The sequence below is a fragment of the Plectropomus leopardus genome, chromosome 7 (assembly GCF_026936395.1).
Source record: "Plectropomus leopardus strain MGB_pleo_1.0 chromosome 7, ASM2693639v1, whole genome shotgun sequence".
Classification (NCBI taxonomy): Eukaryota; Metazoa; Chordata; class Actinopteri; order Perciformes; family Serranidae; genus Plectropomus; species Plectropomus leopardus.
Window position 1 is genome coordinate 21,270,180 of NC_142182.1, and position 72,089 is coordinate 21,342,268.

Sequence of the window (72,089 nt, forward strand, 5' to 3'; positions counted from 1 at the left end):
TAAGAAATGCTCTAATCTCTCCTATGTAAAAAGTTAGTGTCAGTGTCCTTCAAGCTTATACGGGGGAGCAACAGTCCAAGCTGAAGGATCAGCTCAGATCAGGTCTCTGTCTTTATCTATCTGTCTAAGTTACCTGTTGGAGGTTCACGTAGCCACACGCAGAGAAGGATAAAGTGAGTGTGAGGATGAGAGGAACACATTGTTAGGTGTTTTGAGTAAAATCTCTATATGATAAAATAATGGAATATGTGTAACAACCACTTACAGCTTTCAGCTGCATCTGAGGGTCTTTATCTGTGAGGTACAGTGTCCTTTTATCTTATTGGGTGGATTTTTGTTTAGGTGGGTTTCCATTACAGATTTGGATAAAACTTAAGCAGTATTTTCAAAATTTCGATAAAACACAATTGCAAGATGACTGTGTTTCAATTTAGTGATGTTATGTGACTTCTCTCACAATGTTACGCGATTTTCCTCTCATGATAACATTCCGTGAAGCATGGCCATGGATGTTTAAAACATTGGCAGTTTTTTTTCTATTGGAGCTACTCAATAAAGCCAGTCTAACATTGCTGTAATTTCTTTGTCTCATATAAGAGTTAAGAAGATCTTTCTCTTCCCCACGTACACACATACCACACCATGTTTTGTAAAATGTCATGTGACTTTGCTGTACTTCTTCTTTTTCTTCTTCTTCTTCTTATTTGGGTTTAATGGCGGTTGGCATCCATCAAGTCGTATTACTGCCACCCAGTGTTGCTCAACATATGATTTCCATTGCAGCATTATGAAATATGGCTTTTTCGAATTTGCTTGAATTACCACCTCATGTGAGCATAAAAAGCTTTTTTGCGATAAATTGACGATGGGGCATATTTTTAATTCCCAATTTCAATACTGTGAGATTGCATTTACATTTGGATAAGATCTGATCATAATATGATCCAGACATCCACCCCAAGTGCTGGAACTAATTAAATATCAACCTATATGTTAGACACCCACTGCGATACTTGGGGGTAGGCTTACAAGTTCTGGATTTAACAAACTAGTCTCAGCAAGGGACAAAAGACCCCAGGAAATTAAAGGTTAAAGAGTTAATTTTATACTATAAATGTGTTAAAATCAAAGGAGGAAAACATCTGTGCTCAAAGCCCCTCTGAGGCAAACTGTGTTTTGTGATAATGGGCTGTATAAATAAAAGTGACTTGATTTGACTCATAAAATACTCTAATCTCTCCTATGTAAAAAGTTAGTGTCTGTGTCCAAGGCCAAGCAGCTCCACAGGTCTCTTTCTCCATCGGACCATTAATAGTTTTCACTGTCCTCTGTGGCACCATGAAGAAAATGACTCCTATACAGTGGAGAAGTAATGAGTCCTAAAATGCGGAAGTCTGTTAGCCTTTTAGCATGTCCGGTTCCCTCGTCTTAAAGTATATGGGTTTTGGTCTGAATGGGTTTTCGATAAAATGCCTTAAATAAAGTCTGTGGTTAACACAGGCTAAAGATATTTAGATCTTTTGTTCTGCAACATAAAATACATCCACTTAAACCCAATTTTTGAACTTTTAAGGTTTTACTCGTCTTAAAAAAGGCGGTTGCCAACAAGTAGCTAAATGGGAGGACAGTGTTTGTCGGGGATGCTAGACATCATCACACCGGACACAGGAACATATTAAACCTACTTGTGCGTCTTTACAACATTATAGAGTCGCACTCGAACTTGTAGATTTATCTGTTTAAATAGTTTTCAATTGTGTTTTAACATGTTTTTACAGTGTTTGTAGTTGTGACGTTTAAGTCGTAGTGACCGCGATGTAGTTCATGTAGCTACAACCTAACAATAGCTTTTTGCTTCTGGCGATTTCATTTACGCTTCAAAACAAGCAAAAGTGGTGTTAACAAAACGTGTAAGTCTCATAAACTCCTGTTCGTCAAAAAGCTTATTTTTGGCAATAATCAAAACAGTTTACATAGTTCTGTGTACATTTACAGCTAGTATTCAATGAGTATTGTGCAGGACTTAGGGGCATCCAAGAATGAGTTTGCAGAGCTGAAAACTTCACCTGCGTGCAAAGCCTGTAGCTGAAATATGGTGGCTGATTTGAGAACGTGAATGGTCTTATCTAGAGCCACTATTTGTTTTTTTGACAAGGCGACTCCGTGGAAGCACACCCACACCATATAAACATCTCAGTGTAAAGTAACAAAAACACAGTCATTTTTATATTTGGTTTATTATAAACATATGAAAATATAGTCATAATTGTTTTTCATTTCTGACAATATATCTTCTTAAATCCCACATACTTGACCTTTAACATGCATTTTTCCTCATCCCAAGACAGGTCACACAGGAGCCACCTGACAGAACAGTATCGACTGGGAAAAGGTTGTCCCCACATCAGGGCCTTTAACATCTGACACCAAACCAAACCACCTGTGAGTAGTTAATGACCATGAAATTATATTTTATTTAAAAAGTTAATATATTAATTGATTCAGTTAGTTGTTAAGTCATTTTACAACGTCTACCACTCATAATTGAAAGCTCCTACATATCCCAAACCTCCTCAATATAAGTTATGATGGGGTCCTACCCAAAATGTTTGAATGATGCTGGTTATTTTACATGAGAGATTTCGGTTCTCCTATTTTTGAACTCTATATTATAGAAAAATGCAAACAAGTATGAAGACATTTTTTTGATTGGAAGGCAAAATGAAGTAAACAGCTATGAATACTGTACAACACGCAGGGCATGTCCAACATAGCATGACAAGAGGAAAAATGTGTCACGTAAGAGAAACCAGGGCTGCGTTCAGCCCTGACAAAACTTGGCAACAGCTTTATTTAAACAAAAAAGGTAAACAGCTGAACAGGCCGTTGTGTTGCGCAAGCACACTGCATTTCAAAATAAGATAAGATAAGACCTTATTAATCCCACACTGGGTAAATTCACACGTTACAGAAGCTCAAGAGTTTAAAAAATAGTTTTAATGATGTATCTTGTACTCATACAGTTATACCGTATAAATATACAGCAAATGGATGAAGATATATATACAGTGTTAAAGCATTAATTGTGATACAGTTAAAGCTTTTACATAATGTTTTTTTGTTTGTTTGTTTGTTTGTTTTTAATTACAGCTGATCCACAGGGGATGAGTTTTAAAGCTAAAGTGCAATCATATGAAAGAACACCTAAAAGACCGAAGGAATGCAGTCACACCAACCATGTCATGTTAGCTTGTCAGGAAAGGGGATAAATATTCCTTCCAAAGTTTGGCTAAATTTTGGCAGTGGGAAACAGCATGAGTATTTCACAGGGGACCCTCGACCTCTCACCTCAAAATGCAAAATAATATAAATATAAAACTGCAATAAAAAAATCAATTAATTGCAATAATCTATTGAAATTCAATGATTAACCCCAATTTAAAAAAACTGATCATCTGACAGTCCTATATAAATATGCATAATTATGAATAAATAGATTACATATATAACCTGTGATAAAAACAAATGTGCAAATTAGCTGTACTTGTAGGTTGTGGGTGATGGAAAGAACACTATCATTGTGTTCATATGTGTTAATATGACGGGATTCATTTTAATGCAGTTCAGTTCATAGGGACTTTACTGGTGTGGGAAACTATGTTTACATTTTCAAGGCAAGAATTGGATGTCCAGCACAAGATCGACTGGAAGTATTCCTTGCTGATTGAATAACCCCTCTCAAACCATTACAAAGACACATGTCATTCAATCAGAAAAACATATCAAAACGGTGTAGATAATTTTCAAATTTCCCCAGGTAACAGAAACCAGGCAGAAATGGCTGTAAAACTACAAGTGACTTGTCATCTTTGGCATCTCTATTGTTAAAATGTGTCTTGTAGGGAGCTGCTAAAGGAATTGGAGACAGCTGAACAGGCAAGTATCACAAGACAAGTATCACAGAAAACTGTGGTAATTAAACTTTTTTATTTATCACAAAACACCATATAGCCAACCCCACTGATCATCCCTCTAGAACAGCTTGGGATTTTTACTTTAACATATTCCACATATTCCATTATTTTATCATATAGCGATTTTACTCAAAACACTTAACAATGTGTTCCTCTCATCCTCACACTCACTTTATCCTTCTCTCTGCGTGTGGCTACGTGAACCTCCAACAGGTTCTTTAGTCGGGTTTCGTCTTGTTTAAGATATGCTAAATACACTGAAGCACAGCAGCTGTAGCAACAAATGCTACATTCCAGTCAAAGATCCCATATAACCAACCTGTCTGTCGTAAAAAGTGCCTCTCTATCCTCCCTCAAGGTAGGGTGGGTAAATGGATTGGAGTTGCAGCCCTAATTGCACTATATAACCATTGTGCCTTCTCAATGATTAGATAATTGCCATCCAATCTTTGGAATATTCATGCCTATTTTAGTTAAAGGTGCTGTAAATCAAGCTAATCCAATTGCAGTGTAATGTATTGATTGTGATTCTTCACAGTATCACCAAAACTGGTTCATTTGGCCTCTTACAGCAATAATCTTTTGTTACTCGGGGAGCGGGTTAGGCACGTAAATGCAAACCCCTGGGGGCCAAATATAGGCATGCACACTGATGCTGAGTTGGAATTTCAGGACCTGCTCCTGCCCTGCCCTGAAGGCAGCGTGGTTTATTTTAGTGCAGTTAATCCTGCCACTAGTCAAGTATTGGCCCCTGTGGCAGTTACACTTCCTGTTGACAAGAGAAAGTAGGTTATAATCTGGAATAATTATAGACAGTTAATTTTACCTCTTTAAAACATCTTTCTGTTTTTAACTTCATTTTCCCATGTTAGAATGTAAGTAATGCATACAATTCACAATCAAATGTCTTACTTGAAGAAAATTGAATTAATTGCAGCTTTCTGAGAGGCACCAGCCCTGCAAGACTTGAACCAGCGCCGGTGGCTGTGTCTTGAGTAACAGCCTTAATTAACTTAAGCAAACAATTTGTCACAATGCTCCACAGTATGTACTGAGTCTTTGTGTAACTATTTCAGACATTCAGTGGACAGGAACCATATGCAAACCAGACACACAGTAAATGTCTACAAAATTGAACTTGTTAAACATGTAGGCATATTTCCACATCGACCACGTGCCCCACATTGAACCCACGCATCAAATCCAGCCATTGTTTGGTCCCCTTATCCCTAATATTAAGGGCACTGCTGAGAAGCTTTGACAGCAACCTGAGCAGGCTGTCCCCATACACTGTTTTTACATTTTCCAACAAAAAGTAATACACTAAACTTTGTACATATCCTACATAATGATGAGCCAGTAACTCATGCTTAACCCACCTATTTTGTAAGGCCACAATAAAGTGACCAATGTGCTGAGTAAGAAAGGAAGGGGTACTGAGCGGTCTAGTTAGGAGGCAAGGTTGCGGTTGGATGGATTACAAAACACAGGTTTTTTTTTCTGCCAAGACTTTTCCCGGGAGACCAGTTTTCAGAACCTTGTGAAACTTAAGTAAGTTTAAGTTAGAATCCATTTTAAGATTTTTATAATTACTTGCAAAGCTTTACATGGTCAGATGTCTTACTGTCCAGTAAGGCCTCTCAGATCTGCCTGGTTAAGCCTGCTGGCTGTTACAGAGTCCAAGTCGAGGTCGAAGGGTGATCAAGCATTTGCTGTACAGGTGGCTCAGCTTCAGAACAGTCCTCAAGTTAGAGATCGATCGGTGGATATTGTTACTACATTTAAATCTGGCAGTTTGTTCTTCCTTTCTGGTAATTTATTTGGGAATTTCTTTTATACGGTCGTTTGACTGCGTGCTGGTATTTAGCTGCTCTTGAGGTTTTCTTTTTATATTTGTTATTGCAGTAATACTTTATAATAAATGTCAATGATAACTAAATTGATAGTTAACCCTTTGACACCTGGAGTGACATTACTTGCCTTGTGCTGATTTCAGATGCCTCTCACAGGTATTTTAACTTTTTAAAGCCTGTAAAAATTGATGCCATTTCTTTTTTTAAAAAAAACATGGGAAACGCTATGAGCATTCACAAATTGCAAGAAATTAGTAGATTTTGAAAATTATTTTGAAATAATATCTTGGTAACAAAAAGAAAAAATGCTAGGGAAAAACTTCATTTATAAATTACAATTACTTTTTTTAAATTATGTTGATGTTATTATTATTACAATATTCTTGAGCACCTTTTCTAAGTAATTTCAGTGGTTTCTTTCTCTTTTTTTCTTTTCTTTTTTTCAGGTAATATTTTGTACTTTTTTTACTAGTTTTCTTCTGATGCTCATTGCCATCCTCCCATGTTTTTTGAAAAAAATTAAGCCAATTTTGCTCAGGTTTCAAAGGGTTAATAAAAAGTTAGTTAATAGGTATTCTACTGTTAACAAATAATGCAATTACAAGAACTGTTTACTAAATATTATTAATGCTATAATTAAAGGTATTTTCAGTATTTTAAATACTATATCAAATATTTGATAATGTTAAGTATATAAGGCTTTACAATCCAGTTGTTACATTAGTTTTCTTGTGGTACGTTCATATTCCTTTCACATGCATTTAAACCTTTGAAACCTAAGCAAATTGGTTTGATTTCTAATAAAAAAACACTTGGTAAGAGATGTCCCACAAATTGCTAAAAATTAGGAAAAGATGAAGGAAAATGTCCTGAAAATTTGTCTTAAAAAAGAAAAAGATAGGGGGTGAAAATATGTGAAGTTAATAATGAATTAAGAAATAGGGGAAAAACGCCCACTAAACTACATTCAGAATTATTACCATGAAAACTATTATTAAAACTGTTTTATTTATATATCTATATTTTTGTGCTTTATTTTGTTCCATTTTTTCTTTATTATTTTACTTTTTTTATTTTCTCTCTTTGTGCTAAATTTAATTTTCTTGTCACTCATAACTTGTAACCTCTTCCTTTGTTTTTTTAAGAAATCAAAGAAATTTGCTCAGGTTCCAAAGGGTTAACCATGACCAAGTACTTAATGCACTATATATAATGATATAATAAGTCCAAAAATAAACTGTATGAATGCCATAAATTACAGCAACATTTGTAATTAGTTAACATCATAAATTTTCATTTCACTCTTTGTTAGCACTAAAATAACTTGACTTTAAGTTTAATTAACTATAAATTCATGATTTATTAATTATAGTATGGTGCCATAGTTGTTCCTTATGTGGTCTACGTAGAGCACTTTTTTTTTTTGCTTCTTAGCTTGAAATATGCTATACAAACAAAATTGTTATAGCTATCACCGTAAATCAGGATTAAAGATCACAAAGCTAACTGGATCAGTTTGCAGTCTAATCCCTGTTTGGCCTATCCCTCCTCCTGGGTCTGCAGCCCTGTCTGGCCTGTGCATCTCCTCTTGGCATTCATCCTGACTGACTAAAAATAAAAACAACAAACAAATTAACCTTAAATAAGAACCCACAAGGCCACTGCGAATATTGGCGGTTCTGGTGTCTCAGTAAATGAGGTGTAATGACATACCTGCTTATTAGAAATGAAGAGCTGTTTGGCTTGTAAAACATAGGAAAACTGTAGTCTATTAGCTTTACACACAAACTCCAAAACCTTGTCAGTCATAAAAGGTTTAAGACTGTGTTTGCCTGAAGCAACATACAGCGTGCATGTGTGTATCATATCACCAACTGCTGGCTGATTACTCAAATTTTAATTTGCCAGATTCTGTTATGTGGGTCTGCATTTACACTATCAGCTTGTAATAGTCTCCATGTAATACAGCTATAGGGCTGTTTTATTTTATTTGGTCAATATTTCCAGGAAATTACAACATGTAGCATACTTTTTACGATGAAAGATTAGTAAAAACACATATGAAACTCCTTATGAGATTAGTTAACTTCACTGTGGGATTAAATGCTGCGTGGGATAAATGTTATATAGGAGCATTTATATTTTCCATGCTGACATACTGGCAGGCTGGATACTCAGGAGTGCACTGACCCCCCCTAATGAACAAGGATGCTCACTTTGCATCCAAAGAATCTTGCTTAATCCTGTGGTTGTGTGTTATCAGGGACTGTCTGAGATCTTATGTGTGATATTATGTGTCTGTCTGGAGCTCTTGTTGTCGGAGAAAGACGCCACAACAGAGACAGACTCAGACCTAATGCCCTACAAAACATGGGATAAAGATCTATTTAAAACGACACCACTCAGGGTGTAATAGAGACGAGCTGGCAGCGATTACAGTTTCTTATCTGTGTTACAACTCAATAAATGTGGTTTAAAATGTAAAAACTTCAGACTGTCTTCGAACAGCGATGAGAAAGTGCTAACATTGTCTCAACTTGTGGATCATCATCAAATGTGCTGAAAACCACATACACTACGTTGAAGGTCTTGTTTTCAAATGAAGTTGCACAATATTTTAGTGCATTTCAGCATATTTCAGAAAAAAATCCCCTTGCTGAAAAAAAGCTGTTACCCAAAAATCAACCAGAAACACCTTATATTATTTCCACATATTTTTGAAGATACAAAGAATCACTTGGCAGATATATAGTATACTGCACTGTAAGTATAGTCATTGTATGCACTGAAGCTTGCTATTAATGCTGACATTTTAAATGTTATGTTGTCAAGCATATAGTTTAAAGGAATGTGCACACCTTGAGTGCCCAAATATTACTAAAAACTGTAGACACTGCAACAATGGTGTATGTGATCACAGAGTGATGGAGGTAATGGTGATAAAAAGCAATGAAGCATGCAGGTGATAAAAGAACTTCAAAACTTCACCTGCAATATGAGTACTTGTATGGTAATGACTCTGCATGTTACCTTGAACTCATAAAGAAAACTTTGTTTGACTGTCATGTCTTCATGGTGAACAAAGAATCCAAAAAACAACATTATTCATGGAAGGAAGTAAACAGCATTTAAAAACATAACTATATGAAATCATCAATTTACATATTCTCACACAGCTTGTGTGAGTCTCATGTATCCAGTCATATCATCAGTATTTCCCAAGCGCATGCATTTTTGCTAAAACATTAAAAGTTTGAAAAAATCAGTGCAGTGTAATTCATGTAGATATGAAGGGCTCATTTTCAGTTAACGAAAACGATAGGAACTTGGTTACAAATATTATATATTGTTTCTACCAATATAACCCCCTAAGCCCTATACACTGAACCTTTAAGTCAAACACCTGCAACTTTGTCCTCCTTTGGCTCATTATTTTAGCTTTAATGGCACATTTACGGTATGCTTTACTCTTGGTGCTCTCATCATCCTAGTGTCCATCGGAGACGGACAGGCATCAGCAACAAAGAATTCTGATAAAGCCATGTTATGTTACATGCGCAGCACCCAAATGCAGTTTTGCAACCAGGTGGTAAACAAAGTGGGAGTTGGTGACATGCCAAAAACTGAGCTCAAAGAAACTTAAAGGGTACATTTGTATTTTTCAACCTGGCCCCTATTTTCCTATGTTTTTGTGGTCAAGTGACTGATAGGAATGACAGTTTTGAGTGAGTGAGAGGGCTGCAGCTGGCAGCAGCCAAACAGGCTGCAATGTAACTTTAAGGGTTAATAATACACCTTGAATTTAAGTTTTGGCGACTAAAAGGCTCAAATTATCATCCTAAGTGTCTGATAATTCACTGAAAGCATCCATATAGAGACAGACCTTTTGTAAATGAGTGACATTATTTTTGTCTAACCAGAAACAACCTCAAAATCACTAACACCAAACCTACCAGACTCCATTTAATACACAGGATATTTTATCATTGTAAAACACACTTCATTCAGAGTTGACAGAAACATATTAAAAGTCACAAAAACTGTCTTGGTTAATCTTTCTACAGCTCCAACATTCACCAGCTCTGGTTTGATTTAAATAAACCCTTAATTCCTTCAGCTACTGTTTCTTTAAATACAGTCTGGTGGGTTTGGTGATAGTGATCTTGGGGTTGTCTCTAGTAAAACATAAAGGATCTTAATTAAAAGGTCTATCTCTGTAGGGATCCTTTTCATAACAGTGTCAGAGACAAGAAAAAAAACACAACTGAATCGATGTTAATTGACAGTGTGCAAATAGTGCAACCTGTTTTGCAGCTGCAGCTCTCTCAACACTGGACCAATTTTTAAAAAATGTTGTTGCCATTAGTCTCTTAGACACACAAATCCAGAAGTTCCCCTTTATTTTTTATTATTGGGGATAAAGACACACAACTGCATGGTAATGTTGCTCTTTGTAAGTAAGTAGGCTACTGTTTGCTAACAAATTAGTGATATTAGCTTTACAAGATGGGAATATGGCAGGGCAGTGTGTTTAGCTGCTTGTTTTAGAGGGTTTTTTTCTCACCCTTACTGGCCAAAAATCAATTAATGCAGCTACAGTGGCCAGATTCTCCAGACATTGCACAGAGGACCCACACTCTAAGTACAGGAAATCCTGTTTCTTGCAAGTCTGGATTACATTTGTTGATAAATACCCATGGAGCCGTAGTATTTTACAGACAGACTTGCAAAATACGGACATTACGCAATTATGCTTCTCAGACAGCAGCCCTGTGTGAGAGTTAGGGCCTGTGTTTCCTTAATTTAGGCAGTGGTCATTCAGCAAACAACTATGCCTCTGATTGTTAATCCTATTACTTCTCTGTAATCAGTCCACGTTGTTGTGCAAATTCTGCACCTACACTACATCAAAGCTCCACATTCATTTAAAAAAAAATTACACATTTATAATTTGACCTTTGACCTCCATGCCAAAGAATAATGTGCCATTATTGCAGCCTTCCCAAGGTAACTTGTTAGGTATGACTCAATTCAAGTCTGTCAGTGATAAATAAGAAATTATTTCGACTCTCAGTTCTTCCACCTGCTGTCTTGATGTTTTACCCACTAGCTTCCTTAAAACGGTTCTGAGCAGCCTGGTAAAACAACTTAATCTCGTAGTTAATATGTCTCTCCAATCTGGCACTTTTCCAAACGCTTTGAAAGCTGCAGTCATCAAGCCTCTCCTAAAGAAGATCAGTCTGTATGCCACTGTACTGAGCAACTATCAGCCGATTTCAAACATGCCATTTTCAAGTAAAGTTCTTGAAAAAGTTGTCCACCAGCAACTTAGCAACGTTTTACCACTAAACAATTGTTTTGCTAACTTTCAATCAGGTTTTCGGTCCCATCACAGCACTGAGACTGCACTCATAAAGGTAATAAATGCCATCCACCTTAACACTGACTCCAGCAAAGTCTCTATTTTAGTACTGCTTGATCTACGTGCTGCTTTTGAGACAGTGGACCATACAATTTTGTTAGAAAGACTAGAAAACTGGGCCAGACTCTCTGGAATACTCCTTGAATGGTTAAAGTCATATCTTCATGACAGGAAATACTTTGTCTCCTTTGGAAAATGTAAGTCAGAGCAGATGACTGTGGCATGTGGGGTGCCACAGGGGTCCATTTTTGGACCCCTCTTGTTTAATCTCTGTATGCCTCCATTAGGCCAAATTATGCAAAATACCAAAGTGGCCACCACCAGTATGCAGATGACACACAAATATACATATCACATATCAGGTGATTATGGACCTGTAGAATGTATGCGTCACTGTTTTGAGCAAATCAGTCACTGGATGCATCAAAATTTTCTCCAACTCAACAGAGATAAGACCAACATCATTGTCTTTGGGCCACGGAAAGAAAGGCAGACTGTCAGCTCACACCTTGAATCCCGCTCTCTCATAACTCAGAGTCAAGCAAGAAACCCTGGGGTTTTCCTGCACTCTGATTTAAATTTCAGTCACATCAAATCACTAACTTCATCTGCCTACTGTCATCTAAAATCATTGCCAGAGTCAGAGCGAGACTTTGAGAGGCTCACCCACGCCTTTATTTCCAGTAGGTTAGATTACTGCAATGGTCTGTTTGTAGGCCTTTCAAAACAAGCTGTTTGGCTACTTCAGCTAATTCAGAATGCTGCTGTGAGAGTCCTGACAAAAACTAGAATATGACCACATTACTCCAGCTCTAAAATCCTTACACTGCTGCCCATCACTCGGAGAATTGATTTTAAAATCTCGCCGCTTGTCTACAAATCACGCAGTGGCTCAGCACCCAAATATAACTCTGACATGCTTGTTACATATGAACCTTCAAGGACCCTTCAAGCACAGACCTGAAATAACCTTCCAGGTGAGGTTAGACAAGCCCAGACTCTGACTACTTTAAAGTCAAAGCTAAAAACGTCCCTTTTTTGCCTTGCCTACTCCACTCAGTAATGACTGCAAACTTATTTTAAACTTGATTTTATGTCATTTTGAATAATCATAAAAATTATCATTGCAGCTATTGTCTGCACTTATTCATTTTTATTTTAGAATTTTTAAATAATTCAGTAATTTATTTTACCATTTTATATCTAATCTCTTTACTCTTTTAATGTAAATCTGTATAATGTATTATGGTTATATTTCATTGCTCTGTAAAGCACTTTGAATTGCCCTGTTGTATGAAATGTGCAATACAAATAAAGCTGCCAGTTGCCTTGCCTTGCCTACAAAAGCCTTTGGAAGCCAGTCAAGAAATATATGCAGATCATCAGCACTCAGTCACCCCACACACACCTCATTCCTCTCCAACGAGACCCTGAAATGCAGGTGGTGACAGAACTACGCCCAAAGGACCTACATGCTATAAAAACCAGTTTGCCATCCCCCTGAAGGCGCTGAGGGCTACTCTGCCAAATGCTTGTGTTTGAAAAACTGTCATTAGGAGTTTTTCCTCAGGCTTAGTAAATCTTTCTGTTTAAAGCTTGAAAAACAGAACAGAAAAAGGGGAAACCCAACTCATTAACAAACAACTAATCAAAACTTTGGCTTTTGGATTTTTTTTTATTGTTTATAAAACTGATCATATTGTATGTGACTGAAATTTCTCTGACATTTAGTCAATCAATTAAACCTAGGGGATTGTATGTGGAGAGAGTAGGAGGCAAAAGAAAAAGGCAAAAAGTTTAGGTAATCAAAACATCTGGTTAAGGTTTGAGAAACATTTCTACATAGCACATTCTTTTTTCTTAGTTTTATATTATTATTGTTTGTAAGCTATGCTGTTTATTTGTGTTTCTTTGTCAGCTTGTCATGTTCTTGTTTAATTAAAAGAATACATAAATTAATAATAATATATATTTTTTATGCAGCAGTGGAAGCTTGCTAGGTCCGGCGCTGGTGGCAGCAAGTGTATCTAAGTAAATTATACTTTCACATTTGTAATTGATTGTTGAAAAGTAGACTTGTATTTTTACTATTTGTTTTTTATTTAGCAGTGACATAATAATGCTATATTCTTAGAAATAAATGTGCTAACTAGAGCCATATAGGGTTCTTTGACTGTCCACATAGAACCCTGTTTCTTACACTTGAGATTGTGAGAGACAACAGTCACAAGAAGTTGTATGTAAACAGGCAACGAACAACCAATATTTTTGTTTATCTGGCTAGGAAGGTCTCAGAAAGACTGGTGTATTAAGTGTTTGACTTGGACAACTAATAGATGACAAAGCTAGTGCTTAGGCAATCCAAACATTTGGTTAGGGTTTGAGGAAGAATAGGAACAACAAGGTAAGCATAGGTGAGCATATTCTCCTTATTCTCCTCTCCCTCTTTCCTCCCTGTAAACTGGAACAGAAATTTTCAAACGAATATCAATTCTTTCTGCAGGCTAGTTGCATAAAGTTTGACTAATTGTAGGAGATAGATACAACAATAAGGTGTTTGATAAGGAGGAATTTTAGAAAAAGGGGGAAGACTGAGGTAATTAAATGTTATCATGCAACCTTTGACACCTGACAAATTCATTTAAGACTTCCTATACTGCATTACTGTGTCTTCACCTGTCTCCAAACCTTTTAAAACAGTCTGATGGCAGAATAATCCATTAGCACATAATGTCTACCTTGCAATTTGCACTAAAACTGCTTCCAACTTTTCTTTGAAAGAATGTAATGCCCTCTTCTCTGTCAACATATGTTAGCTGGCATCATGCATTAACTACACCATTTGGAGCTTATTATGTGCTTAACACTTAAAAGTTTTGAAATAAATTTGGCTTCTTTGCTTTTGGCAGGTCTCCAGCTTCCTCCCACAGTCCAAAGACATGCAGCTCAGGTTGATTGGTGACTCTAAATTGTCCTTAGGTGTGACTATGAGCGTGAAAGGTTGTCTGTCTATATGTGTCAGCCCTGCGATGGTCTGGCGACCTGTCCAGGGTGTACCCCGCCTTCCGCCCGATGACAGCTGGGATTGGCTCCAGCCCCCCCGTGACCCTTACGAGGACAAGCGGTTATGGAAAATGAATGAATGCTTTTAGCAGACACTGAGCAAACTTTCATGTTCCCTCCAGCCCCTACAGTCAGCGCTTGACCTCTCAGCAAGAAATGTGTTGCTTCACTTTTTTTTTGTGTCAGAGGACCCCAGATGTGATTTATTTAGGTCTCAAAGAACTGAAAGTTGCTTTTATCCTTTTAGTTGTCCCAAGCCACAAAAGACAAAGAAAAACAGAAGATACTTGTTGTATGAATGTGGAAAAATGCTGAAATAAAAATGAATTCCTCAAAGGTCTGGTTTCAAAAGAGACCATTGTCACATGCAACGCTACAATGTTGCTAGGGGTTAAAATTATCAAGCAAATAACCACTCATGACATCAACAGGAAATGCTGTTAAATACAATTTGGTCACAGTAAAATCAGCATTAAGCAATCAAAGCAAATAACAGAGAAGCCCATTAAATCAATATAGTGAACATCACAGACACAGTGGTTTCTTTCACAAAATGTGAAATGTAACAAGAATACCTAGTGATGGAACACCAGTTATAATAATTAATAAGCACCCAACAAACAACAATACATGGAGACAAGGAAATGTAAAATGTTTCAAAGTTTACATGGTTCCAAACACCAGTACTCTGGGGAAACTCTTTTTTTCCACATCCACCACCAACCTACCTCCTTAAGGGACCCCTTCCTTCTTTACTCCTGTCAATGCATTTGCCTTGTGATTTCAGCCTTACCAAATACGTGGGTCATATGTGAATAAATTACTATTATGCATTCACACCAAAAGTTTTGCACAGCTCAGTTTCAAATATCAATGCGAAGATGCATATAGACGCAGAGATGCAGGTGATGCAAATCATGCAAAACTAGTTACATGAACATGCAAAATTTGCTCTATAAGTGCAAGTTGAAATTGTTCAACTTGCATGAGATATTCACGTGACACTATGATGCTAAAGCCATCAGCGCTGAGATCTGGTTGAGATTCTCTGGATGTTATGCATGTAGCCTCCATGTTCACATCACACAATTTGAACATGATGACTTGAAGAAAAAAGCTTTCATACCTTTTTAAAATGTATCTTCTAAATCTACAAATTTCTTGAAATTTGTGTAATATTTAGCACCAAGTTTTTCATTGCTCGTTTCACCATGTTTTTAAAACAAATTGCACCAGTTTGCCATTGGTTCAAAGACTGAAATACTTGTGAGAGGTTTTTTAAAGCCGCAAAAGAAAGTTGATGTTGCCCCAGGTTTAAAAGGATTAAAATAATAAAATGATAAATAAAATGATATGTTGTACAGACCATATGACACAAGTGATGTGATAAAACTAATCAAACCTTTCAGCGTTTTAATTCCTCACTGCTGTTGGCTTTTGGTGGCAATGTGCTTAATTTTGGCAGTTTATTGGCTTCCTCCATGCTGTGACTCACACATTGACTCATTCAGTTACTGAGTCACTCATTCACTAAGCTGCACACACAAAAGGGGAGTGCACATTTTACAGTTCAAAGGTTTTTTTCATGTCAAATCATTTTATGAATTGCTTTATTGTATCTTTGCAAGTGCAACCTCATAAAACACGGTGTTTCAGTTTTATTTGAAAATGCATGCAAGAATATATAATACAACTCATATGCAGAAAGTCCTGCAAAAAATTTTGTTTCTTTTTCTTTTCCTTTTTTTTGCTGGATGATTTTAAGTTATTGAAGCAAAGATGAGCCAATGCCTGGTTGCATTTGTATTGTGTCAGGTTTGTGCCTGAGAGACAGAGAGAACAAGACATCCTATTAAAACATAAAGGAACTAAATTTTTTTCGCAATTTTAATAACTTTATAGGAAATTACAAGTTAAATGTCTCAAAAACTACCACTTAGCAGGCAAATAAAGTCACTATGGATCAAGCTGCACATCAGTTTCATGCGTGATCTGGATCTGTTTATACTGGCACCGGCAGTTTTGGAGTGAACCTCTTAACACTGCGGCTCGTCAGAGGGCGGCTCTTTGGCTGCTCTTTTAAAAGCTTAACTCCCTCCCTCTACGCGCTGTCCCGCTCCGCCGCCGCGAGCCCTCAGCGTCTGGATCTATGTTGTAGGTAGTTGGGCTAGATGCCACACACCATTAGCCGGCAGGTTTCAAAGATTGAACGTTTGATTTCACATCTTTTGCCGTTGTTATTTTTCTTCTTCCCGGGGCTTCTTTTTTTCTCTGCTGCTTGGATACCGCTGACTTAGGCATTGGACATGTGCACACAGGATGATGACAACCCCTTTCCTCCCCGTAGAAGTAAAATAAAATAGGCTTTCGCACACACTGGATTTACTCCTGTCGTTCCATATGAAGAAGCCAAAAGTAAGTGGTTGTTTCTGTTTGTTTTTTGACTTGATTAAATGTGCTGCGGCGGTGTAGCGCAGTGTAGTCAAACTTAACCAGTCAAACGAGTAGTCAACCTTTAGATTTTATTCTCACCAGGCTCTGGATGTACTTAAATTGAAAGACACAAACTGGTGCGTAATGGGCTAATTAACTGAATAAAAGTGCCAGCTTGATCAAAGCTGTTCGGCAGCGCTTCGCTGTGATGTGGCTTAATTGTGCCTGTGGTGGCAAGGTATTTGACCTGCTCTGCTCCTTAACGAAGCGTTTTCCAAAATGCTCCACCTATTCAGAGTTTACAGCGTGTTTGTGTCTTCTTTATGGTGGAAGAGCCGCGCTGCCCGATCAATAAGTTTATATCAACGGCGCCAGTCAGGCACTTAAGTAGAGACAGTTACGCAAGGTGCAAATTTTTCCAAGAAGTGGATCCTCCTGAGTAGCCTATTTAATATTACAATGATTGCAACTATATTCGTGGATGTAGCAGAGGGAGACGGAATCACTTTATACATTTTTACATCCGAGACAGACATCCGTCAACGTAGACATTATTTATCCACGTTTTCATGTTGACACAAATCATTAGTGCGTAAATTAAGATGTTGTTAATCGGGACTAAAGTGAGGTCAGGATATCAGTTGATGTTTCTTCTGAATGCATTTCTGTTTACATTGGTAAAATTGAAAGATAGTCGTCTAGAGAACTGAACCACGTTTCATCCACCGCATGTCCGCAGGTTGAGACAGTCTACTTGTCTGTCAGTTTTAATAGCTCTGCAAGGCAGCTTAGACTCTGTGACTGCAAGCCCTGACACTATAATCTGTGACCTCTGACACGGCTGACCCTAAAATGTGCAAATTGACGACGGACGGCTTCTTTCAGTGCCATTCTTGTTGTGATGGCGAACATTTCTGCATTCTGACAGCAGCTGTCATTTTTTATTTCATCATCACTGCGCTGTTTTAATGAAAGATTTGATCCACAGTTCACCTCATGGCATTAGTTTATTTAATGTATTTTAAGTAAAAACCTTTTTTCTTCTTTAAAAATCCACTCACATGTCTGAAATGCGAAAATTGGCTTATTTAATGTGTGTCCGTTACATTAGAAGGTGTGTAAACTAAATTTAGACAGGTTTAACCTGCATTACATCCCTAGGCTGTTCGACTGAACCCTGCCTATATCAGGTTTTTGACTAATCTGTGCCTCATTCAACTTAAGCTTCTTTTAATGACTAAAAATGACAAAAAAGGAAAGAACATGAAATAAATCAATGCTGATATAACAGGGTTTGTGTGTGTATCCTGGAATAACAGTCTTTGAAGTTTCCTGGTGGGCGGCTGGGCATTTCTGCACCTCTGCTGCTGTTAATCATATGAATCTCAGTTTCCTTTATGCTTTTTTAATAAGGTTATACATTAAGTTGTGCCTGGCTGCATCAGCCGGTACCTTTCATCTTTTATTTACCACCCTTGCAACAGCTCCTGGTGCTTTCCACCATCACGTAACCGCGTGTATACAATATGAAGGCTATATGTCAGGAGTGTGATCTGTTAAGTTTTCTTGTAAATCCAAACAGATTTATGGGGTAAAATATTGCATTTATTGTGTACTGATGACTGTACTATTGGGTGTTTATAGTAAGTCACAACCAGGAATGATGATTGAATGATTCTTTGCCACACTCTCGGATAACTACAGGAGATGAGAGAAAGTGGGCAAGCAGGTCTAGGCCTTCACATCTCCACAGAACATTTGACACCAGTAGGGAGCGCTATAGTTTTCTGACGCCTCTCTACAGTGTTGGAGAGAGGAGTTGCTCAGATCTTCGGGCTGTGCGAGGTTCAGAAAGATGTCACAACTCTGTGAGCCCCAAAGTCCTTTATTGTTATATATCCCTGCAGTGATATACAGCACTCTTATTGTTGACCGGCTGAACTGCTCTCTTGAGTAACATATCCACCTAGGAGAAGTGACAGCTAGGTGAACAGCAGCTGGAGTGCTTAGGATGATTTACACATGTCCAGGCAGAGGAGACGTCATCCAACAAGGGCTGTAAAAACACAGGCCAACTGCTCACATGAATGATACAGGTTTGGACCAGAAGGCAAAGCATGGACATAAATGACATTTTACATCGTTAGATTGATTTTATCACATACAGGAGGTAGGCGTTATGGCGAGGAGGGTGTTAATGCATCACAATTACTCTCCAGTAATCACAGCTGAACGCACTGGCTATTTGATTATGAAAAGCATATAACATAGACTATGTATTTATAGAAATCTGATAATCAAGTCTCAGGTTAATGATTTGTTTTAATAGTTTATAATGACATGAGTTCAGTAAAGAGAAAACACAGTAACTGCACAGAGGATCAAATAATGACTTCCTCTAAAGTGGATTTTCTAATTTAAAAGCCACATTAAATCACTGTTTGCTGCTCCTTACACTCTGTTGTGAACAACTTTTGTCTCATCTGTAAGTCATTGCCCAGAGCCGATTCAAGACACCTTTTGGAGGCAGGTGTGGCGCCGGTAAATTTCACTTAGATGTCTACACTTACTAACGCTCGCAATCAATCAATATTATTTGTCACATGTAATCATAGAAGGTACGATTCAGGTGAAATGTAACCCCACCAGTTGCATGAATTTGTGTATTAGAAAAAAGGAATTTAAATAAGAATAGTAATAAATGTGTATATGTTTGGGGGGCAGTCTGAGGCAGTGACCCCGTTCAGGATCCCAGCAGCTAGAGGGTAGAAGCGCTTCCTGTGCCTCTCTGGTTGGCCTAATGTATCCGGTGTGTTCTTCCAGACCTCAACAGGAACAAAGGGGCATTTTCCAAGTTCATTTCTCTTTAATGATTCCCCGAGACTTCATCTTTCTCATGGTTATCAGATAAATCAGCAGCCTGCATCAGTTTATTATGATAAATGTTCATACCTCAATGCTGCGTATGAAATGACTCATGTTTTAATCACAGCTTGGGCCTGGCTGCACATTTTTATGGGTATCAATCACTGCCACATTATTGTGTGTCATCTTAATTAATGTTCCCTTAATGTTCCAAGTACTCCACTTCAATTTGTTTTCACATTCTTCTCTAGTTTTTTTTTTTTTTTATGGCTGCCCTTCTAACAGTGAAACAACATTTAGATATCTTTGATGCCATTTTGCCCCTGCCTGGATTTTAACCTTAGAACCTGCCCACTCCAGGGAGTAGGGGGATTTGTCTGGCATCGTGATTTGAACCAACCATTTCTTAGTTAACGTGAAAAACAGTCCAATTGGGGCCACTGTCGAGCAGTGGCAAGTTCTGCACCGAACTCATGAGGAGCTATACTAACAATAGTAAGCGCTATAGACAAGATCGACCCTACTATCAAGGCTGTTCTGAATGGTCATGTCTTGTCAATACCACAAAACATCCTCACTTTGCTCTGCTCTGTTCTTAAAACTCAGTAAAACCCACTATGTTGGAATGACTATGCATCCGGGTGGACTTAAGATGACGTTAGATTCAGGCGGATGTGTTAATCTTTAATGATTGTTTGGGGAAAATCAAATCCCCCTCCCCCACGGAAATCCGTTACAGTGGACGCAGTGTCAGATTGAAGCCTGAAATGTAACGTATGAGTTGAGAATTCTGACTTACATCAGACAATTTTTATTTGTAATTCAGCTCAACATAAGAAACCTTTTAACAAGTTCCTTTCATTTCAACCTCCAGGAAAAGTTGTGTAGGTTTGATAACACTCTGATTAGTGGGCTCAGTCCGCTACATTGTTCTTTGCCAAACATGTGGGCTTGAAGCAGTTTGATGAACATTGATCTCCAGGGTCCCATGTTATTGCTAAAACTGCTTTCAGTTGACTTGGTTATGTGCTTCGTTTTTGTGCAATCTGGAAAATCTGTGTACTTTGAGCACACATGAGCAATTTCCTAATAATATGTAGTATCCTGGAATTTTGTAGAATTCAGAATCCAGCCCAGTTGCCAGAAGTAAATGCTGGCATTGTACATTTCTGCAAATAAGATAATATACTGTGAACATATACAAAACTCTAAGTTGAAATATTTTTCTTATTTTGCACAATTAATGAATTTTACATATGCTTAAAAGCATTGTATTTTATGTGTCCATCTGCTGGTGGGCCATCATGATGCATGATATGATGTTAATTACACAACAGGAGAGACTTGATGATGAAAAGTGGATATATCAATATTGGTCATCGTCATATTGGAATTGGTCATCAATAATATCAGTTTTTATATATTTTGGCATATTGGATATCGGCAAAAAACCCAATATTGCACATCCATGTCAAACCACTGCTTGGAATCAAGAAACAATGAAACAGTTTTTAATAGTCACTGCTGTGTCACCACGGAGAGCTGTTGATTTTATCCAAGACAGTGCAGCTTTTCCAGCTTGAAACGTGCCCCTTACACTGGGTATTTTAAGCCAAAACATGATCTTTTCCTAACCATAATCAATTTTTGTGCCGAACCCTAACTGCACATTAATCTTAGCACTTCTGAAACAAATCAAAATCCTCAAATCAAAATTCTCAAAACAAATCCTTGGTTTGCAGAAACATACAACGCTAACATTTTTTGTGGTGATTGCACTGCAGAATCCCATACATTTTTGATCTAGACTAAATACTAAAATCTATCACTGTACATCAGTTACGAAAAAAATGTCCATCCTTTACACACAGAGCTCATGTTTGATGTCAGATGAAGGACTCTTTATAGGGCTTTATTTGCACCATCGACTTCCCAACAGGAGAAACTCAATACATGGAAGAACAACACTGGATGTGCTTTACATCTAAATACAAGTGAACTGAAAAACATTGAAAGCTTTGTGGTGCAGCTGCGTGTAACACATCTTGCACATTACTGCAGTTTGTTCACTTTCACATAATAATAAACCGGCTCATACACGTCTGCTCCCCCTGCTCGTGCTCGTTGTCGAAGTTTCAAAACAACCAGAGAGTCAGTGTGCTGTGGCTGTCTGTTTTTCCAACACGTGCTGAAGCTTCTGTTTGGACATTGTTAGACTCATCATGCTGCACATTATCGTTTAAGTTAATAAGTCGATTATCTTGTTTTGAAAATCGAGGGAAGCCAAAATCGTAATCAATATTAAAATCCAATTAATCGCCCAGCCCGAAGTTGCGATATAATATACTTTTCAAAACCAATTTTTACACCGCAACTGAGATACTGAAGAAAGAGCAGGGTGCTCATAGCGGTTGCAGTGCGGGTGAGCAGATGCAAAAACCACTTTGGTAGGTGTTCTCTGGTGATGGAACATTATTTCTTAACACTGTGTCTGAGCTACATTTCAAACTCAGTGTAACAAACCCATGTGTTTTGTGGAAAATGTCAAATTAGCTCTAAATCTTCATGCAGTCACACTCTTCACGAACCCAAACCGAAACACATGCAGAATCAATAAAAGCAACAAAGCAAGGATGATTTGAGTTACAGGAATCTCTTCCATCACGGAGCCCAGGCCTCATGCCTGAGCATTTGATGTCTTGTTTCTGCAGCAGCAGGAAGAGGTTCGGTGTGGTGTCACAGATCCAGACAGAGGCATGTCAGCAGTCACTGCCCAGTCTAACCTTAACTATCCTTACAGAAGGCGTGTCTTCAGGCAGTGAAAGCATTTCGTAGGAAATCTGCCGATACACCTCCTGGGAACTTTATCTGTGGTAGATTTCTGATGTTTGGAAGATAACATTCCTAAGAAGTCATTTTGTCTTCCTCCGGACTGTGACAGATGAGGCGAAGTGTGTGTTTGTCTATGTACAAGTGAGTGGCTGACGTTTCAGAATATCCCCATGAAGCCCTGACAGAAAACAAACTGAGCATGTAAAAACAATGTTTATAGTTCTTTGAACCATAAACCCCTCCATATAAGATGTGTCTGTTAGGAAATCCGACAGGCCTCTTCAACCTGACGTGCCTGCTTAAAGATGACCGGTTGTGTCAGTTCAAAGATTTACTACACTTAGGTTCGGGCTTGTCTTTGCACAAAAGGCGCAGTGAGTGGCGGTCATGTGAATGCAAACATTAGTGGGGGAAATGACTGTCACATGGCTGCGGTACACGACCGGAGCCAGGCTGATGGGTCTGTGCTGTGGTTTGGCAGGAAGTGTGATCCAGAAGCCACAGTGATACATTTATCAAAGGCAATTACCAGCGCTTCACTTGGCAGCCGCTCATTTTCTCTCCTCTAAACTCCAAGTGCCTGACTGGCTTAAGATGAGAATTTATGGGGCTCTGCGTGATTCACGAGAGTCTTAAATGTATTTCCGAATTAATTTCTAACCTTAGAGTTCCGTTTAAACTGTTGATTGCTGCTGCTTGTAGTTAAACTTTTATACAAAAAATTTGGGACATTGTATAAAAATTCCATCAATATATAATGCAATCATTTGCAAATCCTTTTAGAATTATTTTCAGCTGAATACAGTGCAAAGACAAGATATTAATGTTCAAACTCTAATTTTTGTAGATATACACTCATTCTGAATTTGATACCTGCAACATGTTCCAAAAATATTGGAACAGGGGCACAGAAAGACTGGGAAAGGTGGAGGATGCTCAAAAAACACCTGTTTGAAACATTTCACAGGTAAACAACTGAACTGGTCACAGGTGATAGTATCTAGATTGGGTTTATATATTTATAGGCATCAGTGCCTTCTCCGATTAACGTGCCCTAACATGCCATTTATTGCGTCAAAATAAGTGAAAACAGCTGTTGCGTGTGCCAGAATTTTTCTAAAATATTTTAGGTGTGGGCTTTTCTTTTGGGCATGCATCTCTATGCAAGGGCATGCATCTTGCCAGCATTTTGCAGCTTGCCAAATGGTGAGTCAATTTGTGCATGTTGCAGAACAGATTATAAACATGCGGTGAAAGTGTGCTGCAAACTGTGGTAAAACCCCAGTTAAGATGCATATTGGGAATGTGTTTGATAGAAAGGAAACATACAAAGAATGCTCCTGAAATCTTAATAATACCGGCACATCCCAGGCATCCTAATCAGAAAATACTGCATTTGGTAAAAGGCCTAGTTTGGAATATCCAAATGTAATATGCTAGATTCAAATGTTTGTCACACGAGCCGTATCAAATTCAAAATATTGTCTTAGTAATTGGAATATCAGTGGAAAATTAGTGTGCATGTAAATGTTGAACCTGAGCAAATTGGTCTGATTTTTATTAAAACATAGGGGCATATGGGCAACGAGGCAAGAAATTTCCAGATTGCTAGAAATTGGTAAAGGGTGACAAAAATGACTTGAACGTGAGTTTAGAAAATTAAAAAAAAAAAAAAAAAACTTGGGTAAAATGCAATTTCATTTTTGCTTGGGTTTCAAAGGGTTAAAGGTGCGACTAATATTAAACATTTTTAAAAAAGACGTCTACCATTTGTTGGCTTTCTCTGTTTTTTTGTCATTGTCATTTAGTCTTTGATATTAGCGTGCTGGTCCCTAATGAAATTGTAGTGGCCATTTTTCACTATTTTCTGACATGATTAAACTATAAATGGATTTGTTAAAAGCATAATAATAATGATTACTTTCCTGATTCAAGATATTGCACTTGCTTATTCTATAACTGTTAAATTTCTTTCCAGTTTCTTTTAATAAATGCATGCGCTTCTCTCAAAGGGAATATGATTGACTCACTAAGAGAGTAGAAACCTGGCAGCCGCTTCACTGGATGCATCAAGTGTTCATTTAAATATTCTCCTCTGCAGTATTCTCAAGTAGCACAAAACAGAGAATAAAAATATTGCTTTTTGTGGTTTCTGCTTTAGCCAAGACGAACATGATATGAACCAGCTTTACATCAGCAGTGCTTCTTTAAAAATAAACCACTTTACTTCTTTCACCTCTTAGAACGTTTTCAAAAATCAAATCACATTTTGGACAATTTTACACTTAGTTAAAGTGTTCATGCTCTGTTGTTGAGCGGGAAAATTCCTAGAAATTCCCTCGATAAACCTTTTACCGCAGCCAACAAAGTCAAACAAGTCTGTTTTTGTTGGTTCCTGAACACTGACAATTAGGGCTTTTAGAGATTTCGCAGAGTAACAGCATCTTTCAGGGTATTAAGAGAGAGTGGTTCACATAAACCCCCTTTTTTTTGAACTATTACCAAAAATACTGGAGGAGCGAAAATTTAAACTCTCCTACTGTGAGTCATTTTGGCAGTACAAGGGCACAGTAGGTAACATCTGGATGTAATGTTGCACTACAAGCCGAGACCTGACAAATCTGATTGTAATATTGCCCAAGAGGCTCGGATCCATTTACTTAAAATAGGATTTGCTGTGTTTATGTGGTGTTTTGAGGCAGTATAAGTTGTTTCGGTTTCCCTTGTGTGTGTAACCAGAGTAAGTGAGGACATATTGCCTGTGTCGAGGACATCTGAAGCAAATTCTCCCATGACTGGCAGATAACTATCCTTTCCTCTAAGAAGCATCAAATTTAGTTGGCACATTCATGGTGTTGTGGTTGTGTTACATGTGTGTTCTGGCTCTTTGAAACAACTCAGGTCGGTGTGACTGGCGTGTAGCCTTAAACTCACATAATTAACGGAAGGTCCCTTTTGCACGTGGGACCCCTCGATATTTATAAGAGCGTGAAGTCATATTGAGCAGTGAGCTATTTCAGTGTGCATCTGACTCAGAGCAGTCACAGCCGAAGGCCCTTAAGATGAGTTTGATTTTTCTACTGTTCATTTAAATCATCTGTTTGGTCAGAAATTGCAGTTTCCACATGATTACTTTTTCCTAGAGCTAGGAAGAGAGTCCAGGAATGGCAAGTGATACAGAAGTTAAAAACGGTGTTAGTCATCTCTGCTGTTGTTCACATGGATGCACGTGGCTTTTGTCATAACCACATTGCTCTGAGCTTGACATGTTGTGCAGTCAATGTAAAATGTTCCTTATTACATGCTATTTTTGATTATTTTAGCATGACTGGTTTTGTGGATGTTATTTTCTTAAAGGTAGCAATCGTATGCTTCTCTTTGATTTTGATTTTTTACAGTAAAAGACTATATTTTAATCTTTTAATCTGCTAACTATCACTGCAAACAGTTATCTAATGAGTTTTTCTCAATACGTGTAAAACCCCTTTTGATTAACAAAGTAAGTACCCTCTCCCAAATGCTAAATATCATCCAAGCAGTACCCTCCGGGGCAACAAAATAAAATGAAGCAAACATAAAAGTGCCAAAACTGCAGTTCCTCTAATGACCACTTGAGGCTGAGTCCAAATGTGAGTAGATCTCCATAGACTCCATGTTAAAATGCCCAACTTTACAGCAGAAAAAAACATGTTTACAGCCTGGTACAAAAACAGTTTTTTTCTCTCTTTCTAATTTACCCATTTTTGGATAACTGTACCTGAGATGTATTTTGATATAACTCGTTTAAATGTTTTTAAGACTTAAAGTTGCGCGTATTCTAGTGTATTTGAGGAAGAATTTAGTGACAGCTCTTGCTACTTAAATGTTTTCAGCCTATTACTTTGCTACAAACACTATTTTGTCTGTTCACAAAAGTAGCTTGCAACTGCATGTTACAGTTACGGCCCTCAAAATATGTTGGGGTTTTTTTTCTAAATTTTTTAAGTAGGTGGCACATTCCTTGTCCTCTTCCTTTACCCCTATCTCAATCAAGGTTACATTCATTACCAGTAAAACCTCTAAAATAGCACATAGCAGATAAAAATCAGCCATTACTGACTATAGTCATACTTATCTTGGGATTAATCACAAGATCAAAACTTCAGTGTTTTTACAGTTCAGTACCTGCTTTGCAATGGAATTATTCAGGAGTAAAACAAGGCACATAGAAGTATAGCTGAGCTGCGGGTAGGAAGTTGTGAAGGTAAAAAGTTGGCAGGACATCTGCAACGGAATCTGATTTTTAAAAAAAAGCAATTACACAACTCAACTTTCTTCCATGTTGTCCAAGCCAAATTCCCCTCTTGCAGTTAGTGCATGTTAACCAAATTTGTCTTCCCAGTCATTTGTTGACATAATAAGTGATGTGGCTATAAAGGGACTGTAAGGGGATCATAAAATATCACCTCTCCATTCCAAAGGAAACAACAGAGAGCATACAGTCATTAAATGCATTTTGTCTTCATCCTCCCACCTTTCAAATTTGCTCTCAGTGGTGAGATCTCATTTCCGGCTTGACACCAGACTAAAGCAATTAAAGCACCAACAGTTTAAGTCAACATGTCGTTGAAAGAGGCATCAATTTCTTTGGGTAAATTGTGCCTGGATTTACTTAAAGGTTTCAGACTACAGAGATACAGCAAACTTCACATTGGAAAACAAGTAAACTGACCTAACGATGGCTATTAAACTTCAATCTCGGGACAAGTCTCACAGACAGAAATCTAACTTAGCTACCGTGCCATCTTAAACAGCAAATACAAAATGAAAATTCTTGTCCAGAAATGTGGAATAACAAGACCTCACAAGATCAATGGACACACTTACTGGTTTCAAGTTTGAAATAGGAATCGCGTGTGTACTTGGCTACCTTTTAATTTGTGTGTGTCTAACCGGCTCAAGCTCACTGAAACTTTGATGTTTTTTTTGGTTAGGAATTTAGTAAACACAAATCTTTGAAACCCATTTTTTAACACAACGGGTGTTCTGTCTTCCACCAAAGACATGGTGACATCTGGTCCCATTAGACATTTGAGAAGCTTCACTTGTTTCCTGTTTTTCTGTGCAACATGTGCTGAACCATGAAAAAAAACAAATTAATTGTTTTATGATGTATTAAATCAGCCATTTCAAAACTGTTTGAAGCTCTTTGCTCACAACTAGCCATTGCTACATGTGACTTGCTCATTACCAGAAGCACCAGAGCCATTATTATGTGGCTTAATTGATCTCAGCCCAAATGGTCTCTACCTCGGACTGCATGTTCAGCTGTTGGGAGAAAAATTCTCCAGAACTGTGTAGCCTTACTTAGAGGTCAGAATAGAGTTGGTTGATGAAAATAGGATAATCAAGATAAAACAACTGTTGTAACACATTTTATTTCGCAATGATGCTCCCAGTTTGTCTTGTGTTATTAATCTAGTGCATCTCTTTCCTTTAGTGTGGTGTGCTTTTGCCTCTCCTCAAAAGCCCAAATTCACTCCTAATCAGGCTATGGCAGTTCAGTTCACCTCAAGCCAAGACAACACTGGAGGCCATTTTTTGGTGTCAGTGATTTTTTTTTTTTTCATAACTGTCCATGCTGTTCTTTTTCTCTGGCAGAAAAGTTTTGGAAGAGCATTGATGAGCGCTTCATCCCAGTACTGAGTGCTTTTTTAATGAAGCATTGCAAAAGGGTTTAATTTTCATGACAGCAATACAGTGTCTTCACATTAATGTTAGTAAAGTAACAAGCAATAATGTACCTTTGACAGAGAGGGCTGCTTACAGAGTTAACAACAAGCTATGGTGATAAAAGCACATCAGTTAGCAACAACATTCAGGGTCCTGCTGATCTGCCCCCACAAATGAGCTTTTTTGTCTTTTTTGTGATTGTTTCTGACTGTAAATATACAGTTTAGGATAGACAGTAAAGCAGTGATAGTGAGATCAGCAGCGCCTTTCTGAAAATTTCACAGTTTTTCATCCAGAAGTAGTTGGAGTGGCGGCACAAGAGATTAGGGATGCTCTAAAGGCAGAACCTAGGTGCAGAACTTTTTCTTTAAGCAGCTCCAGCTATTCCCATGCATTCATATTGATTTTCATTTGGAGCACTATTGGAATATATATATATATATATATATATATATATATATATATATATATATATATATATATATATATATATATATATTGTTTTTGGCACCACACGACAGAGCAGCAGAATGCCAGGTGCAGTAAAACTTTACCGTTGATCGTGCAAGGGCAAAAAGTTTTCATTCACTCTCCTTTTCAGCAACTTCTTCTCTCATCCATCAATCTGATTTGATCGTCTGATCAGTTATCCACATTGTGACCTTAACTAACACAAACTGCTGCAGAGGAAAAAGAGAATTCATGAAAAGTTCACTTGCACCACATTCACTTACTGACTAAAACCTCAGAATTAAGAGAGGGAAAACACACATGAAGAAAATTTTTCTAAGAATTTGGCCCTTTTGCAAATCACAATGCACCAATCTAATCTACTGGATCAGTTTCGGCCAAATACTGACTGTATTTAGTGGCTGACTAAAACCCAATCCACGTCAATTACAGGTTCGTCATTAAAATCATCAAACGATTCACTTTCACTTATGCTCTAATTTGGATTTATTCTGTCATGACAGGTCATTCACTCAAATTATAACACCTCAATGACAGTTCCATGTTGCAAAATATTATCCGATTAATCCCAATCAGTGAGGTAGCTGCTATACCTTATTAACTGGGTATGGTATTGGCTCGATTCAAATTATCAATGTCATTATGAAGTTCATTGTTTCTTTTATAAGTTACAGTCATTCATTTATTCAAGGCTAGCTGTTGACTCAGTACATAATAATTCCTCCCCATTAGTTCCATGCAGTGCAGAAGTTCTTATTCAGGTTTTTTTATTTGGGGAAAACGTGAGCAACGGTATGGGTTCAGTACTTAGAACCCAGAGTTCATTATTGTGAAATTGTTTATTGTATGCCTACTAGCTAGTGGCTGAGCTGTAGGAAATGTTCCCCAAACCCTTAAACCAGCCAAGTGGCTGTTTTCTCACGCCACGCATTGCTGCTAATGTTGACAGACACGTCCTTTCATCTGCATCAGAGGCTTTCACTGATCAGCTTGAAATCTTAGAAAAACAATAATCACCATGTTTATCAAGAGATATTACCATGGTACGCAGCAGTCTTTACTACTAAGAACCACCCCCGACAAATGCCTCTGAAGACTCTGCACAAGCATATTATATGTCTGGCTCCTCTCTATTACCTTGAAGTGCATTTGGTTAGTGCCAGAAGACAGCAGACTGAACATTGTCAGACTGTAATTTGATTTACACGTGAAGTAAGTGAGCTCTTGTCGCAATGAAAACTAGAGTATGTCCAGTTTTTGTGTCAGGGCTTTGTTATTTTAGCATCCTTTGTCTGAAAACACATTTGTCAAGTTTTAAATTTAAGGTAAGGTGATTACTGTAATTTGGTCCCACTAAGACTTTTTTGTAGAGCTTGCAGTGAGTCATTTGCAAGAGCAAGATTGCAAGTGTTGTGTCGAGGCTTTCCTATTTTAGTCTTTTTTTTTGTACCATTTGATGGTCTCAAAATAAATGCAACAAGCCATTTTAATATGCAATCAAGGTAATGGATCTGATGATGACTTCGGTCATGCTCTTGGTAATGTCTGAGTCCTTGCCAGTTCTACAAGTCCGAAATGACATTTGGATAAGAAATACTTCTGAAGCTGTCTGTATAGTCTTATCTTTATGGATTTTATGAGGCAAAAACTGCTTTCTGAATATTGGGCTTTTTTTCCTGTGTAGCTTTACCCATCAAGATGTTAAATATTGACACGTGAATGTGACAGTTCTTTACAGTGTGTTGTAGAAGAGAAACATGATTTTTTTCTTCCAGATTTTCTTTATTTGTCATCTTTATTATGCACTTCCACACATAAAAACAAATTAGGTTTCCTCCAAAAAACAAAAACAGTGCAAGTCAGTAACACGTAGCAGAATTAAAATAACCATGCTGGTTGAAAATTTTAAACAGCACGAAGCAAAAATAAATGTTGCCACTGTGTCCAAAGTCCCAAAGGATATAAACACTGTCATGAACATAGATTGTTTAATACTTCAGTTTTATCTCCCAATATTCAATGTAAAGTCATGTTTTGATCATTTTGTTTCGGACAACCCAAAAAAAAAAAAAACACATTAAAGGGGCTTAAACAAACCCTAGAATGAAGCATTACATTAAAACCCTTGTTAACCTTAGCAGAGATCAGCTCTAGAACATCTGGACAAAAACAGCGGCTTGATATTATCTTTACACAGCCTTTGTCATCTGCCCTGCTGTAATCCTCGTTATGAAACATTGTAATATTGCACTGCAAAATTCAAAGCAGTGATCTAAGCATAAGATTAGGATAAGATATCCATCTCTCCGGCAAAACAGGCTGCATGTTGTTATGGTCGACTTATGTCATGCAAGGCCCTGTGTTCGGCTTTTATGAGATTATGTGGTTAAGAGGGGCACAAGGCTGGCAGTCTGGAAAGGTTCAAAGCGGTGGTGGAAAATGAGAGAGGGGTAATCATCCTCTGCGCCAATATGATGAGGGTGAGTTAGCCTCAAGAGCTGTAATGCACCTCACAATGATGGACAAGAGGGCTTCAGTTTGGAAGGTTGTACCTCCCTTTCCAACTCTTTAGGTTTGATACCAGCTGGGCCTGCTGCTGTACAAATAAAAGTGATTTTTCCCCATTGTTCCAGATAGAAATGGGGACCATTTCAGCTTGGAAAATATTTGCATTGCCTATCAGTGCAGCTGTGACTTCAGCCTCTTAAGGTCACTCAGAAAGTGTCAGTGAAACATTTAAATGAGTGAGTTGAAGTCATGTTGCTTTTCTCACTGAAGCCTTGTTGTTTATTGATGTGTTTGGCCCAAGCTTTGTGTTTGGAGTCCATGAGCATTTTTTGAAACTTGTAGAAGCAAGATGTGTTTGTTTTTACAAGGGTATCATTTCACTGACATGTTTTCTGTCTGTTTCCTTGTTGAAACAAGATTGCTTATGATAAGATAGGAATTGTTGCATTTTGAATCTTGGTTTTGCATGACAGAATGTTACAATAATGTTGTAAGCATGGTGTGGACATGGTTTCACCATAAGAAATGCATTTATTACAGCAATAAAAGTCTTAACTTTACAAGCTACATTTTATGTGTGAGAAAATCAGCACTGATATTTTAATACACTGCAAGAACTAAGGAAGATACAATACATGAAAGTAAATTACCTACCAACCCAAACCACCCTGGTTACTCTTGCTAGTAATCTAGTTAGCAAGTCCACTATTCCAACAATCAGTAACTCCAGTTTGGTCGAAATAAGTCCTTAATTTATCAAGTTAGATTTAAAGTCACATGCCATTATTCCACATGGTCTCTCTCTGCTGCTGGCTGTTTACAGTCCTGTAACTTCTCCCTCCATCACTAGCTGTCGCAGTGTCTTTTAGCTCAGCTGCCTGTTCCACTAGTGGAGACCAGAGTCTGAGCTCTGGTGGTGCGTGCTGTGTACTAAATACAATGAGTTTAATTGAAAGAGGTGCACCTGTATTTATGATGGTATTGAAAAACATATCTTCACATTTCTAAATATCCTAGTATACTGTAATACCGTGGTAACTAATAATTGGACAGACCCAGAACTCTGTCATGACCAGGTTTAGTCTTAGCAAAATGGTGGAAAATAATTTGAATACAGTAATACATATGTTGAAAACAGAGCTCTTTTTTATCCCATGCATGGTGGCACTAAATATTTCCCTATAAATATTGCTTTCTACATAAAGTATTAACTAAGACACCACCCTAAAGAGCTGTTGAAGCTATCCATTATAAGCTGCACTTAATTGAGTTTATTTGAATATTTTGCACAAACTACTAATGAATGGATTCATGATAAGCAAACCTAATGGCTGACAGCTACAAGGTTGCATACAATGGACATAACAGCAACTGCATGCCTAGTAAGTAGCCTCTTGCATGTCAAATTTCCATTGCAGTTTGTATCGAAGCTGTTAGGGTGCATGATGTTGGTTTGCTTTCCTTGATGAAGGTTTAGTTTACTATATTTGAGCGAGACTGTGGAGCTATGGAGGAGTGAAGGGTGAATCTGACTCTCAGCGATGCCTCACTTAAGCAGTCTCGCTCTTAAAAATGAATAACTTTGGGCCTTGGTAAAATGTAAACAGGTGAGTTATATGAAAATTCACTACCTGTACAGTTGTCATAAATATTAAAATTAGAGACCAAAACATTTTTGTACCAGGCTTTAAACAGGTTTATTTCATCTGTAAAGTTGAGCATTTTAACATCAGGGTCTGTGGGAATTGACTCACCATTCCATGAACTGCAATTTTTGGCAATTCCACATTTATTTTTTATTTATTTATTTTTTTTTACGCTTTATTTTTTAGCCCTGGAGGTTGCAGCTTGGATCTTCAGCATCCAAAGGCCCATAGAGCAAGCACACTATTGTTTTCTTTAAACCTGCCCTCCTAACCGGTTGCTTTTAGGCTTGTTCACCTGAATTGCAGTTGCAAAATAAAAAAACTCTGGATTCAGCGATCAGTGAATTATGAAATTTTTAGGACATAATTATAAAAAATATGGGCTATTTAAATTTTCACACTTGAAAGTTGATGTACCTCAAAAATATTCATTTTGTCATTTAATTGTCAGTAAACATCACTGAAAGTATTAACATAATGCAAAAAGTATGTGTGCATGTTTGTTACAGATTTAATTTTGGGATGAATGCAGATGTTTTGCTCCCGTTGTAGGAGTTTCTTTGGCTGGTGCACATTTTGTTTGTTCTCACTGCCCCGAGTATACTCCACAATCATGTGTCTTTGTATTGACTTTGTGTGCAGTCCCATGGCTTGTAGAATTTGCTTCTCTCTCAGTCTGATTGTACCTTTAACCTGCAATAAGCATCATCAGGCGCATCAAGAGTAATTAAACAGCAGCAAACTCCAGAACCAATCAATGAAGGTACAGCATGCAGGAGCACAAGAACATGGACTTTTACATAATTGAAGAAAGTCTTACAAAGTCCAACAGGAGTAGTCTAGACAGATCAATACTACAATAACCAAAGGTATGCAAGAAAGCACTCAGTCAGCAGAAGTCTTGAACACCCTGTTTCCTGTCTATCTCCTTTGAAATAATAAGAGAGACGATAGAAAAACAATTTGTGTTAATACTGTAAAACAAATTGTAAATCAAATTAAGGAAACAGGTTATAATTTTTTACCTCTCAGTTCATCTTTTAACATCTGATACAGCAGTATACAGTTTTACACAATGATTGTTTTTTTTTTTTTTACCAGACTGTAAACTTTTTTATTTCTGCTGTGAAGTTGGGCATTTTAAAATTGCACATTGACTCTGTTTTGGAGCCAGCCTCTCGTGAACATGAGAGGAACTGCAGTTTTTGACAGTTCTGCATTTGTTTTATTTTTACGCCACAGAGGTTGTGGCATGGGTTGAAGAACTGCTTTATTTTAATTGAAACTTGAAACAGTTTCGAAAACACATAAGTAGTAAGTGTAGTAAAGCTGAAAATTGGGTTTTATGTACTATTTTGTTTTAATTAGTGATGAGTCTGGCAGTGGCATTTTAAACAGAGGAAAGAATTTAAGTGATCTGCATAAAACCTGCAAAACAGATCAGCCTCGAAGGCAAGAAACAATCAATCATAGTCTGTTGGCAATCCAAATCTGGGAATCCTGCCATCAGATGTTTCTTTAGCTTTAATCTTTAATCAATTATAAAATAAAATTTGACTGATGTAGTTCATATAATGAGATTATCTGCCATGCTTTAATAGTTAAACATGGCAGAGGAGCATGCAGTTATGCACCCACAAAGGGACTGTTCATAAAAAACTTAATCTATTTTCAGCACTACATGCTCCACTGAAATTTAACCTCCGTCTTGCCATCAGAACAAAGGGTTCATCTAACATAAGTAGCTTTCAGCAGGCGTGTTTCATGGGCTGTGAATCTGTCTCATAAAGACCCCAGGATTGTCGGCTGATATCCCTGTCATCACTCATGCATCACGTCCTGCTGTGATTACTGTTGTGTTTACTTTGCCCTACTTGCTCTCACAAAAAAAAAAATAAAAAATCCACAGGGGTGACCATTCAAAGAATTATTAGTGAGTGGCAACTGTGAGCTCTCCTTGTTGCTCATAGCTGCTCTGTTCTCAGCATGTTGAGAGCACATTGTGCAGAACATCCCCCCTCCCTTACTGCCTTCACTCTACATGCGCTCAGGACATGTTAAAGAAAACATGGGTGGTTTTCTGTTTATGTTTGCACATGGTTTTGCTAAAAAAAATTCTTACAACTGGAAAAAAAACAACGAATATCTGGTCATGTAGGAAAACCATCTTAAATGTCAGAGTATGCACACGCTGTAAGTGAATCTAGTTTGGGAGTGGCATTGCTCAATACATACATCGGGCTTTCTGAGTGACAGCTATTTGTCATTGGTTTTTGGCAGTGTTTCAAGATGACAGGAGCTTTCCTGCACTGGATTCTGTCCAAACTGAATTGGCAGGGTTATTTTTTATTTATCTTTTTCACTGGTTTAGTTTTGATAGCATTCCCTTGCCCAGAAATTTAATTTGTTTAATGTTTGTTTGACATGAAGGCATTAGAAGCCACCGCCTGCTGAACCATCTTTCAAACAAACTTTACAGGGGTGAAATAGGTTAGTGCCAGAGACGGTACTGAGTGACACCCTCACCCTTTGAAACCAGATACAGTGAAAGTGTGAAGAAGTTGTGAAATAAATCTGAACAGTCAGCTCTGGCGCTTCGCTGAAACTTAAGGCAGAATTTTAGTCCTTTTCTAAAATGTAAACCTTGCCCGAAAGACTAAAACAAGGACCTGTTGACAAAATTTGGAGCTAGCAGATATGTGTTTGAGTGCCAGATCACATGAGGAAAACACATGTATTGATTCTCCTTGTAAGGATTTATGCATCTGTAACAAGATCTCTATAACTCATTTTGATGTAGCACAGTTCCTTCAGACACATTAAAGAGGCTGCCAGGTTACCATATGTCAGCTCCGGCTACACAAAGACAAGTCAACACGTTTTTTCCCCATTCAGACTGTTCAAATGCACCACTATTATCATATCAAGAGTAGTTTCAGGAGATTGACTTTACTCAGTAACTGTGAGCTGAGATTGTTTGTGACTGGTCAGATCTGGAAGTTAAAGGTACACTTCCCCCCAAAATCAAAAATGCATATTATCTTACCTGTAGTCTCTTACCCATTGATCAGTCTAGATTGTTTTGGTTTGAGTTGCAGAATGTTGGAGATATCAGTTGTGGAGTTGTCTATCTTCTCTTTAATATAACTAAACTTGATGGCACTTGGCTTGTGATGCTCAAAAGCACCAAAAATGCATTTGAAAAACTCAGCAGCAATGTCTCTTTCCAGAAATCATGACCCGCTTACTCAAGAAAATGTTCAAACCTTGTTGAGAGCAGTTTTATGTAGGAACTACTTTCTTTCTATACATGCCAACTGAAGTGCAGAAGAAAAGCATGTATCTACTGCTAGCTCAGGTAGCACCAAAGAGCTAGCTTACAGCTCAGCCGAGGAGGATGATATTAATGTTTCAGTATGTCCTATACAAGCGTTAGCAGGAAATCACACAAAAAATGCACATACAAAACTTCAATGATATCCTACAAATCAGTAGCCAAAAACTGAGGTTTGTTTTAGGCAAGTAAAGTTACTGTGGTTAGGTTTAGGAAAATAAATGCATTGTGACAGATCACCTTAAAATGACTCAAAGTTCACACAGTTCCACACACCTGTCTCCGTGGGAAAGTCCTGTGTTTCTTGATCCATTCACAGCTCAAACGTACTGACTGGACCACTCAGGACTGCTTCCTGCTTTACTCCCATCAGCACATTCATCACTCGACCGAAGCATTCAAAAATACGTTTATTATGCATGAATTACTGGCTCATCATTAAATGGGATATGTACAGATTTTGACTTGTTACTTATTGGAGGAAAATGTACAAACAGTTCACAAGTCTGAATGTTTATCTTGTCCATGACTAGATGCACACTTTCCTCTGCATAGTGATTCTTACATGAAACTGCTCACACAAGGTCTGTGGATTATTATTATCTTGAGTACTCTGGGCATGATTTCTAGAAATAGAAATTGCAGTTAACTTTTTCAAATGTAATTTTTGGCGCTGTGAGCACCACAAGCCGAGTGCCATCTAGTTCCATTAGATTGGAGAGAAGGTGGACATCTCTGCGGCCAACAGTACAAAACTATCTAGATTTATAAATAGCACCACAGATAAGAAGAAGGATATGTATTTTAATTGGATTTGAGCTGTCTCTTTAACAAACATTGTTTTGGAGAGAACACAGATCCTTTCCTTTAATTCTTTTAAAATAGAGAACTAAAGTAGTGGAATCAGTTAAGGTCTCAGGGTTAAGTTTTGCTCTGCTGAACAACTTGTAACATGACTGCTGTACTTGCAAAATCCCTGACCTTATGTTCTCTAGTTGTATCTGGGCCGTCTGTGATTTTATCTGCTGCATCCTGTACAAATGTGGTTCATGACATGCAGAGGTTGAGGCATAACTGATGAATTACAAAATGTCCGGCACATTTGTTTTTTTCTAGCTCTGCTAAAGCATCACTCGCTTTTTGTCCCTGACTGCTACTGAGAGACGATTAGTTTTGGTGTGCAGTTAGAAGCTTGGCCGAATTGAATTTCATCCCATCTGCGCTTTACATGCCGCCTTTCCTCCGGCCTCTCCTGCTATTGATGGATTAAATTGTTCCATTCTCTTCCTGCTGTGGCTACGTTTGACAAATATATAGTAACAGGAGGAACGTGGGTGATTTTGAAAATGGCAGATCTAAATGGCCAAACTGGCAGGGAAAGTGTAGTCAACCAAAGTATGAATGGAACTGTGAATGATAAGCAACAAGCTGCCACAGAAGAGAACATGGTCATCAGACTCTTGTTAAATAAACTACATAACAAAATCCTGTTGCACTGCTTAAAGTGCCTGAGGAATAGACATGGCTCAGCTCACTATGATTGTTTTATCCCCATCACTGAGTCCCATTTGTGAAACACTTTAAAGCTTTATTCACCAAAGGGGAGGTTCACTTTCGAGGTTGCTGAATTGTTTTTGGGTTAGGCTCCGGCTGGCCCTAATCTCTTTTAAGAGGAGACTTGCAGGCCTATTGCATAATAGAGGCAGATTGGCTCCGAGCAGAGGTAGGAGGTCAGCTACATGAGCTGTTAATGTACCATAAGCCAGTGCAGCTCCATTAGGCGACAAAATACCTGAAGAGAGAGACAAATCAAAGGCAGCAATGGATAAGAACTTTCTACAACAGCAGATAGTGCCCCATTTCCTGCAGGCATCCGAAAGTTGTGTTTCTTACTACAAAGACATTTTGTGTATCCTCTATGCTTGATAAACATGTTGCATGCTTTTTGTTCCTCACGAAGCATTTGAAGAGCAAACAAAGCTGATTTTAGAAAATTTAATTTAATTAATTTTTCACCAACACTCTGGTTAACGTGTTTAGGCACAATAACCACTTGGTTATGGTTTAGCAAAGACCATATTTTGGCTTATATTACCCCACTTTTAGGGGCACAATCCCAGCGTTGTTGTTGTTGTTATTATTATTATTTATTTTCTTTTGTAAACATTCAAGAATGGTTGAATGGCCATAGTTCTTACTGTAACATTTAGGGCACTCAAATGCTGGCATGTGGTCAATAAGAATAAATAAATAACAGAATTAATAATACAAATGTCAGTAATGCTTCATCATCAGACTCTGACCTTTCCTCCTGCTGTTGGCAGGCACAATTGACTGAACAAAATGCACATGTGAAGGCACATTGTTGGGGGGCTCAAGTACTTTGACCATAGTCATATATTTGGTATAATATGTCTGAGTCCACTTGTGAATGCAGCAATAAGCAATCCATAGCATTAGTTATTATTATTGTGGCACTGAATCAGGGCTTCTGGAAAGCTGTGCAAGAAGGACTCGCTTTCCAGTCGGTTTTTGTCTCGTTCCACTAATTTAAGCATTCCACCGATGCTGTTGGGAATGAAATGTTGCCATCCATCCAAAAAAGAATGGAACATAATTTTTTTTAAGTGTCATGTTTCTTTTTTCAAATTGATTTACTGCATTTACTAAGATGTCTCTTTCATTTGTGTCATTTTCTGTCCCTGAGCAAGGTTGGTGGTGGAACACAATGTAGCCAGTATCCAAATATATTACTAGACAATGCCCATGCAGATCATGACACCCAGATAAGGACAACTTCTGTTTCTGAAATGAAGTCCAGCGTTTAGAAACATTTGCTTCACAGCTTCACTCAATGTAAACATGTCTGATGAGATTTGATAGTTTTGGATCAGTTACCTGCATGTCACAACAACGCCTACAGTTGCAACATGACAGTCTGTTATTTTTAAGTCTACCTTTCTCACACTCCAGAGGTTGGCTGAGAGTCAGCTGCATGGCAGCAGCTGACGACAGATCATTGATTGTCTGAAAACATGGTGATTTGATTGATTAAAACAGAGCAAGTGCTGCTAGTTTATCAGTTACTGTCAGCTGCTGTCGTCTGTAGGAGCCTCTGTTTACTTTAAAGAGATACTGTATGTTCTCTAGTGGACGACTCACATTTTATAGGAGCTGAGATTAAAGTCTCTTGAATTTAATTTTTTTCTTTCACTATTAAGTTCATTCATTTAATGCACTGAAAGTATTGCTAATCAATGTAAATTAGAAATATCTGATATGCATTTTCCTTCATTATCTCATTTACTCAGTCCATCTTCCTCTTGTGGTTTTTCGATGCACAGCATTTTATTGCCACTGACCATAAAAACAGAAACATATTAACCAGGAGACCAGAGCTACTTAATCCAAACAAACTTTACAATGTGTCCAGAAAATTAGTCAGCACTTTTTGTTACCCAGAATTAATGATGCACCAGTCGATGGGTTGGTATCTGGAAACACCCAATTTTCAGATTGATTGGCAATGACTGGTGACCAGCTGGTTAGCTGGTCAACCGTAGTTCCACGTCTCCAGTGGCTTTAAAAAAAAGTTCCAAATATGTTTGTTTATGCTTTCAATTATAGTCTGAAACAAGACAGAAAGAAAGAAAATCGGGTCTGACTTAAAAAGAAAAATCTGATATCAGAATCGGCCAAGAAAACTGCTGTTGGTGTCTCCTTACCCAGAAAGCCACTGTTAATGTCATAAGTAACACTTTGCTTTTTTTATGACATTAAATGGGAAAATATCTGCTTTAAAAAGGGACTTATCCCCAGATTCCTGCGTCTGTCAGTTGAGGCTGCGGCATGTTCTGACTGTGACGAGGCCACCAAAGTTGATGACGGTCACTCGAGACAATGCTTGTGATCCCATCAAATGCATTTCAATGTGTCCCAGAAGCATCTCTACACTGTACTCCGCTAAAAAGATGCTTTTAGCCTAATTATGACTGTCCCAACGCAGTTTCACAGAGCAAGTCAAGCTGGGCAGAAAGTGCAACAGCAGCATCCGGTCAACTTTCAAAATAAACATTGTGTGTTTTTAAATCTGTATATGAATATAGATATGAAATAATTATGAGGATTAATGTATTTTCAACAACATAAGACAGCCAAAACTCTTTGATCCATGTCCTTTATTACTGGACATAACAGTATTAACTTTGTCGGTTACAACACAACAAAAAAGAAAATAACAATAGACACAATGAAAACCGACAAAAACATTTTTAATTTTAAATATGTTGTTATATGTTGAGAATTGCAATGACATATATTGCAATTTGTTACATTTTTCTTACTGCTTATTATGTCCCCAAAGGAAAACTTTGCCAAAATTTATTTTATCAAAAAAGATAATGAAGTTTCAGTCTGTTCATCTCAATTTGGTAATTTTTATTGTGACAAAATGTATCTAGTGGACTGGAAAAGCAATTGATAAAATTATTCTGGTAGGCTAGCGAAAATTGAATTTGTATTTGAAATATTGATTATTTATATAATAAAAATATCGATATTTGGTGTCTCAATACAATGTTGCCATGGAAAATACAGCCTCCACACCTAACAGAAGCACCAAAATCATGGAAAAATTACAAAATCTGTAAGTCAGGCAACATCGGGCAGGCAAAACACTCTGCTTCTTAATCTCTCCTGGTGTGATATGACGCCAAGCGGAGGGCAGAGCAGAACCTAGTTGAAGCTGAGACGCCACAGCTGTGTCCAGTGGAATCCAGCCATGAATATTTCTAAACTGGTACATTCAAAACTGTCATTGGATGACTTCAACATTATAGAAGCTTCTATGCTCAAAACATGGCATTTCTTTTCCTGTGGCAATAATGTACTCATGTATTTGAAAACCAGCATATTCAGTTGCCTCTCTCGCAAGAATCTAGCACCAATCTGCAATCTGTTGGAGCATTGAGCATGTGTTGCTCATGCTATCAATCTCTATCTCTGATTGTTTCCATCAGGTCCAGTCAGATTTTTAAAGACTTGAGACTCTGTATAGTGATTAAAGACATATGTGACCTGGTCTGAGGGTTGCTCCAAGACAATTCAGATAATTCACTGGCCTTCTCTTTGCAGTACTGCTGGGACATGATTCTGTAAGAGAAATAATGTGGTGTGTCTTCAACCGAAACAATGATCCAGTGTATACAGGACTCTGCTCATGATTTGTTATTTACCACTGCTGTAAAAACATTGTGTCTTATTGTTTATTGCCGACTTAGATAACAGAAAGGGCTACTTTGACGGAGTACTGTCAGCCCGTAAATGTAGCCAGTGGTTTGGGAAGGCTTATCACTGTTGCCATGATGCATCCCCTGCAAAATCTGCAATTTTCTGTTCTTATTGTGAATTACTGCATCATTGCTGTGTGCAGAGAAACCAGTGCCCCCTGTTGGTATACTGGTTGCCAGTCTATTATGACCTCTAGATGGAACAATTACATGATATGTCATTCTTGTCATTATTTATTTCATGTAGAAGATATGTCTGATCGCCTTGTGTTTGTCTCTTTTTACTTGCAGATTTGGATACGCGTCTGTGTCCATTTACTGCTGTTCATCACGCTTGGGGTACATTCAAGTAAATTTGACGTCAACCCAGTGACAGATGACATCTCTAGACTCTCTATTTTGGTAAGAACAAAACTGTCAGTCAAACATTTCAAGCAAAGCTCCAGTCTAATTATAGGTAACATGTTTGTGCTGGACTACTATAAATGAGTTATACACAGGTCAGAATCATTGCTGCCACTGAAACAACTCTGTATCTTAAAGCATATTTTATATTCTAAACTAATTATTTTCTGGTGCCACCTGCTTTATTAACAAAGTTAATATGTACAAAGGTCAAAAAGTAAGAAAAACAACTAATTATTGGACTAAAAAACAAATATGTAAATATAAAAAAAGAGAGTGTAAAGCAAACTATGTAAAGATAGTCAAGCTATGCCTTTTACTCAGTACAACAATGTCTTTGTACTGCATTGGCAACAAATGACATTACTATTTGTTCACATGCTACAAAATTAATTTGCAGCTGTATCAGGTTGTTATCATTTTCTGCTGGCACTTATGCCTATGAAAAGTAATGCACTATATGGGCATATAACCCAGTAATCATTACTCAGGAGGAAGTAATCATAAAGAGCAACAATAAGGTCAGGCTGGTGTATGGGTCCAATAAACACAGGACTTTGATCATTTCTCAATTCCAGTTCTGGAAAGTCTTGTGGTAACCCAAAAGTCAACGTTGAGTTACTTTATGTTACATATGTCTGTACCGTCATATCATAATGTCATGTCACCACATCACTTTTACTACATAACGTGATGACGCCCAGCCGTGATTCTTTTCCTAAACCAAACCTAACTTGTAGGTTGGCTAATTAGTAGGATACTGTACAAACCCTGTGCATAATTTTTTGTAAGATATACAAATCATTGTATGAGCATATGTTGGGTATATTAACTTTAAGTTATTGTCTGTTTGCAGTTTTTCAAATTCCAAATTTTTAGAATTTTCTTATTTGCAAGATGTTCACAATTTAATGTATATGTCTTGTTTGTTTTTTTTTCCTTTTACAGAGACAAAATATTCCTAAAGATTACAAAATTCCTGTACACTACGTTCCAAAAGAAGAGGTAAGATATTGTGGTATCAGTCAAACTGATGACCAGATTTTCAAAAAACCTTGAAACTAAGAAATTTAGAAGCCTTTGAATTTGCAAATAAGCACATGCCCTTACCTTTACTTATATCAACACAAACTAATTGTGTTCACAGTTGTGCTCCAAAGAGCAAGAAACCTTTTAGTACCTTTTCCTCAGCTCCACCTTCATGCCAAACTTTGGCTGACCTTAGAGCTATTGTGCAGTGTAAATATTGTGTCATCAGCCAAGTGCAACTGTAAAAGTAAGATCTGACTGCTAGGATTATTAGACTTTGGTGGATATACAGTCTGTTCCAGGCTGCCTAATGTAATGTGTACTTGATTGTTACAATACTTTGCTGTTGCTCATTTTATACCATGTTTCTGCTCTTTTTATTCTATAGGGAGGGATGTGCTGGGTAAAATTGAACGTCTTCTATTTGGAGGAGAGTTTACAAGATTTAGCGCATAAGTTTGGAAATATTTCATCCAACAGAAGAGATATTAGCATATTCATCCAAATGCTCCAAGAACTGCGGCTCAACATGGGCTCTGTGGTAAGTTCATATTGTGGTTGTACCAGAGACCTACAGAGTTTGTCCAAAACAGTTGGAAATCAGAAAAAAAATGTCCATTCTTGCTGTTAAGTATAGGTTTGAAGTGTAAATATTTAGAGCTGGAATCCATAGATTGTTGTACTTTACAGCAGCAAGAGATTGAATAATGTTTAAACAGACAGCAGAATATCTAGTGTTGTACATGTAACATCTTTATGTTGGCTAATGTTACAGCTTCGGGGACTCATGTTATTGATGTATCCATGTGGCACAGCTTACACTAACAGGAAATAGATCCCCTCCGAAGCAACCATAGACTCAGACCTCATGAGGCTAGCATGACTAACAAACAGGATGTTTATTTATCCAATCAGCTGCCCATAACTTTCATTATTTACTCAATGAAATAAACAGCTTTTTTTTTTTTTTGGTTATCAATTTCATGTTTTGCCTTTGCAGGAGCCAATCATGTATGACTTTGAGTGCCACTACAGGGAAGAGAGGTGGCAGACAGCCAGATACTTTGACTTTGTCAAAGACTTCCTTATAGCTGCACAGAATAAAGAAGATTCAGATGATTGTGACCCTCCTCCCTGCCCCACCACACCACATCCAGTAACAACAGAAAAATATTTAGAAGGTAAATATTTACTCTTTGTGGTACTTATATGTGGCCTGGTTAATGTGCTTGCGTTGATATTTCGGCAGCTTAGAGTGTTGCTCATAAGTGACAACAAATACCTACAATTTAATGTGTGGCATCAATGAAGTACAAAGTTTGTATTGTTAGGTATGTACCTGGATATGAAATAAGGCTGGCTATTGTTAGTTCATACCTCAAAGATATAAACCAAAATAACCCAGGGCCAAGTAGTATAGATCCTTTTTGCACTGCAGGTCTGATCTCGGACCAATCCAACTCCCTGTTGGATCAGTAAACTTTCTATTACTGCCATCTCCATAGCTGTTCTCCTCCTAATCTGCCTGACTACAACCAGCTAACACAAAAGCAGTAGCTAATATTCAACATTGAGCCGTTAAATGGTCACAACAAACTTACACCACCACCAAAACGGCTTGACCTTGTTGTTAAATCCATTAATAACGGTTAGGTAACATTAGCACTGTGATGCTAACAGTTTCTACCATTTGGCCACAGGTTGAAAGCCAAAATATTTAACGTTTTTAATGAGTGATGATCAATAGAAATTTTTATATTTTAAAAAAATCAGTCAATTAAATGTCCCCAAAAATGCTGAAATCTGTACATTTGTGCTGAAAAAGCTTTTTCTGTCTTCTTGTCTCCTTTCTGTTTAAAATCCATTTCAAACTGTTTTTGGACCGCTGGTTAGATAAAGCAAGCAGCTTGCCACCTGTGAGAATAATACATCATGAAAATAGCCATTAGTTGCAGCTCCACTGGTCCTTGATGCTTTGTTTCTGGATAAATAGATTATGGTGCAGAGCTGTGGGTGACTGCAGCTCAGCATAGCATGTTTGTTGTTGGCACCATCATTAACTCCATGTAGAATAAGAGGAATGGAGTCCATGGCCTTATTCAAAGTCACCTGCAGTATATTTTCACTGCCTAAATATTTTTAATGATGTTTGGCAGACTTTACTCTGCATATCTCACTACTTTTATCAGGTCTTCCAACTTTAATAGAAAGCCTTACTTTGTGATTTATAAATATTTGGTCGTTGACATTCTCATCAAATCAGAGGTAAACTGAGGAGAAGTTTTGTTTTCTTGGAGTAAGGGGATGTGTATGATGTGCCTCTTCCCTGGGGTGACAGCATTGGCTAAGAAGCTTTTAGAGTCAGAAGCAAAAACACACATACGGTTTAAAGTCAAAATAAGACACAGCTGTGATTTCTGCAGCTTGTGGAGAAAAGCTGTGACAAAAACTGACATCTTAGGCGTTAACCCAGTGATTTGAAATGGTTTTGTTGCAGCATCCCTGTAGTGGATTGCACGCTGAGCTATGAGCTCAGGATACTACAATGAAATAACAAGACTGGCAGGGTATCTAAAAGTCAGGCCAGCTTCCTCTGGATAAGGCTGTTTGGATTTCACTTTAAACGTGGATTTGTCTTTACATGCATTACAGGAGAGGCAAAGAAATCATACATTTTCTTTGGGAAAGTGCATCTACATGTGTTTGATAAGAAGCATGGGATGGAGCCCCATATTGTGATACAACTGTGGCATTTTTTTACATAAAGAAATGATCTCAAAGCTGAGAAGATAAAGTGTCCACAAACTCTGTGAGTCAGTGGGTTTCAGTTTCACAGTTCAGTTGGGTTTGGTATGAAACTGGCCTGTTATCTTGTCAGAAGAAAGATTAAATCATCTGAATGGCTACCAACAAGACATTCTATGCATGATTTGTGTGTTTTTTTTAAAAAGTGTTTTTATGAAGAAGAAATTCTGAAGGAGTGCATGCAAGGAATGAGTGACAGATGGTATGTCAAGTAAATTAAAGACTAAAGCATGCAAAAGTATAGTCTTTCTGACTGAACTTTCGCTAAAGCTTGACTTGTAATGATCCTAATTTGCACTAGCAAGAAACAAGATTAAAACCATGATAACAATAAACTTACTGGACTCCCCAAAGGGACTTGTAGTTCAACTTTTTAGATGACCAAAAACATTACAGTTAGCATTAATGAACTGAAAAACACTGAAATAGTGACAGCTGCGGCTATTCATGCTAAATCTGGGGTTACACTATGGTTACAGTACCTAACCAGTGTTGTCCCCATGGTGTCACTGGGCTGCACCCACCTGTTACTTAAAGCAAGGTCACCCCTTGGTTTTTAGGGAATCTGTCTTTTAAAAAAAAAAAATACACAAAAAAGTAGTTCCAATGAAATTTGTTTATGTCAAGGTTCGTGAGACACCAGAGTATTGTTTCTGGTGAAACACATGACAGATGTGGATTTCTCAAAGCCTCAACAAATAAATCCAAATTTAAATACAACCAGAAAAGTGAGAAAGTAGTTGTTTTTATGATTTGGGTTAACCAACTCTTTTACTGTTTTTAAGTCTTTTATTGTAGAAAAACGTTGTAGACAGTTAACGATGTAGGTCACACTTCACACACATTTTCTGAGTCTCCAGATTCAAACCAGCAACATTCCAGTCACTAGTTCACTTTTGCTTGTAAATGCCCCGCCGCCCTCTTTGGACTACTGTGAACAGGTTCTATTTAGGACAGATCTCTTGTGGCTGAGAAGCTTTTAATCCAGGAACCATTATTTCCAACAAGAACTTTGTGAGATAAAAACTCAAAACGGTCTCAGTGCTTAGATCGCCCATTGAGACACGGCTGACTCACAGCACTGAGGGAAGGTGTCCCCAGGTAGCGCATGTGAAAAGGAAGAAAGGAGCCGAAACCTGATTGTGTACGTGTTGATTTCAGAGCAATCTTCCAATCTTCCCAAGCGTTTGGCTTTTCTTTGCCGGAGTGGTTGGATTAGATCTTTTGTGTGTCTATGTGTGAGGGTGGGCAAAAAAAAGGCGGCGCTGAGTTGACTTTTTAGCACCTGACAAAGAAATGTTTTCATCATCTGGCACTAACACTACCCTTTCCCCCCTTCTTCACTCCCCCTCAATTTGTGCTCGTCTCCTCCCGTGACCCCTAAACTCACCAACTCGTCTTTTTTGTGTTTTTTCCCCTAGAATCACCACCGTCCAGCAGTCAAGGCTCAGTGTGTGCAACAGGCTGCAAACCACGTAAGTTTGCAATTCTCAGTATTTCTGAGAAAACAAGTGTCAGGGTAATGATGGGGTTGCAAAACCAGCCCAGCTGGTGTGTCAAAGCGGCAGCTTTTGTCTGCTAAAATTTTGTCACATTGCACAGCAAGTCAGCCCATTTCCCTGGAGCTGCTGTCACATGATTAATGACACTCTGCAGGGCAAATTCCTCATCACATTTTTTCTTTCATGTCTTATCTTTGGCTTTGTTTTACCCGCCTTGTCGAGACTCTTGTCACGTGCTACATTTTCTAAAGAATGTTCAGTAAATTGTTTTTTTGTATAGAAACTTACACAATAATCGTGTAAGTACTTAAAAGAATACTTAACCCACAGAATCATCATTTGTATGTCAATTACTCACCAATTGTTACACTGAATTTGTGAAAACGTTTTTTTTTTTGCATTCCCCAACAGTGAACAAAGAATCCAAAAACCAAGAAAATTTTTTTAATGAATTGACCTCAAACATCCGTTTACAAACTCAAGAAGTATAGTCTCATATATCCAGTTGTATGCTCAGTTCTTATACACATGCATTTTTTTGCTAAAACCTAATGATTTAAAAAACTTCTTATGTCTTATGTCTTATGTATGGACAACAAGCATACCTGGGCAAGTACGTGTGTTTGAACTCTGGACAAAGGAATTCAACAAACTTCAGACTAATGAGGCTTTGAAATTTTGGGTTGTGGGAACAAGTTGCCCAAGTGTCCTATGCAAGGGTGTTATAAAAATTCAGGTTTTGGTAAAAATGCATATGTTTGGGAAGTACTGAGCATACAACTTGTTAAAATGAGACTTGAATTAGACTGCACAAGTTGTGTGAGTTTGTAAACTGATGTTTTGATATAGTTTTGCTGTTGTTTAAATTGATCAAGAATTTACTCAGTTTTTGGATTCTTTGTTCACCATAGAGGCATGTGATAAAAACAAAGTTTTGTTCAACGTAACACAGGATGCTTAATTGACATACAAATTGCCATTTTGTTGGTGAAGAATTCCTTTAATCCTGTAAGATGTTTAAGAAAACTTTAGAATCCAGCATTCTGTTAGCTGATTGTAATAACACAGCAGTAGCGCTGAAGTGTTTCCTTTTTGCTCAAACAGTGGCTCAGCTGAGCACTTTGTCTCCTCAAATGGAAAATGCCTGATGAAAGATATCATTCATCGGAGTGTTTTTGCGTCTGTCTGGTGTCATGCATTTGGCAGGATGGGTAGATAACAAGAACATGGTTATTGGATACAACTTTTAAGTCCCACTCCACTCAAAAAATGTATTCTGTTTATTATTTATCTGATGTTTGAATTATGTAGTTTGACACTTGAATGCCACTGAAGGCTTTCTGTGCGATTTTGGCTCATTGGGTATTTTCTTTAATTTTTATTTCTTCCTGACCCAGATCCTGAACCACGCACCCTGACTGAGGTGATGGAGCGAAGCCTCCTCTCCTTACTGCTCATCCCACTCCTAGCTCTTGTATTCCTGCTTGTTTGGAAGGTAAGCTGACCTTTGATGCCTAACACTAAGCCTATTCATTCCCTGAGGCACTCCAGAGATAGGACTGGTCGTTACTGGCCTATTTTATTGCTGCTTTGTTCCCCGGGATAATGACAGCCGGCAACAGCCTTTCACCTTTACCCAGATGTTGTGCGGACATTTTTTATCTGAGTTGTTTTGATTTCAGCTGCAGCTGAGAGCAGTGGTATAAAAAATGAATTTCTACCTCGAAAACAGGTCAGATCACGGAGGAACGAGGCCGATCTTCAACAGAATCCTGGAGAACGTGGATCCTTCACAGGAACAGAAGCGACTGCACCCCCACTAGATGCTGAAATATCAGAAAAGTGAGCTGTTTTCTTTTTCCTCTTTGGTGTGCATTTACAGTCAGTGCAAATCTGCTGTGAGGGTCCAAGGACAGAGGGATGTCATATGCTGTAAAATCCTTCAAGGCAAATTTCGATTTCTGATATTTGGCTTTGTCAATGAAATTGGATTGAAATTAATTGAAAAAAATGAGGCCAGAGAAGGTCACCTCTAAGGGCTAGGAAAAAGAAAGAGAAAAGTTCATTATGTTGCAAATTCACTATAATAGGGCTAGCCCCATGAAAGTCGCAGAATTGAGTCCTCAGTCAGAGACTGTCAACTGTGATTGTTTCAAGTTGAGCAGTTGTTTTTTGCCCTGTGCAGTGTACTTTCGAGACTGTTTGGTCCCCAGATTTTGCTGCGGAGTGAGTGCTCTTGACTTTCACACTACTCTTTGGTACATGGAGCTACAGACATGCAGCACCGGGGGGGCGAGGGGAGAGACCCTCTGCTTAGAAGTGGTGAATGTACAGCGTGCAGCAACTTAATATGAGCCAGTCTCAGGCTTTTGATTGATGTCTTATGTCAGCAAGACATTTTGTTTATGACATCATTAAAGCAGTTAGCTTATATCCTATATGACATGAATGCCCATGTCACATTGAAGTCCAGCTGAGCCCGTTCAAACTTTAAAACTTTGTATGGAAAGCATTAAATAGTCATATAGAACTGCCTTATCCAATTCCACTGGCATAAATCTGAGTCAGATAAAGCCCTACATTATAACCATATATTTTCCTACTAACCACTATAACAAAAATTATAGTCACAGATATTTAATGCCTTGAGCTCTGATTGGCATTGATGGAAATGCATCCCCCATGTGAACACGCTAATTTCAGTTCCCCAACCTGTGAGATGCAATGAATTGCCACCACTAATTACTGTTCGTCTTCTCCTAAGCAGTGCTTCAAATCGATCCAACTGAGTCTGCACTAAGTTTAAAAGAGAGAGTGAATAAGTAAGAGCTATATGAAGAGATTTAACCACCATAAAGTTTTTAAGGACGCTTTTCCATGCTGCCTTCTACTCTTTACCTGTTCTCTGGCTAGTCTGTGATGTGGAACGGCCACACCAAAACAACTCACCCACACACACAGGCACAATCATCTTTGACTAATCATCAGTGTACACAGCTCTGCTTTACTGGCAGTGGGAAAGCAGTCTGTAGACTAATTTAAGTGGTTTTTCCCATGTTTAAAAAACCTGCATCCATGTGTTAATTTTGGTGGGAAAGTCACTAACTGGTGCAGTTTTACTGTTTGTTGGTGGAGTATTTTACAATGTGTTCAGACAGCCAATTATGATCAAGGTTCAGATCTGTTTTATAAGACAAAGTATATTCTTCGAATAGAGAAAAAAATCCTAATATATATGAACACATCATTATGGCTTTTGCCTTTCAAATTATAATATTATGACTGTTTTACAGACTTCGAGATAACTTAACTTTTCCATTCATTTTGTCCTTGAACATTTATTTTACGTGAATTCACATGCAAAACAATGAAGCCAAGAAGTGGTCCTGACAGCATTTGAGCCTGAGAGATTACACAGTGGCAACACCGTCCACATATCAGCCAGTCAAAGGAGGTGAAGTTTGATGTTCAACATTTCTTTCTGTCTTTCCCATTTACAGAAACAAGTTGAACGTCATTGCAATAGTGTAACGCTTCTACCCTTAGATGTTCCTCAGCGTGATTGGTGAGATTTTTTTACATAATGTTAAAGTAGAGCAATAAAACATAAATCTGTTGTTACAGTTTTGTAAATGAAAAAAAAAATTGTTTGGGTCCTTGCCCGACACTGAGTTGTGAAACCTCTCCCCACACGTTTCTCTCACAGGGCTCTACTCTTTTCTCCTCTTGGTGTCCAGGTGATGAATAACAAACATGAAGCTGTGTTCCATAGTGAGATCGTAAAGGTAAATGGCCTGTTTTTGACTGCTCTCTGGATTCCTCTGGGTAAACCACGCCTGCTACCGTATGGATAAGCTTGCCTTTCTTGTAAGACTGCATTAATCCCATGCTTTTGAAAAAGACAGACATTTTAGCAGAGAGAAACCCCTGTATCACACCCCCAATGGATTCTCTCGCTCCCTCAAGTCCTCCATCAGAACCTGCTGCATCATGAACTATTGGAGGGTAAACCCCCCCCCCTCAGCATGTTGCTACAGTCTGGCTGTGTTTCTTGGATCCACCAGTTCATCTTCAAACAGCAAAGCAGAGAGTGACACTGACACTGGTATCTTTTGTATGAACGGAGGCGTGAATTACTACCTCTGGTGACCCTCATGTTAACCACATCTTCAACAGCTCTGCAGTCTCATCTTAGTCCAGGGTTTTCCTATAGAATATAATGTCAAACATTGTAGTGCCAAGGTGTAGTCACATTGTCTGGTTCAGGCTTGTACCCACGGGGGTGTGTGATGTATTTATTTATTGGTGGCAGCACAGAGCTACTGCTGTTGATACAACTGAAATGTTTCAAGCAATCATTTAAGAGCACCTCTACTAATGGGTCACATTTAAAGAACAATCTACAGTATATACTAACACATCATAAACCCCAAAAACACATTTCCTGAACAAGTTACATTTCTTCATATGATGATGATGTTATTGATGATGTTGTTGTTGACAGTATATATGGCTTGGGTGATTTGGGTTCTGTGAATGGAATACATGGAAAACAAAAAACACACACACACACACACACACACACACACACACACACACACACACACATATATATATATATATATATATATATATATATATGGTATGCTGCTTTGAATAACTTACATTTAAACCACTGAAATCTGCAACAACATTCTGTATGTGAGCATCAGGGATGACTTCTATCGATCCAGGATTTTATTTTTGAAAAACAAAAAAGATTCATTCTGAATAGGGAGGCACCGATTTTGAAATTCTGGGCCAAAACTGATGTTTTTGTTGTTGTATATTTTGTCTTTGTTGTTATTTATTCCCCTTTCGTTGCCAGGGAAACAACAAATCTCCATTATATAAAAAAAATAAATAGGGCTGTTAATAGGGCCATTAACTTTTTTAAAATGTCATTAATTGCAATTAATTATGGAAATTCTGTGATTAATCTCAATTTTAAAAATTGATTGTTTGACAGCCCTATAAGAAAATAACTGAATTATTTCGAACTACAGTTCAATCATGAAAATTAATGAAAGAATGTTTAAAATAACCTTCCACATGAAATCCTTTTTTAAAAAAATAACTGCTTTAAAAGCCTTTTTGCTATATATATAATATACTTTCCTCTCCAGTGTCTATTTCATACTATTTTCGACATGAAAACATCAACAATTTTCTCCTTCAAAGAAATGTATTTATTTAAGTTTAAGTTAAGTTATGAAGAGACCTGGATACAGCATTGGAGGCAGGATCCCGTCGAGTCCTATAAAAGTTGCTCAGTGGAATGACGCCAAAAAGCTCCCTTTCCACGGTATGAATTTACCCTGATATTCCTTACTGCTTTCACATCATTGGGCCCATGAGCGGACTAGAAGTTGAGTGAATGGGGATAAAATGATGTTGATGATTGAAACATGATAGTGGAAAAATATGTGATGCTCAAAATAATGTATCCACTACTTTACAGATGTCTCTTTCCCAAAGTAAGTCAATGAGAAAAGGTCTTTTTAGGGTCCATTAGCATCATATGACAGACTCAGGAGTTGTAATTCCACTGTTGGGCCACTATGAAAATTTGCTTCAAAGCCTGGCCTTCCTAGTGGGGCTGTTTCTGACATGGATTCGTGTTTTTACAATGTAATTTTATTAGGGAAACAATACTGTGCATTCTGTGATGCATCAGTAGGGAGTTTACTGTATCCTTTTATCCCAAAAGCACCCATGGGAAGACCTCTTTTAGTCCCAAACATGTTTTATATTGTCGTCGGAACGATGAGACAACCTTAGTTGAGAGCCCTACTTTTTAGCTTGGGCAACATTGATGTGATACAACAGGAAAAACATCAGTGTATGCCATTTTATTTGCCAACAGACTGATTACAGTCAATACCAGTGGAAGACGAGAAATTGGTGCAACCCTAAATTCAGAACATATGTGTTAGACACATGTAAGATGGGCCTCCAATAGTAAATTTGAGCTTTACAATGCCTTTTTTCTTTTCTTTTTTTACTTATCTTACCTTTGATGCTTGTTAAGCTAAAACTGTTACAGGGGAGATTTTTGTCAGCCATTCCTCTATGAAAGAAGAGAAAATAAATCGTTAAATTTTTGAAAAGCAAGTTTGTAAAAAATAACAAAACAAAAAAAAAAAACGACAAAATTATAAGATTGAATATACAAATGCTATATTATAACATTTTAAATCAAGCTATCAATTCCAGACTGTTTACTCAATGACCAAATATACTCACAAATCAAACCCATTAGCTTTGACTGTTCAGTCTCATGGCTTAATCTGTTCTACTGACTTTGCCTTTGTCCAGTATCAGTGTTGTGCTTGAATAATAAAACCCACAAATTTGACAAAGCTAGTTAGTGCATTTATCAAACATTGAAATGCTGAAGAATGATACCACTGTTTATGAAATTTGTAGACATGCACTTTAGTTATTTTCACAATCCACATGGGAATGCCATGCAGACCTAAGTATCAATTTTGCCTTAAAGTTGCGCCATAAGGAGGTGCACTGTCATCTCCTTCACATACTGAACTGTCGGTGTAACTTTTAAATATTTCTTTCTTCCTTAAAGAAGCGTGCTGACTTTTAGAGTTGTTTCTCGCTGGTGTACATAGATCATGTGAACGGCAGGAAATCATTTACTGGTAGTCAAACCCAAACAGTTGACATGTGATTGTTCAATTCACATGTATCCAGCAACAGCAATTACAGAAGCCCTCAGGCTCATTTGCATATTAAATCAGTGTGCCCCTCCCTGCCTTCCCTCTGTTGTGTGTTCCCAGATCTGATAAGTTAGGAGCTGGAGGTGCTGTCTCACTGATACCAGATCTTATCAGAACTGTGAGGAGACAGGCAAAAACATTGAAACAGGGGTGCCTCCCATAAAGTTTTGCTCAATGAAAAGTAAGGTATGTCAACAGTGGATTATAGGTAGGGCTGGGCAATATGGCCAAAAGCAAATATCATGATATTTTTTAACAAGTATCTCGATATCAATATTGTGGTGATATTGTAGGGTTAACTTTTGGTGCTTTCAAATAATACTTACACAATGAGATTTTTGATAATCATAAGAATTGTGGAAATATTGACTATGCCCCGATCAAACAGAGCGCATTTTGCATCTTACTGCGTCTGTCTTTTATAGTTGCAGCCACCAAATCACCTGTCCTTAGTCAACGTATCCTTATGCAAGGGGTCGTATGATATCCAAGATATTAGCTCCCCGCAATCTGACATCCTTAACATAAAGTTTCATTCTTAACATAAAGTAACTGAGGTGAGATTTAGGAAGACAAACATTGTGAAGACGTTCATTAAAATGACTCAAACTTCACACTGTTCCAAACACGGTCTCAAGGGGGAAGGCTTTGTTTTGTGACCCATATACTGCTCGTACCTACCTCCAGACCATCAGTGCATGATTGTAGCCTTCCAAACTATGTGGTTTATAAACAAGTTACTGGCTGATTATGTGAGCTATAGATGCATTTTGATGAATTACTTTAATGCATTAAAATGCATCTATATCTCACTCATATGAAAGAAAACAGTCTGCATTAGCATAATTGCTTTTTGCTGTGAGGTAAACACAGATCTGTACCTTAAAACCAGCATTAAAAATGGACCAGTGGAGGGAATTTGGGCAATGGACACAGGGAAACAGAGATCTATGTGGGTACATAAGAATCCTAGAAATAAGAGACAGTCTGACAATCAGTTGGGCCTCATGATGGTTGGTAAAAGGCTACAATTTGTTCAGATACGTCTTGCAGCTTGTGTGCTGGGGCAAAGATTTAAGTGAGATAACATTAGCTTCACACAAACCATATTAGCTGCACCTTGTTGTCATCACCACTACAGAAGCCCTGACCCCAACTGATAGGACAATGTGAGAAAATGCCAATGATGTTGGGCGCTTTTTCCTCTTTGAGGCACTCCAACAGGTATTCATCCCAAGTCGTGACAAATTGCCACTTTGCAGTGGACTTCCGCGTCTACATATTAGGCTCTGTGTCTGCCGTTGATGTTCTGGGATGGTGCTACCGTGATGTCAACAAAAGCACATAATGGGATAACAGAGCATGAGGTTATGTTTAGACAACAAAGACACATGACAACCAACTCTGGGACATCAACAAAAGCTTGGGTGATTAGGTTTAGGCACGATTTCAAATGATAAGGTGTAGAAAAAACTTCATCACATTCAGACAGGGAGCGAGCACCGGACTCCGGGGTTTGTTGGTTCATGCACCTACCCTCTTTTGCTCCTTATATTACGACATTACTGGTAGTGTTTCAACCTAATGCCTCCCAGACGCGTCATGCGGACACGACAGGTTCCGCCAGGCTGCATTCCCATTTGACGCTGTCCAGCAGCATATCATACGGACGCAAGAGGTGTCTTATGCCATTGGGATCTTAAAATCACTGCAGAAATGGCAGTATTTGACAACTTTGGAATGAGAACAGGCTGGGCATTCAGGGCACTCCTGCAAAAAAACACAAGGCGCTCAGCAATGCAAACACAGCGTGCAAATGCCTCAGTCTCATTGAAAATAATTATCATAAGCCACCTCAGGCTGCTAAAAACACACTGTTTTACCAGGGGCCTAATATGGTAAAGGCAAATAATAGAAATAGAGCAGTCTGCTAAATTCAGAAAATGACATCCCTTTACTGTAATGCAGCCTTTAAAACTGGGAAAAACCAACATTTAGGATATTCAAAAGCTAAGACGATATCTAGTCCCATATCATGATATTGCTATAATACTGATATAGTGCCCAGTCCTCATTTTAAGTATTAAGATGGAGATTATTCAGTACAATCAGTAAAGACGTCAGAGTGTGTACAGGACACGCTGGCTGTGACCTTTCCCATCAGGCCACCCTGCTGAGAATAGCTGACAGCAACTAAGTGGCAGGACACAAACATCTGTTTCTGTATCTAGTTTGAGTATTTCTATCATGTCTGTGGTCTTACATTGTACTATGTCCATTCTTGGTTTTGTGCCTTGTTTGATTAGTGTGATTGATTCTGCGTGTAAAAGCCTATCAGTTTCGGTGTAGTAGCAGAAAGAGGGCAGATCTGAGTAATCTCACTACCATTGACTAAAAGATATGACCGCTATCTCTCTCTTTGTCTCCTTTTTTTTTTTTAAGAATGAACTCATGACAGTTAAGTTGGCTTGACCTGTGCCTAGTTGTGATTTGGAAGACACTTTTATGGAAAAGCAGTGCTGCAGCGGTTGTGACATTTCTGTCCGCACGTTACAAGTTAGCCTTTGTAACCTTTAGGAAACAGTTCGCCCGGGAACTCTGCTTGTTTCGTGTGTATTTTATATTTTGGGAATTTATCTCATAGGAGTATATTGTGCAAAATTGAATCTGTGTTTTAAAAAAGTATACCACATCGGTGTTCACATAGTTCTGAGCAACAGTACCTTTCAGCATCAATAGCTGAAATTATTTGGTGTGGTATTATTTATGCTGAACTGCAAGATAATTTTTTTCATTCAAAAATGCATTTTTGAAGCACACTTATTGTGACATATTATCTGTGCCATATTATGGCAGTTTAGAGTCTGTGTTAGAAAAAACGTATACCACATTGGTGTTCATATAGCCCACAGCAGCAGTACTCTTAGCAGGAATATATAAAATTAGCAGTGTGGTACTGATATTTAAAGGGTTTTAGCCAATTGTCTCTATTCAAAAATGCATTTTTGAGCCATATTGGAGCATATTATCTATGGCAGTCTAGACCCAAGAGATTCACTTTAGGTTTCTCTACATGAAGACAATTACATGCAGTCCCCAGTATTCTGACAGAGACACAGGCTAGGATAGCCACAACCAAACTAACAAACAAGGTATGTCAGAAGTTGCTTTTTATACATAGTCTATGAGTATCATGAGCTGCAACAGGTCTAAGCTGTGAACAAAAAAAAAAAACATGGTCTCCCATTTTCCTGTCTATGTGAGAGCCACAAAGAGTCTGCATGTCTGGTGGATGGAAGCCAGAGAGCAAGCAATTTCTTGCATTAGTTGAGAGAATTACTGCCCTTAAATACTGTTCCTATGTGGGTTTTTGTGTGATCTAAGTGTGAGCAGAGCTGCATCCTGAACAGTGCTTTCGGGCTCGAGGTATCCAATGCATCCCTCTTCAGTGGTTGAATCAAATGGCTCTAGGCAGGAAATAAGTTTGGGTGCCAAAAAGCAAATGTAATTATTGCCCGGTTGGTATTCTGGGTGAAAACTCTACTGTTTTCTGTATTTTTGTATAAATGTAAAGAAACATATATGAGATATGAATAAAGTACACGTATCCAACTGATGTTTATTGGTTTGTGTTTTTTTGCTCAGGAATTTAATCAAGCCTCTGTGTTTTTCCAAAGTAGGCCGATCAGCAGTGACTTACAGTCGGGGAACACTCACTTTTCAAACATTTGCTCTGGGCAAAATAACTTGGCTGCTTTGCTGCTGATTTGCATATTTACTGTATTTACCCACATGTCCTGGGGACAGAAAACTACAAGTTTTAAACTGCATGCTTGTAACAATTTCAAGGCAAAACCAGTTTCACCAGCAATGGTATCATTTCACAAGAAAAGTCACGGTTATTATGTTTGTCATGTGTTAGTGTTAAATCAAAATGCATTTGATCAAAGAGGTGTAGTGTTTTTCATTCTGGGGGAAAAAAGGGTTGTTGAGGTTAAGTTTTTCCCCTAAAAGCACAATGCAAAAGTTCATAGCTTCCAGAAAACCTTGTGTCCAAGAAAAGCTTGTGCCCTTCAACAATGCGCTTTTTAAGGTCTTTTGTCCCCTTGACCTCTTGGGAAAAAAAGAAAACACTGTGTAATGTCAAGAAAGTATGTCTTCTCCTACAAACCAGTAAACTGCCTTGAAGGTTTGTTTTTAGTTATTTCGTGATCATGTTTTATTAAAATTAATGCTTGGGCTTCAGTATTCTGTGTACGGTTACTTCATAATACCAATGTCTCAGTCAAGCTCAACCTAGAGTGTGTTAGTGCTTATATGGAACTTTTCACACAATCTTCAATCAATCATCTATACATCCTAAAGAAGCTATTATGCAACACTGAAAGAATATCTATGATTTAGAGTCTGGGGCAGCATGATCTGCACCCAGTTCTCAACATGTAGGCATGAATCTATAAAGATAAATGGATACAGCGTTGGAGGCAGGGCCCTGTTAATTTATGAAAGATGCCCAATTGCACATAAAAACATTAAATAAAAAAAATACCCTGATGTTCTGCATCACTGGAACCACAGAGCAGGCGCACTAGAGAATGCCAGCAGCCGAGCACCTAAATTTCAGTCTAACCCTCTGCAAATCTGAATGGATTAAAACAATTATGGAATAGTGTGACTCTTAGAACACATCTTATTGAAATACTATCAGACCAAATTAATCAAATCCCAATAGTTAGACAAGTCATTTGTGGCTATGGCACGCAAAAAAATCTATCCACTGATCTGTGGACATCCCTTTCTCAGTGTAAGTCAATGGGAAAGTCTTTTTGGGCCCTTTTTCATCACGTGATAGACTTGAAAATTGCAGTTGCATGGTTTGGCCACCATGTCATATTGGCTTCAAAGACTGGTGCACATCCTGGGGGGCCTGCATGGAAGTGGCTGAGCTGGCAGCTAGCAGCTAATGGTGCTATCTCATCAGACCATGCTAACAAAGGCAACAGTGCTCACAGAGCTAACATTCTTAACCCGAGGTGCAACCAGAGGGAGCGCGGGACAAATGCAGTGATGAATCAGTGGTAACTGCCATGAGAGCAGTACAGCGCAACTTAAAATACACTTCAGGGATCCACACGCACTAACATGCATGCATGGCTGGACAGGCTACCACAACATTGGAGTGAGAAGCAAGGATTACAACACATACAGAGGTATCAAATTCTCTGCTCAGGACGCCATTACTTCCCTGTAGCTTTCTATAGAAAATTGTGGATTGCTGGTACATTAGTGCTCTAGATGTTGCTTACAGAACCTTTAAAAGATTTTTTGTTTTGTTTTGTCACTAAACAATGAAAAGATAAAAGGTAAAAAATAGAATAAATATATATATTTTTTAAGTTACGAGAACATTACCTGAAAATAAGCAAAAAAAAAAAATGAAGCCAGCAAACACAGAACTCCCATAAACAGTTCATGAGCGTAATGACACGTAATGACAGAGCATCAATCATCATGCCATGTTTTGACAGCATACCAACCAGACTGCTCTCACAATTATTCCAAACTAATAGGTCTCAGTTTCCACCTGAGTGTCAACAGCTCTGTTTTATAGCAGTTTATACTTAATAACTCAACATTAAATTAAATATTAGATTGTAAACTTCAAGCTATCTTTCCAACTCAGTTTCAGTTACTAATCCAATACATACCTGTAACACGTGTGACAATTCATTTATCTAAAACAGGGTGAACTCTGCTTGCTGTAATAAAAAAGTTACACATTTAGGTTAAGTATGATGTCAATTGCTACATTTAATGCCACTGTAAACAGACTTTTCAAGTCATTATAGATTTTTTTCAACTATTTGACTTGAAATGCTATTTTTTCAATGGATTTTACAGTGTCTTTTTTGATACAACAAGCCTTTACACACCAGGTGTGTGACAAATAAAAATGATACAAAATACTCACCCACATCAAGACTATTCCTACTGGCAGTTGCAAAAACAGCAGATCCATCATTGTTCCACACAATTTTATAATAAATATATATGTTTTCCCCTTGTAGTATTTTTAATTTTTGTGCAGTATTTATGATAAAAACAAGTTCTTAATAACACAGACACATGCAATTAATCACACAAAATTACCACCTGGTGTGCAAAGGCCTTACCTCTGGAGGGGCTAATGTCAAAAGTTTGATATTTGACACAATGGCTTTAATACCCTTCGCTATGAAACTGAACAGGTGTCCATCACTTTTAATTACCTAAAAAGGTAACTTTGGTACTTTTCAACCCGGACCCTATTTTCTCATGTTTCTGTGTCAAAGTGACGAATGGAGAAAACAATTATTGAAATTGGTCTATAATTGAGGGAAATGCACTGTAATCCCAGAAGGCAATTGTGCACCATCACCAACCACTAGAAGTGCTTGTTTTTGCCACTGACATGCTCAAATTATTATTATATGACAAGTGTATGACACCATTGAACATTGAAAGGAAATTAATGTTTTTTTGAATAGAGTCTGGTGAGCCCTGGCAGTGACGATTTTGGATTTCTTTCTGGGTAACATGAAGGAACTTACTCTTGAAAAAAGAGGCCTTTTTCTGTCAGAATCCTTTACGTAAATTGTTATTTAAATAATTCTAATCTCAGCCTGTCAGTAGCAAAGACTAACACTTTTAGTCGACATAATTTGATGGTGCACAATTCCTACTATAGCTTACTTTGCTGCCTATTTTTTGCCACTGCCAACTGCAGCAGTTTGTCTTATATCAGTGATAATTATAAAAAAAAATGTTCTCATCGTTCACTTAAACGCAATGATTGTAGAAAAATAGGGTCCAGTTTTGAAAACACTAAAGTTACCCTGTAATATTCAGACATTAAGCACTCCTACTCTATGTTTGTTTTACTTTGCCAGCAGTGGGGGATTTCCATAGAATTGCTTTATCAGCTGTTACGTGGTGACATACATCACACCGACCAATGTTATGATTTCATCTGTGCTATCAGGAAACAACAGGAAGGCCATGAAAAGTCCATTGTTTCTAGACATGTAACAATGAATGTGCAATTGTGTATCTGTGAATAGGCATATCGAAGCATGACTTTAAGCGCTCTGTGCGACGTGATATAAACAAGTCAGCTGGCCTCTGCCAGTGGCGTGGATAAGGATGACATGAAGCTCAGGGTCAAGCTCAGTTTCCCAGGGTCACGCAGGCCTTTTTTATCATGCCGTGCCAGTTTAATGAATCTCAAAGAACAAATGATTGGTGATTGATTAAAGGGCACTCCCATGACCAAGGGTGATTCAACTTCACTTTAACAATTATGTCCTGGCAGCGGCCACAGCTTCATGATTTAGGTTTTTCCCCCCGGCGCTGTAAGAGGAAGCTGATCACAGATTGTAGGTTGAAAATGCCAGGATTGCAATGAAACAGAACCAGCAAGGAAATATTTTTTTTAAAAAAGAAGAAAACTACTTCACTCTTGAGTGATAGTATGTAAGAAAAAAACAAAAAAGAAACAACAAACAAAGAAGAAAAAAAAGAAAACAAAAAAAGTCAGTAGTTGTACATATGAACATGATTCTAGCCAGTGTTGTAAAAATCATTATGCATACTCAGCAAGGTTTCCTAGATATAAATGACTTTTAAAGTACTTCATAAATCTCTGAGGTTGTAAAGACAAAGTTGGGATTCTTGCACAGCAGATAAAGACCCCAGGGATCTGAGAATTAGGTTTCTACCTCAGCAAGGAGCTTCTGCTTTCCCATCCTTCCCCTCAGACAGCTCCCAGCTGCACAAACTGATGGAGGAAAATCATTTAGCAACCAGACCTTCGATTGTTTTTGTGACAGTAAGGCAGCTGAACTTGAACCACAGTGTGTTAGCTCTTTGTGTGAGTCTACTTGATGGATCGGTCCCTTATGTACCCTTGAATGCGACTTGGATATGTGTTCAAAAGGGAGGTTGTTTTTTTTATTTTTTGAAAAATTTGTTTGTCCTTTGTCTCAGGCAGAGACAAATGTGCCTCATGTTTCTCCAGTGGTTCTGGTTTAGATAACAGTTCTGAAAAATAATCGAGAGCAAATGGCTTTATCGGACAAACAGAAGTTTGAGTGGAGTCAGTTTGGAAATGGATTTGACTCTGGGTCATGTCCAGAAATAACAATGCATACAACTGTAGAGTGATAGCTAACAGCTTGAAAGCCTTCACTGCCAACATCACAGGCAAATTAATAATAAATATGATGTTTTCTCCAAATATTAATGTATTATACAGAAATGCCCAATATAAGAAACTTTGATGTGAAGGTAGCTCCAAGTCTCTGGGCTTAAATAGACATTTGCCACTCAAGGTCCATTTCTTTGTGCCAGCATTGCCAAGTGTGACAGGCTCAGACAGGCATCTGAAAGGAACTTATCGTTAAAGTTAATCCTTTTAACGCTTACTTTACGCAACACAACTTAGATTACTAAACGATAATAACAAAAGAATTGGAAGGGCACTTATTTATCTAGCGAAGACATATTAATCATCTTCCGGAGTTAGATTAACAAGAATTTAGTCGGGTAAACTTTGGGCACTTCTGACATGTTGCTCAAGATCTCAAAACCTAACTGCATTTTTGCATTATTTGTAGTATAGGGGTTTAAAAGATGAATTGAGCTTTAAATACTTCAAATTTAACCCTTTGAAACCTAGATTAACATCACCTCTGTTGTACTGCATTAGGATATGTTTTGCAAATATTTAAACCTTTAAGCCCTGAGAAAATTGGTTTGGAAACGTGAAAATTGACAATGAGTAACTTGGTGAGGCCATTTTCGCAATCAGCAATATTAAAAAGATGTAGATAATTATAGGTAGGTGAAAAGAATCCAGAAAATTACATTTATATTTATCATATTATGTTTTAGAAACATTATAGGGTCATGTCCTCGTTTGTGGCTTTTTTTTTTTTTTTTTTTTTTTCAAATTTCCTTTTTTGTTGGTAATTTTCTGGTAATTTTTGGTAACTTTTTTTTTAATTTTGTTTTTGTTGTTTGTTTTTCATTGCCTTCTTTCCACGTTGTGAAAGAAACCAAGCCAATTTGTTCAAGCAACAATACTTCAGTATGCATGCTTCTTGAATGCCAGAATGGACTTGTATAACTGCCATCTGCATGTAATTGTATTACTTCGAAAAAATCTCAGCCTCCGCATCAACATGTGTCGACATGTGTCCTCATTTTAATATTGGGTTCTCTGTTTGTGCACATTTTTCTCACATTTGTATTACGTAAGTAAAAGTTCTGGGTGTGAGTATTTTCGGGGTGCGTCCAAGTGTTTGTGCACATGAGCTGGTATGCGTTTGTGTGTGCGTGTGTGTGGGAGGGCAGGCAACAGTCATTACAGGCAAAGGCACTAACAGGGCGTCATGAAGGCATAGTTGTGAATGCTCTGCGCCGTGCTTTACTGTGTTGCTGTATACATTAACAACGCAAGCATAAAACAACGTATTATGCACTCTCTTGAATGCATGACAAAGCTCTCTGTCGTCATAAACTGTTTTTTTTGTGCATGTCCCCTCCCACTCTGTGAGTGTGTGTGTGGGAATCAGCACAGGACCCTAGTCACAGGTCAGGGGCTCTAAGGTTACTAATAGCCCACACCAATAGACTTGTGATCTACGTCTTGCCCTTTATGGCGCTCTTCCCTGCGGCCAGAGGAGAATGCCTTCCCCCCCAGGTGGGAAACGCAGGCCTGGCCAGCCCCGTCCCGAGAGGACGTAACAGGAGGCTTATCGGAGCGCTGTGCTGTGCTGTAATACTCCTGTGAAAGGTCTTTCAGGCCGCCTCCCAATATTGATTTTTCTGGGCAGAAGAGAAATCGAGAAGGCCCCCCTCAGAAGCACTGTAGCTGGGGAGGAGGAGGAGGAGACAGGTAGAGATAGAGGTTCAGGAGGGGAGAGGAGGGGGGGCAGCAAGATGGACAGACAGTAGGTGGGTTTCCATTACAGATTTGGCAAAATTTAAGCAATATTTTTGGAATTTCGATAAAACACAATTGCGACATGACTGAGCGTCCATTGAATGATATTATGTGACTTCTCTTGCGATGTCACGCAACTTTACTCTCGCAAAAACGTTCCAATAACCATGACGATGGAGATCCACATCATTGGCAGGTTTATTTCTATTGCAGCCACTCAATAAAGCCAAGCTAATATCACTGCCATTTCTTTGTCTCATATAAGAGTTAATAAGAGCTCAATCTCTTCCTCCATCCGCACATACAGAGTTGTTTTTTGTCATGTCACTTTGTTTTTTTTTTCTTCTTCTTTGGGTTTAATGGTGTTGGCATCCATAAAGTCGCATTACCAATATACATCATATGAGCTATAAAAGTGAAAAAAGTGTTTCCATTGCAGTTTTGTGAAATATGCCTTTTTTGAATCGCCTGAAATACCACCTCATGCGAGCATAAAAACTTTTTTGCAATAAACATGTCAATTCTGACATGTTTGTTAGACATACAGGAATTGAAATTGCGTTTCTCTCCATGCCCATGGTGCAAATAATAAAAGGACATAAAGACAATAGAGAAACAAAGTATATATATTTATATATACATATATATATATATAAATATATATATATATATATATATATATATATATATATATATATATATATATATATATATATATATATATATATATAAATATATTTACATAAATGAAATTATTGGGCGATAGAAAGAAAGAAAATATGGACATGGTGAATATACATACCTACATACAAACATATCTTATGGACATATAGACATTCACATATGTGCAATGTGGTGGGTGCAAAAAGAAAAAGGGCAGGTGTTTCATATGAGGTAATGTGTTGTACAATACAGCAGCAGAAACAAAGTTTATAGTGCAAGTAATTTGCAGTGCAATTTACGAAACAAAAGGTAGCAGCATTATTTAAAGGTGATAATAATGGAAACCTGCCTAGTGAGAGACACTGAGAAGAGCTACTTGTATACCTTGTCACTGGCAATAAAGGGTTAAGGTTTTATTCCTGTTTACGTAAACAAAGCACTTGTGTAACCCGGTCACCACAGACTATTTTCAGCTAACAGACTACATCAGGTTGCAGACTAGAAAAAGTGCAATTAGTTTTATGACTTACAACCCCTCTTTAGACTATTTATAACAACAAACTAATCTAATTACTGCTGATTTAGCCTGAATTGCTCACTTTGATTCCTCCTCCTCATTTTGCTTTCAACTTTTGGACCGCCTAAATTGGCAGTTGATGTACTGACATTAAATCTCATCGTAGACATAAATAAACCAGACAGTCTTCCCTGGCCATATCAGTCAGTTGAAGCAAGTAAAACTTTATTCAAATAGCACATTTCATGAAAACACAATGTGCCGTGCAAAGTGCAAGTTGCAGGCAAAAAAAATAAAGCCGTCAAGTGACCATAAAAGCAAATCAAACCCATTAAAAATAAAAATAAAAACTCATAACTTAATTATAAAAATGAGGAATAAACCAATAAAAGATGACACGTGAGTCAGAAATGATAAGATATTATAATACTGAACAAAGCATTGAAAATGCATCTTTAATGCCTGTTGTTTTACATACGAAATGCTCTTATTTTGCTTTGTTCAACAAAAAATTTGAATCACAGAACTGATGAAATAAATTGGTATAATTTAATAAAACAGTTATACTAAAAGTAGACTATTAAAGAGCATAACACATATAAATTAAAATGAATAAAATACCTAAAATTAGAATACAATAAGATATATAGACCAATAAAAGATGATAACATCCTTAGTAAAAGGCATAACAATAAAAAAGTGAGAGCAAATTATTTAATAACCAGAATACCACTTAAAGTAAATACACACTTAATTTAAAACCAAAAATATGAATAAAATCAATACAATTTAAAACCATAAAGTAAAACAGAATAAAATCAAATGTAAAACCAATAAAATAAAATAAAATAATAGTTGAAATGGTTGAAGCAGATTTCTGTAATATGTGGCTAAAATCCATTGTCCATTGTCAACTGATTATAATGCAGGCATCTCACCTTTTTATGTATTTATTTTGTGCTTGAACAAAATTTTAACCTTTGCTGAAAGGCTACCACTGTGGCCACAAGTGACAACTGCAGGATAATGGCACATTGTATTTTCCTTCATTTCCCATGAGTCTTTTAAGTCACGCATCATCATTTGGTGACAAGCCTGAGAGGGAGGAGTGGAAAGAGTGCACAATTGAGAACCAACAAACAATTCTGGTGAGGTAAATTATGTTTACTTCTTGTTTTATTTTTGTGATATGTATCTGTGATATGCTAAAACTTATTTTAACAATAGTACAACAAGATAACTGAAATTAAAATCTAAAGACTGGCTCAGTAATCTCAGAGACTTTAGCCACCGGTTAAACCAGGTCAAGTCAGGTTGTATTGGCAAAACCACTTGAGTTTTAGGGTTTACTGAATTGAGAAAAAAGTGTGTTTCAACAGGTATGACTTGAACATTCAGATGTCAATCTTTGAGATTAGTATGCACACATGCCAAACTGGATTTGTCTTCTCATTGGCACATATTGCATTGTAGACAGCAAATTGGGATGAAGGAAAGCACAAGAAATGGCATTTCAGTGTCTTTACTTGGCGAGTCTGTCTCTGTGAATTGACTTGAGGCAGCTGTGGTTCAGAGGCAAAGCAGATGTTCACTAATCACAGAGCTGCAGTGTCCTGAAGCCACACCATGGCAGCTCGTGCATGTGTTTGTGCGTGCAAATGGGTAAATTAGAGGCTAATAGTAACTCACTTTGTCCATTAAGATAGAAAAGCACTTTATAAGTGCATTCCATTTACCACTTAGTTTCGATTGCAGATAAGGGTTGCTGCCTTTTAAGTTCAAGATATGATTCAGACAGCAATGTATTCGGGATGATGGATGTCAATAGCAGGAAATAGGAGGTGGTTGAAAACAAGCAGCACCTCATTCCGAGACTGAAACTGAAAATCTGTATTGTTTTATCACATATACTACTGCTGGTGCTTTTGGAAATGTGAGAAAAGGCAATAAGAAACTTGGCTTGAAATGTCCTGCAAATTGCAGGAAATTAGTAAAAGGTATTGAGAAAATGGCCTAAGCTAAGAGATATAGTTAGTTAGTTAGTTAGTTAGTTATATATAGTTATAGTTAGAAATTAAATAAAAAAAATAATAATAAAAAAAAAACCTTGGGAAAAAGATCAAGAAAAGAATATTTAAAATTATTAGAATTATATATTTAATGTGGCAAAAAATAATTTAATATTGTTTATATATGGAATTTATTTTATTTTGATACTTTTTAGGTCATTTCCCATTTTATTTACTTTTTTTGTTTACATTTTTTTCTTGTAGGATTAACTTTTTATTGAATTTAAAGTAATTTCTTGTGAAGTTATTCATTGCCTTATTTACATGATTTTGAAAGAAGTCAATCCATATGCTCAGGTTTCAAGGGGTTAAGCCAGCAGATCATTTACAGTATATTGAATTATTTACAGTACATTCAGAATATTTTTGAAAAGCTGCTGCAGACAGTTTGGCTTCTTCAGACAGACTAGTTGCTGTAAGTTATATTGCTGAAATGATACAGTTTTGTTATGAAAGGAGCCAACGGATTTTCATTAGGAAATGTGCTTGTGCTTTTAATTTTGAATCGTGTTGTATCCTTTATGTTTGGATCTCTTAACATCATTGCAGGTAATAACTGGGACCTGTCAATTAGTGACTGTAGGTTAACTGAGCTCTAGTTTATAAATGGCAATATTTATGAGTGACATCTGCATTTCAGTGTGATTTGGACTACATTTACCGTCTTGTGATTTTCTTTGATATTGGAAAACCCTTCTATAAATACTATGATGTTAATTTGAGCCTCATATCCCAGCACTAGCCCACAGTCGTTTACAAATAAATCAATTAAAAAGTAAGAATAAAAGCTGTATAAACACCACAGTGTCACCAGAGGAAAAAACACACCTAAAACAGCATTAAGATTAGAAATGTGAGCAGAGTGGATGAAATGGTTAGCCAGAGAGAGTGAGAACAAAATACTGTAGAGACAGACAAACAGTGATAGAGGAAGATGGATCACCTGTGTGGGAGGAGGCGACTGAGGGGAGGAGGGTGGGGGTGAATCGGCCAGACAAGGGGGCCTTGAGAGCTCTTGTTCAGTGTCACCTCAGTGCAGAGTGAGAGCGCGCGACTAATCCAGCCCCCGTCATCTGATCTAAGGTCACCCCTCCACAGTGTGACTCAGTGGCTCCTGAATGCTGCTTTCAGGCCTGTTCAGCTCGACTAGAGGATGAATCACTTAACTTCAGCCCTTTATTTCTGGAGAGGATCCCGTTTCTATGCAGCCGCATTTCCGCTCCGAAGGGAACATTGGTCATCGCCTCGCCCCCACATGAGGGCTGCAGTAGGTTTGATCAGACCATCTGGTAGGCTGTTATTTTAATGAGTGGTATGAGTGGAGCACAGAGAAGCTTCCACACCACTGAGCAATATGCTTTGCCCTGGCTTTATTATGTTTTTTACCGCTGTATATGGAATTACAGGGACATAAAGTGTAGTCATGCAGTCACTTATATGCATTCAAGCGTTTAGGCATTTTTAGTTAATAAAAATTGCAGCCTGTTCTGTATCCTTAAAGGGTCTTATACAACGATGAATAACCCCAAATGCTAAACCGCCTGTTTGCACACTTTCCGAACTTTTAGTAAATAGCTATCCCCCGAGACACTTTATTTGCAAATGCATCGACAAAAGGAGTTGGATGGGTGTTGCCACATTATCTAGACTTGAATAACGCGCCGCTTCCCTTTTCAGTCGGCCTTTTGACTGATTTCAAAGGGGTAACTTGATAATGCTGAAAGCTAGCTGACAAAAAATGCAAACAAAAGCTACCTCCCTCTTTTAGTTTTTTGACATGAAAGACACCTGTTCTTTCTAAGATGTGGCACAAAAATACGTAATGAATACTGTAGATAAGCGCATCATCTGGCAGATTGACTCGTTCAGATGATAACGTCTAGAGTGTAATATACAGTAAAGCCAGGCTCGAGGGGATCTGTGAAGGCACATGGCTAGCTTCCTGCCAGTTAATTAAGTGCACTTAAAGTGAATTAGGTTTTTCATACTGCATTTCATTTTTCAAGCCTGTGTACAATAAAACATGGTACAAACAGGTACAAGTTCACTACAACTACAAAGGTGTGTTTCAACAAGAAACATTATGAGGCCTAAAATTGTTTTCAACGCTCAGCGAACAGCACAAGGAAGCCAAAGATTACAATGTTGAGAAAACATTCTGCAACTTAAATCAAGTAACTTAATATTTCTGGGTTAATTTTGGATTAAAAAGGTGACTTTGAGGAGGTGTTTAAAGTTGCAACCGTTTTAATTCTCACCTCCTAGATTTTTCCTAGACACACTTTGTCGGCGATAGATATTCAAACCAGTAATCTTTCTCATGCATGTGATTATCTTCATTCCAGTTGGTTGTAGTTACATTGGTTTAACCAGCTAATTTGGGAAGTGCTCCTGTGGGTCTTATTCAGAATGAGGAACATTTGTCCTGTCTGGCTGAATTAGTTGGAGGACTTGTTGAATGTTGTAGGCGGAACAACAATCAGCCAGAAAAACACATTTTCTCTTTTTTACTTTTCTTCACTTAAAAGGATGTTAACTTAAATTAATTTCCTGGAGACTAACTCTGACCTTATCCTGGCTCACATTGGTCGCCACTGGTCTCCTATTTAAGATAGAACTCTCCTCCATTTCTGCTATCTGTGTATTAGCGTTTTCAAAACACATTGAAAACACAATGAAATAAGAGTTGACTCGTTTTAAATAGTAAATAAAAGGAGGTTGGAAGGGAATAATAAAATAAATTGAATGAATACTGATGTCCAAATCGAGTACTTGACTTTTGCTCATCCTTAGTTGTTGATTTGTAAAACAAATCAAGAAAATCAAAGCAAGACATTGTGTTGAGGACAGGGACTGTTTCAACCATACAAACATCTAAAAATATAATGAATTGACGAGCAGGAAATCCAAAAGGCACATCATCCAAGGATGATGTTTTTCCACATTTAAGTATTCATGACTCTCCAATGAGGGAGGCCGTTTGGGAAAATTGGTATTCATGTCAGAGTAGCAAGGCCAGAATCTCTGCTCCCTGATAAAAATACATGCACGCTTGTGTGATGTAGGCCAAAAAGCACATGATGATTCTCTGGGGCGCTGGATTAATCTTCTATGGAAAGGTGAATTAAAAGTGGCTACTAGGGAAAATCCAGCATTGCATTCCACACAAAGTAACTCATACAAGGGGTCAGACAAGTTGGTGGTGCGACTCTGGTGACAATGGACAAATTGAATGATGTTCTGCTGCATCACAGCCTCTACAGCTTACAAGTGTGTGACGAATCATGAATTCTTCGTCTGTATCACTGGGTCAGCGCAGAGCCTCTGAACTCCTTTTATTCTATTCTAATCTATTCATTTTGTATGCCATGTTTTGGCATTGGAAGTTGCAGCATATTGCTGAAGGTTTTGCAGCCATTTTTTACCATGTTAAACTAAAGTGAACAGTGCATAGGATTTAGTGGCATATCATTGTGAGGATTGTAGATTGTAACCAGCTGAAACTCAACCCATGTGCCAAGTGTAAACTTATAGTTAGTAAATTTTACTATTTGCCAGGAGCTGAATGATCTGCAGAGGTCTCTTCCTCTCCAAAACTAACAGAATAGGTCATAAAAGTCAGTAAAAACACTTAATCAAGCAGTTTCACATTACAAATTAGTGTTTCTCCAATGCTGTTCGCCATGTTGCAGACGTGCTGTTAAGGGGAGCTCCCCTTTTTTTCTCTGATGACTCAAGATCCAGACATTCAGGAGCTTTTTACCAGGAGCAGAATTGTCTTCAGAGGTCTCCTTTTCAAATGAAACAGATCTGGCAATTTAAATAGTTAAAAACACTGAATAAAACACTTTAATGCTAAATTCTGTGATTTAAACATTGTTCGACTTGTGGCATAGGGGCTGCTAACTACAGTGGCCCACATTAAAACATGGAAACATGAAAAAGCAAAATCATGAAAACACGAAAATGTGAATAGTATACTGTAGAAACATGGTGGTGCAACATTATCCGAGGGCAAGAACCCAATCCCTGAGTAGATATAAACTCATTCTAAGTTAACTCAAACATTCTTCTCAGTTCTTATTTTCAGGTAATTGTACAGTAAAAAAAAACCACAAGTCATTATATTATATTTAATTTCTGCCAATATATCCTTAAAATCCTACACACTGGACCTTTAACATGCTGGGAAAAATTAGACAAAATAATCAAAATCATTCCAGTCGGCCAGCTTGTCAGATGACAAACTTTAGCACAAAAAATCAAAAAATTATAACAAAAAGTGCAGATAGAAAAGTGAAATGAGAAGACTTCAACAACCTCTCAAAGGTCACCAGACACAGGCAGGTTAAAGTTTTTCGATTAAAGTAAACATGGTAATTCTTCACATAAGTGTTTCTTTGCAGACTGCAAAGGGTCCATTCATGTATGAGCAAACTAAACTAAAACATGACACAGAATAGAATCCAGTTATTATAAGATAAAAATGATGTGCGTGCTTTCTTACTCCTACCTTTCCAGGAGTTGTTATACTTCAATATCACTGCATTTATTTCCACCCTGAACCGAGATACCAGATGAAAAAAAAGCCAGGAGTATTAATGGTATACCATGCAGGAATTTACAGTAACTGTTTGCAAACAGTGACCTAGCACATTCAGTCATCACGTCCTAGAAATGCACTAAAATTTTGAAACGTGCTGAAATCCTAGAAATGTCCTAAAATCCTAGAAACATTCTAAAATCTGTATATGTCCACAAAAATTCTTGAAACATGCTAAATCTAGAAATGTCCTAAAATCCTAGAAATCCTTAAAATCAAACTGTGTTTGGGGAATTATATAAATCTATTAGAGGTAAAAAAAAAAAAAGTCTGGCCAACTAGACATGAACTAAGAAGAAAAAACGCATGGAGCAGGTCCCAAATACTAATGTAT

At 37.7% G+C, this 72,089-nt stretch overlaps 1 protein-coding gene across 2 annotated transcripts; it reads left to right on the plus strand.

Annotated features, from left to right (window-relative positions):
• Positions 1-16,431: 16,431 nt before the first annotated feature.
• kitlga (kit ligand a) lies at positions 16,432-57,534 on the plus strand. Of its 2 annotated transcripts, none has more exons than XM_042496332.2 (10): positions 16,432-16,727; positions 41,693-41,803; positions 42,755-42,811; positions 43,224-43,376; positions 43,836-44,016; positions 47,062-47,115; positions 48,540-48,637; positions 48,875-48,984; positions 50,643-50,707; positions 50,849-57,534. In XM_042496332.2, the coding sequence occupies exons 1-9, from the start codon at positions 16,713-16,715 to the stop codon at positions 50,671-50,673; spliced, it is 810 nt and encodes a 269-aa protein (XP_042352266.1). In that variant the 5' UTR covers positions 16,432-16,712; the 3' UTR covers positions 50,674-50,707; positions 50,849-57,534. The 2 variants fall into 2 exon arrangements, with proteins under 2 accessions (XP_042352266.1, XP_042352267.1); XM_042496333.2 differs by having other exon boundaries at positions 50,880-57,534.
• The last annotated feature ends 14,555 nt before the right edge of the window (positions 57,535-72,089 follow it).

Bases quoted from the DNA above. Each gene is read 5' to 3' on its own strand.
- kitlga (XM_042496332.2), top strand. The intron at 41,804-42,754 runs GTAAGAACAAAA...TTCCTTTTACAG, and splicing joins TCTCTAGACTCTCTATTTTG to AGACAAAATATTCCTAAAGA. The intron at 44,017-47,061 runs GTAAATATTTAC...TTTTTCCCCTAG, and splicing joins AACAGAAAAATATTTAGAAG to AATCACCACCGTCCAGCAGT.